At 38.0% G+C, this 72,089-nt stretch overlaps 1 long non-coding RNA gene across 1 annotated transcript; it reads left to right on the top strand.

The window, feature by feature from the left end:
* Window positions 1-56,966: 56,966 nt before the first annotated feature.
* LOC140163983 (uncharacterized) lies at window positions 56,967-59,733 on the top strand. The gene is made up of 3 exons (XR_011860453.1): window positions 56,967-57,199; window positions 58,767-59,134; window positions 59,629-59,733. It is a non-coding gene; the product is annotated as an uncharacterized lncRNA (long non-coding RNA).
* Window positions 59,734-72,089: the final 12,356 nt, after the last annotated feature.

The raw sequence follows: 72,089 nt of genomic DNA, 5'->3' as shown, positions 1-72,089 counted from the left end.
CATTTGCTGTTGAAAACTACGTGAATTTCCTCAGACTTATTTCATTTTAGAAACAGCTCTGAACTTACAGATATTTTTTGCCAAAATATACATACATTTTATGGGGTCCTCTCGCTATTCTGAAGGTCCGCCATTCCGAAGGTTCGCTATTCCGAAGGTTCGCTATTCCGAAGGTTCGCTTTTCCGAACGTGTAATTGTACCATTCGCTATTCCGAATGTAATTAAAGGTTCGCTATTCCGAAAAAACGGTTCTCTATTTCGAAGGTTCTCTATTCCGAATATTCCCAAAACACAAACAGGTTCTCTATTCCGAAAACAGAATGGTTCTCTATTCCGAATATGAAAAAAGGTTCTCTATTCCGAATATTCAAATATGGGTTCTCTATTTCGAAAACGAATAAGGGTTCTTTATTCCGAAACAAGTCACCGTGTTCTTTACTCCGAATATGAAAAAAGGTTCTCTATTCCGAATATGTTATATGCAGTGGAATTCGTAACATCATGGCTAACCGAAAAACTTTACTTGGTTCCATTTAGGGCCTTTTCCTCCGTCATCAAACACATCATTCTGTCAAGGCTAACGCTAAAACTACAAAGGCCCCAGGGCCCATATGTGGTACACTAATGGGCCCTACCCCGTAGATTTATCCTTTGCCCATCTTGACTCCAGAGGTCAAAGGTCCCGGCCTCAGATTTCGGAATGCAGAACCCTTTTTTCATATTCGGAATAGAGAACCTTTTTCATTTTCGGAGTAGGGAACACGGTGGCTTATATTAGAATAAAGAACCTTCTTTCGTTTTCGGAATAGAGAACCCATTTTTTCATATTCGGAATAGAAAACCCTTTTTCATATTCGGAATAAAGAACCTTTACTGTTTTCGGAATAGAGAACCTTCGTAATAGAGAACCTTTTTAATTTTCGGAATAGTGAACCTTCGGAATAGCGAACCTTCGGAATAGCGAAGTTCGCCCCATTTTATTGAAAGGGTGGACAGAAATGACACAATCTGTGTCCAATGAGTTTTGATAACAGCTTTGCCCAAAACCTTTGAGTACCAACGCTTCAGTGATTCTGATATTGCGTGGATGGTAGTTGAACACTTTTAGAATCGTTGGGGGGTAAAACACCGTGTGCAAATTATTCAAACTCTAACAGGCAGGTTGGTGATGATGGTGCAGGTCACAGAAGAACTTAGTAACTTAGCTTATGATTGAATGTCAACGACCTGGGTTAGAATCCCGGTGAGACTGAGGTGATTTTCTTTCTGATCGTGCTTATTGCCAATAAACAGATTTTCTGACAATATTTGTAGCACATATACAGCCCAGCAAACACAAAAACGTTTTTAAGTTATATTTTGGGTTTTGGTTTAGGTAAAAACGTTTTAATAGCATTAAAATGTCGGGTTATATAAAGGTCATGAAATCGTTTTAAACGTTTTTTATGAAAACACACTACAACTATATTTTAAAAATGTTTTCGAAATGTCATTGTAAACTATTTTTGCAAACATGTTTGGCCAAATAATTTGTCAACACTTAAATAACATTATGTTAAAATATTTGCACCCAGCAAACACAGAAATGTTCTTAAAATGTTTTTTACAAAACGTTTTAATAACATTTAAATGTCGGTTATATAAAGGTCGTGAAAACATTTTAAAAACGTTATTGTAAATATTTTGGGCAAAAATTATTTGCAAAATATTTATTCAACCCCAAAATACCATTCTGTTTAGAATGATTTGTACCAAGTTTTCAAAAATGTTTTTGGAATGTTATTAAAACGTTTTTATACCCTTTATACAGGGTGAGTCAAAAAAAGTGCAATAGAGCAACGAATCGATATTTATGTAAGAACTAAGTTGAACTTTCCCATTATTGAAAGAGTCTATAAATGCCACACTCAATAGTCACCTTCTGTGAAAAAATGAAGTGACTCGCTTCTACCGTTTAATTTTTATGAGTCCTTTTGCTGCGATACCCAATGTCATTAGTTGTCCACGAGGTACCGTGTATTTTGAATGGGAGCACACAATGCACGATAAATGCAACAGCTCTGAAACTGACTTTAACTTAAATAAGGTTGATTTTTGCGTTATTTTTATTTCTTTTTTACTGTTCAAAAAAACTTTCTAACATTACTTTATGTCCTTCATACCTCACTCGACTCCAACTCCAGTTTTTTTAATTCCAATATGTCCAACTTACTGGATCTTTTGTAATTCACTCCACTCCAATTTGCGCGCATTTCATTTCGACATTTGAAAACCCCGCCTAAAAATTTATATGGTTTTGATAGAGAATAAACATCTTTAAAATAAAGGGAAAATGAAAATAACAATAAATAATGTTTCTTCTCCTTAAGCAAGACCAAGGGCAATAACACTTTAGGTGCTCCATTTTATTTCAATGCCAATGAGGTTAAGAAACTGGCAGTTGTTCCAAATCTACCTTACACAGAGTGGGCTGACATTCAAATTTTAGGTGTCTCTTGGACAAACGTTAACATTGGGTATCGCTATAAAATGTGTCATAAAAACAAAACGGTAAATGCTAATTCCTTGATATTTTCACACATGATCACTAATGGATATGTTATTTATGAAATGTTTTTAAACCTAAAAGATTCAACTCGGTTCTTTAATAAAAATGGATTCTTTTCTCTATTGCACTTTTTTTGACTCACCCTGTATAACCCGACATTTAAATGTTTTCTGTAAAACATTTGTGTTTGTTGTGCAGTAAATTGTCAACAAATGTTATTTAACGTTATGAAAACGTTTTATACCATTAATGTACCCTTTATATAACCCGACATTTAAACGTTTTCTGACAACCTTTTAATAACCTTTCGCGAATTATGTCGAAAACCCTTTTATGTTTGCTGGGAGGATACCAGAACAACAAAAATCAAAATTACATGATATCCACTTTGAAAAAGAATGAGGCAAATCGTTACATTTACGAATTGCGTCATCTTCGATGCCACTAACTGCTTACTGTGTTCAAAAATGTGTTAAGCTGAATTTATACTCCATCGCTGAGCAATGGGCGATTTGTATTTGACCAATAAAGTAGCACGCTTTTCGCTCAGCGATGTAGTATAAATTCAGCTTTAGAAGTATAGTGGGAGTAGAAAATGATTACTTGATTTCAAAGAACCAATTTACATACTTTGAATTAAACAAGTTTAATTTTTGGCATTTTTGTTTTATGGGAGTCAGTATTGAAGAATTTTAATTTTTGGCATTTTTGTTTTATGGGAGTCAGTATTGAAGAATCCCTACTTTTACTGTATTTGTGTAATATTAAATTCTTGAGGGTTATACAAGCGTATATTTTAGCAAGTGCAATATATTCTTATATCGCCCGAAAATAAACCATTCAATATAATATTGTTATTATTTATATTATGCAGGGTTTCGCTATGCCATGTATGCGGTATTAAAATAAAATTTAAGCTTTAGCCACTGGAGTACGCCCGGGTGTAACTTGCTAAACAATGTATATTTTAATTTGTTGCTGTTACTTTATTTTAGTCCTAAAGCTGAATTTATACTCGATCGCTTTTGCAGAAAAGCGATTCTCACGCATGCTCAATGTTTACTTCCGTTTTCAGAGCGTCAAACCGATCAATCGATATCGATATATCGCAAAAACGACGTCGCTTTTGCGAGTTAAAGAAATCTCAACTTTCAAGCGATATCGTTTGACACGTGAATGCATGAACCAATCGTTTTCAACCAACTGGATCTATTATTTTGTTAAAGCCATATTATAACATTTTCAAACAAAATAGATTAGCATTTTTTTGCCATAAAATGTTAGCTTTTACTGTCAGATATATCCCCTTTTATTTTTGAGCTGAACAACTACGGCAAAGCAAAGAAAATTGGAATTTACTACCAGCGCACATGTCGCCAATACGTACCATTCCTTCGGTCATGTTGTGGTACGACCCTTTGTTGTGAATCACCGTCCCGCACGCAGTGTACGTACTGTGTGTTATGAACATCGTGTATGCGTTCGACTAATAATTCCATCGTAATAATAAAGCGCCGAATCCGGCGTTTTATTCAAAATCTCGGATTTTGACAAAACTACAACACCTAGAGTCTTGATTTTTGCAGGGTATATTGGTTTAATAAAGTACAATTTAATCGTGTAAAAAAGGAATTTTAAAAATTCAGTGAGGGCGTCTTCCTCAGCAAATGTTATAATATGGCTTTAATTAATATACCTTTCTCGATTATTAACTTTCGGGACAGAATTAATTTAAGGCAATAATTATTGACAACAACGGATGTTCTAAAAATATATATGAGCCACATTATGTCACAAATTATGGGCCCAAACGATAAAACACAGGGCCGGCCGTTAGTCAGTAAGGTCAAACATATGGGCCCCAGGTCCCCAAATGTTAAAACAAAGGACCGATCGTTTCATACCCTCGTTTCAAGTTTTCTGTTTCGGGAGCTCTATTGTTCAGAAACGAAAACGCAAGGGATTAAGTAGGATGGTGTGTAAGTTGACTTCATTGTTACGTTTGGGGCATCATGCTTCTCATTTGAAGAGGTAATAATAGGTGCTGTCAATCACACTTATGTCTGTCAATAAAGGTTGGATAAGTCAATTATATGCAACACTGGCGTCTCAAGTGGGCAATCTTACTCACTCTTACTTTTTTTTTAAAAGGGACCCTGCCTCTTCTCCTCTCGCTTTCTTCTCTTTCTGTCTGTCTCTCCCCCTCCCCAACTCTCACCTGTGCCATCTTTTGAATTATGTGGATATCTGAATTATATTGGATGTTGTATTTCCTTTACCCTTCTCCCCCTCTCACTGTTTAGCAGTAGGCCTATGATCAACGTGGAAAAATCAAAATAAACGAAATAAACTCCTCCCTGCTCTGCTCGCCCCCTCTCTTCTCTCGATCTCCTCTCCTCCCTCCCCTCCCTCTCCTCTCCTCTCCTCCTCTCTCTCCTCTCCTCTCCTCTCCTCTCCTTTCCTCTCCTCTCCTCTCCTCGCCTCGCCTCGCCTCGCCTCGCCTCGCCTCGCCTCTCCTCTCCTCGCATCCCCACTCTCTCATATAATATACATCTAAAATAGATTTTGAGTCTGGCAATTTTGCCTGAAGCAATTATCAGATTACCAATTCAATGAAAGAAATCCTATTAGTTTCACTTCAACGCACTTCTCTGGTGTTGCATATTACCAAGTTTTAAGGTGTATTTGGGACGAAAACAATTCCCCGTTTAATCGCTACATAATCATAATGTAACCGATTTTTGCGCGATTGCACGAACAAGTACGTAATTCTTGGCAACACTGATTACTCGTGTTAATGTATATATTTCTACGTTGGGCAATTTTCACAATCTACTCCCGCTTAGGCTGGAGTACCTATACACCCAACGCAAGTCAATTGAAGCCGTACAATTTATCGCGAATTTACGACCGTAAAATTTAGACACTTCTTTTGTCTAGATTAGCATCAACCCTCTCATCTCACTTTTTTCCTGCCAGAAATTAACATAACTCCCGAAACCGAAACAGAAGTTATCTTCGTTCAACTTTTCTGTAGTCAACAAAAGACTGGAATAAAAGGATTGTTCACACGTACCATGCTAACACTTCAAAATAACAATGAGATCCGAAACCGAAACCGGAAACCGAAACCGAAACAGAAAAGATGAAAGGACCCTTAGTAAATAAAACAGCCTCAGCTAGTATACTGATAGCACTTGAGTAATATACCTTAGGGGCTGTGCAATAATTATGAGCCCTGGGGAAGGGTAAAATTGGGGGGGGCTAGTGATTTTGGCGGGCCGAGAGGGGAGGGAAAGCGATTTTGGCGAGCCGTTTGGAAATTCCCCTCCCCCTCATAATTATTGCACAGCCCCTTATCGTATGTACATGAACCACACAGGTCAAATATAATGGGCCCAGGAACCGAAATGTTAAAACAAAGGGCCGACCGTCAACAAATAAAGCGTTATCAGATTTTCTAGATTTTTTTTAGATTTGGACCGGAAATGGCCCTTAATGAACTTTGATTGTATACACTCTATAGACACTGGAGTGCATTGTTGCCGACGGCTACCCAACTAAAGGCTGCTAGTCAGGTGTAGGAATGCGTGAATTTAGATTCGTCTATATGTGCAAGTAACGTTTTTGTGCTATGTATTAAACTAGCGGTACATGAAGCATTTTGAAGGTATTTGGTTATATACCGGAAATAACCTGTTAATGACATTTTATCCCAATTCAGTGAACAAATTATAGGCACTGGGTATAGCCGATGCATATGTGCAAGTGACGTTATCGTGCTATGTAATTTGTGGCATTTTGAAGGTTTTTGGTTATATAACCAAACATGCCCCCTTAATGACCTTCTACCCCAATTCTGTATACACCCTATGGGCACTGAATATAGCTGATACATATGTGCAAGTGACGTAATTGTAGGGCGTCACATGTAGGAGGGGTATAATTTTACAATTTATTACCAGAAGAAAGAAAGATAGGGTAGCATTTCAAAACCTAGCCGAATAAACCCAGCTAGGTAAGAAACTGCTGAAATACAAGAGTTCAGCCGAAGTTCGGCTGGACCAAGAAAGAATAAACCGCTGAAATACGAGGGTCCAGCCGAAGAAGTAGATGAAGAAGAAGATTCCCCCGGTCAATTTTGTTTTATTTCGTGTTTAAAAAATAAGCATCATAAACTTAAAAATGGTATATCATTTGACTTCAAACGATATCCGAAGCGGGGTTATGGTTGTTAAACTTTGCTCCTTCAACAAAATTATATCTTTTACGTTTTTACATGTGTCTCTTTTTCCACATTGCTGGCAATAAATATCAAACAGTCATAATTGGCGGTCATTTCAAATCATCCCCAAGTCAACGAGGTTTAAGAAAGTTCTCTCATTGTTAATTGTTGGTTATGCCACTTGAACAGGATTTAGCAAAAGCAAACAAAGACCACAGCTATTAAAAGTTCTATAGCTATCTAAGGTAGAAGCTTATTATCCACTTCAACAATAGGATTATTGATTAGTTTTTGACTATCAAAATGAGACGGATGTCGGGCCAGCTTAAGTTACCGATGAATATGACCTTCGTACACATTTTACACCGTAACTCAGAATACAATTTAGGGAATTTACGGCTCATTTGTGCTGCCGGGTCACATATAGGTGATACAAAATTTCCCATTTCTTCGAACATGGACGTTTCTTCGAAAATACGAGTCTCACCTTGGACAAGCTGGGCAAAGCCGTCGTTAAAAGCCGTCGTTAAAATAAATATCATAAAAGAAAGGTTTAAAATTACTGCATCTGTATTTTTCTCGAATATTCAGTCGTAACTGTAAATATCGGGAAATATAATAAGATATACATCATATAGATGAGTTGGCTTCTCACGTCATTGCCTGGCAGTATGCGCACGCATCCTCACAATTTCCATGTTTTTTTGCCTGACAGTATACGAGCGCATCATATTTTGTTCAGGACCTGTGCTATTGAACAGTGTAGTGGTTGTATGCAGTTTGCTCAAGCATATCGATATACCAGTCCCTTGCCTTTGTTGATAAACATTGAGGGCAACTCATCTATATCGAAATTTTAATATCATTTCTTAAATTTAGATTTAAAACAGGATAAAGTGTACCTTTGATCTACTTTTCTGGAACTATCTGTAGCTTACTTTTACAATTTTAAGGAATCATTAATTGAACGTTCTCCACCCTTTATTGAATGGCAAAGTCACTGGCAACGATCTACGTGATTGCAGAAGTAGCAAATATTGTAAGAAACACCTCGCACATAATATGTATTTATAATACAATTAGTAAACGAACTATGAAAATCTATAACCATTGTGCTTTTTTATTTGATTTTAAAATGTCTATTACACCATGTATATTATTTATTTCCTATAGTATTTTCAGCGTCGCCACCAGCGCTTTTACACAGCCCTGTCACCACAGGCTAATAGCATTGTTTCATTATTTCTTTATTGTCAAATAATAAATCGGATTGTTAAATAGTATTAAAAGAACGTTAATGGTTATTGATTTTCATATTTCTATTCTATAAATATATTGCTGGTGGTATTCAATAGTTTTATACTACAACATTGATGAAAATGGAGGAAAAATTTTGTTTTGACGGTTTTCAAAGTAATGGCGACAGATTGTTATACTTATACACAATTACCCCCGACACTGAATTATGGAAACTAAGCCAAACCAAAAAAATTAGGATCTCTTGTCAAGCATTCAGAAAGAACACAAAACTTCTATTTTCGCAAAACTTTGAGAAAATTCATTGGAGTCAGCCAATTGAGCATGATTTATGGACAACTTAATCCGTACGCAGTAAATACTCGAACGGACTTCCAAAGCAAATATGCTTGGAAGCCAGTTGCGCCGATAAATAAAGAGTTCCCCTTAAAAACACTGAGAACTATTTTGCTAGGCAATCATCTAGCGGTCTCCACAAATTAGAGGAGAACCGGGAACAAAATTTTCTAGGCAATCATCTAGAGATCTCCACAAATTAGAGGAGAAAAGGCTCCATATAGCTATGGAGCAAAAACAAAACCGCGGACTTACATATCACAAGAACTTAATGGCTGACACCTTTCTCCTTTTCGTATTATAATTATCATATTTACATTAGTGGTGGCCTCCAGGCAATTGTGCCGACGCCGAATCCCTTCAGCAAGTAATACCTAGGGAAATTGGAGAAACTAAATCTAATTTATTAATGACATACATGAATGTATATATATTGTGTATATTATAAAATTGATCATTTTTGGACAAATGATCAAGCAAGACTGCCTCACAAGTTCCTTGACAAATAAAATTCAAGGAACTTGTAGTAAACCATTGGTTTGTGGGCATAAATATTTCTATTTTAACTTGCGATGCAGCTGAAACTGTAACATAACAAGTAAATACTACTTGTAACTATATGGTGGTTATGGGAGATAACTGTTTTTGGTCAACTAATTGCCTGGGATAAAGCATAATTGTGTTGGTTATGCAGATCTAATCCAGACTCATTCTAATTGGGCGCACCACGAAATGGCTGTTTAAAGACCAGCTATTGTTTCACTCCTGTCGATTAAATTATATGCCGCCCTGTCAACAATTTTATTTTAAATAGATATTCCCACACATGACATAGGGGACGTGGTGGGTGGGATAAAAAATTTTGCGTTCGTCCTCAATGAAAACCTGATTGAGAATGATCCCTAGCAAACAAAATGGCGTTGAAAGCCCAAGGCACGCACGCTCGTGATTGGTCCCTCTGAACCGAACAACGATGGCACCATCACGTGATCAATGGGCCACTCCATTTCAGACGCAGGGGTAATTTTGTGTTTCATTTGATGTGCAAATTAAACTGCATTACCCCCGACACTGAATTATGGAAACTAAGCCAAACCAAAAAAATTAGGATCTCTTGTCAAGCATTCAGAAAGAACACAAAACTTTTATTTTCGCAAAACTTTGAGAAAATTCATTGGAGTCAGCCAATTAAGCATGATTTATGGACAACTTATCCGTACGCAGTAAATACTCGAACGGACTTCCAAAGCAAATATGCTTGGAAGCCAGTTGCGCCGATAAATAAAGAGTTCCCCTTAAAACACTGAGAACTATTTTGCTAGGCAATCATCTAGCGGTCTCCACAAATTAGAGGAGAACCGGGAACACAATTTTCTAGGCAATCATCTAGAGATCTCCACAAATTAGAGGAGAAAAGGCTCCATATAGCTATGGAGCAAAAACAAAGCCGCGGACTTACATATCACAAGAACTTAATGGCTGACACCTTTTTCCTTTTCGTATTATAATTATCATATTTACATTAGTGGTGGCCTCCAGGCAATTGTGCCGACGCCGAATCCCTTCAGCAAGTAATACCTAGGGAAATTGGAGAAACTAAATCTAATTTATTAATGACATACATGAACACATGAATATTGTGTATATTATAAAATTGATCATTTTTTTTTATATTTTTTAGAAAAACTGCCACACAAGATCTTGAGCAATTAAATGCAAGGAACTTGCCTGACAGCCCCCCCCCCTCCCCCTTGATGGTGTATGCTGAATATTAACCTTTACGCAACCGCTGAGCCTGGGGGATATGAGAACGCATTCGGATACTCATTGAAATAAACCAGGGCATTTGACAAAGTTTGCCTAAACTGGGCTAAACCATACTCTGAGGGGTGAGTACAGTCATAGGTATAGATAGGCCTCCCGTTTTGGTTTCTATTTTCCCTATTGAAGACTTCTGAATGCGACACTACGTAGGCATTTGACAGAACCTCCCTGCACACTTTGTGGGCGTATTTGTTTATATTTCTTACGCTTTTCTTCCCCGCCCCTTCATGTGTCTCCTCTGCCCACCCGAGCCTTGGTAATATATCAGACCAAATTAGTCTAGCCCTCGGTAACAATTCCCGTAATCCCTTCAAATTCTCCAATACCCTATTTCTTATTTCCCATGTTGCATCTTTGAAAATGTCATTTGTACCTACGTGTAAGATCACAGTTGTAGGTTCTGCATACCTGTACAGCAATTGCCCAAAAGTCTTCACCAAGCCCCTACATCGTGCCCCCCCCTTTTCCCTCCCAAGTCGTCAGGCCTCCACCAAGTAGCTGTGGTTGCTTATCTCCTGCTCTCTTAATAATGCTGTCTCCAACAATCCATGTTCTTCTATTTCTCTCTGTAATTAAGCAAGCAAGAACAGGCAACCAGCAAATGCAACAAAACATTTAAAACCAAAGCAAGCAAAGCAAAGCAAAAACAAAATTGTTGTTTCTTTAGGTAAACGAGCGAAACAAGGCAGAAAGCAAAACAAATTTGTTGTTCCCTCGGCATTCTTCCTTTCGATAGCAAACTGTACATGTATACAAAATTTGATATTAAAATCATTTTCTACCCTGTTTTCCATTTAGAGTAGACTAACATAATTTAGGTGTTGCCTTGACTACCTGCATTTGTTGGAACCTGAGCAAATGCCGCTCCTTCTCCTCTGGTAATTACCTAGATAGAAACACAAATGATTAGTCATCACAATTTAGCAGATTACTTACTGCTAATTGGCAACTTTTAATTTAACTAATTTTAAACAACTCTCCGATTGCCGACTTGACTATCTACATCTGCTTGGAACTTGACGGCAACCAAATTCCTTCACTCGGGTAATTACCTAAATAAATCAAAGCAAATGGTTAGTCATTACAATGGCCGGCTAGTTGTTCAGTACTGTGCATGCTGTGTGATCCTTCCCAGCAAATATACCTGAAGGACTAAGGCGGTAAATCCCTCCCCATCATAACACAGCTGCCTATAAGTTATTTATCAAACTACATGGCCTAATATAAATGTGAAATGCTGATGATTTCCATCTTCCTAGCTTCATAATTTCCCCTTCTGACAACCCTCCCATAGCTGCTGCCGTTGCAGCCCCGATTCTAAAACTATGGGGGCTAAACCGGGGGGCTAAAGTGATCAGGACACAAACCTACTAATTTGACCCCTTCCTTCAAAATATGTGAAAATTGAAAGGTTGTCATTGGATCACCGCCAAAATGAATGAACAGTGGGCCTGAATGTAATGGCCTAATATTTAAATATTGCAACATAGCCTTAACCGGGCATAAAAATGGCTGCGACGAATTCTCTATTCTCAACTTTACCGTTGCACCCCTTTGATCTGTTTTTGAAAATCTCACTGTAATTTCAAGCATACTGTGTGGGGCATCCAACACCTTCACATCGTGTCTTGCTAACACCCGCGAGAAATCTCCCCTTTTCCAAACAAAGCCAACAGAAAAGCTGCCTTAAATAGTTGCACCTCATATGAGGATTTGCATATGGATGGTAAACTGAGAACTAACTTAGCCAAAATGGCCGGACTAATGGGCAACCTGCTATCTACCCGAGAGGGCTAAGCCTTCTACAACCCTCTTTTAATTTCTTTATAAGAAAGGTATTAGTTGGGTCTGCCCAACCATTGATATTGTGCACAAACGCCAATGCAGAAATGTGGGAATTGATAGAGGATGGTGCCCGGCCTTCAATTGATAACGAAGAGATGAACATAACAATATGGTTATGGTCAACTGGCCATGCTGAACTTAACTGATACTTTGTTCTGAACCCCATAAAGTTCTCCAAACATTTTTTGTATGAATTCCATGTTCCTGTTGCTAATGATGCTTGAACCAATCGCCGCGCTTCAGCTCCTAGAGGTTCCAAAGAAACTGTGGCACCATTGTGCCTGCTTGATCTGCTGATGGTGCTGCTTCCCAAAATCGCTCTATCTGGAAGCGGGAAAGTGCATCAGCTATGTTATTTTTCTTGCCTGCAATGTGTTTTGCACAAAATGCTACGTTCAACTTCAAACACTGCAGAACAAAAAACCTCACTAATTTCATGATTTTGGGACACCTTGATGTTTGCCTATTAATAATGGCCACCACCGGCTTGTTGTCTGACCTAATAATGATTCTTTTTCCCCTCAGCTGTTCTCCCCATACTACCACGGCTACTAAAATTGGAAAAAATTCCAGCCATGCAATTGAGAATTTAGAATAATCTACACTTGGCCATTTTCCCTGGAACCACCTTCCGTTGAAAAACCCGCCAAAACCTAATTCCCCGCTAGCATCCGTGAATAGTTGAAGATCACTTTCCTCTGACCATGCTATTTCTGGGATAATGGCTGTCCCATTGAAATGTTGTAACAACAATAGCCACATTTTTAGATCTCTTTTTGCTCCTGCTGATAATCTTATTTTGAACCACGGCTGTTTGATCCCACATGTTAAATCAATTAGGCGCCGCAGAAAGGCTCTGCCTGGTGACACGGCCTTGCACACAAATGATAGAGAGCCTATGACTGACTGCAATTCTCTAAGAGATATTTTTGACAATTTAAGCGCATTTTCGATTTTCTTCCTAATAGCTATCAATTTGTTGCTGGTCCTATGGACTTATCGGGGGCTAGTGGAACACCTAATTTTCGGCAGACCCCCTCTAGACATGTCACTAGTCGCGCGCATGATGATGCCTTAGACTCATCCGCGTCACCCGTGACGAACATGTCGTCCATGTAGTGCGTCACTCTATCTGACGCTGCAGCGCGCTTTATTGCCCATTCCAAAAATGTGGAAAATTTTTCGAAAAGGGCTGGCGAGCAAGATGCCCCCATAGGAAGTGCTTTGTTCACAAAATACCGATCTTGTACCTTAATTCCCAACAACTGAAAGTCCTCCGGATGAATGGGCAAAAGTCTAAACGCCGACTCAATATCCGCTTTTGCCATCAAAGCCCCTTTTCCTACGCTTATTACTAATTGAAAAGCTAAATCAAAACTTTCATACTTTACTGTGCAAGCATCTGGGTCGATGCCGTCGTTGATTGACTCGCCCTTTGGGTGCGAAAGATGTTGGATTAGCCTGAATTTCCCCGGAGTTGATTTTGGGACTAATCCAATGGGTGAAACTATTAAATTTTCGATTGGTTTTTGCTCAAATGGCCCGGCAATACGTTTTAGATCAGTTTCTTTCTTCAATTTGGCCAGCGCCAACTCTGGATCCTTAATAACCGATTTCAAATTGGTTGCTTCTCTTGAAATTCATTTGCCCACATAATTTAGCTTAAACCCATGCGAAAACCCTTCCTTTAATAGTATTGCTGACGCTTTATCAGGGTATAATTCTAACAGAGGTAACAAAGTGTCTAGATTGATTGGCGACGGATATTTGCAGCATACACACTCTATACTATGGCTTACATGTCATACATGTCCCTTTAATCATATTAGTTCCCCCCGCCTCTTTTACAAGTGGATGCTCCATGACCCGTTGAGTGACAGTTTGCGCACTTATGGCTATAGGCGCAAGTTTTTCTTGGGCAGGATGATGTTTTATTGAACATGAAGCAGATTCTATCTGCTGTATTTTCCCCTGATTGACCTCGAAATGACCTGGGGTTGAACCTGTTTCCGATTTGTGACCGAAACCCTCCTGACGGACCCCCCTTTGATAGAAAGGGCCGATTTGTCAGGTCCCTTGTTGACGGTACCGCCACATAAAAAGCCCACAGCTCACCATCTACTATTGCCCACGACCGATGAGGTACCGCTTGCTGACGCATCCTAAATTGTTGGTCATACGAGCGCCAACCCCACCCCCCAAACCTTGATGCTGCCGTTCTTATCAAATTGGCATATTTTAGCATTTCCTGTACTTTATTGGGATGTGCTTCTAAGTAAACCGAACAAAATACCAGAAATACATTTGTCCATGAATGAATGGATGTTATAACCTTCTTGGGCTTGTTACTTTTCCAGAAAATATTCCCTCCCTCTCATTGTCCCCTCTCACCCCCTCTCATTCCCATCATTTTCCTTATATTTCTATTTATCTACTTGTCTTTATTATATCTTTTTATTTTATTTCTCCCTTCCTCCAGCCCTCTCTCATCCTCCATATCCCCTCCTCCCCTCTTCATCCCTCCTCCCCTCCCAAGACTTCTCACAGAGGTGAATCTGCCCCTCCCCAACCCCCTCCCCTCTTTGTGTACGCCACTATTTCTATACCAATCTCCTTCTTAAAATAAAAATAAATGGAAATTTCTTAAAAACAACCTTTATAGGCCTATACTTATACTTGCACATGTATACGTATAGCGATTACCATTATAATGTAATATAGATATATGGACTGGACATGGCAGCCTTCACACATTCTAATGTGTAATCATCAGCAAGAGCATTCAATTTATTTAAATGAAACGCCTAAAGTCAGGTGGGTGGTAAAGATGATTGCATCGACAGCTAAAGCCTCCTTTATAGATTTCAGACCCACACAAGCACACATTTGGGATACGTGAGTACAATGGTACCACTTTACACATGACTGCCCTTACACATGACTGTAGTGTGGTCACTTATTGATACTCGCCTGTTGTGTATAGCGTTAATATGATGCCGGATCAGTGACCAATTTAATGGCGGAACCCATTCACTGCCCTTTGTTCGAAACAATGGTACCACTTTTATGAATAGCCTGTCGCAAGTTCTAATCGGCATCAAACGAACAAAAGATTATATAATCTATTGCGACTCTATTTCTATTGAAAGCTCTTTGGAATCCACAGCCAAGCATGGCCATTTTGTTCCGACCTTTAAGACACATAATGAGCCGAGGGACATCCCGACTAAGGCTACTGTCAATACCTCGGTAATTGACTTCACTAGTAAGTGAGCTTGTATACGCCATGTGAGTGAGTGCTCACACTACGTTGTGTGTGACCTCTGTGTGGGGGTGAACATGTATACGCCATGTGAGTGAGTGCTCACATCAGAAAATCAGAATATTTTTGTCAGTTTATGAGTTCAAGACGCACACTTCTTTCTCAAGACGCAAGCTAACGACTATCATATCCGTTGAACATATATGTTCAAGTGTAAGGAACCAGATCTGGTTTCTTTATACAAAATCATTTACGGGAGATATTCATCATTTTCTACCTCGGTATCCAGAGATTTATCGTCTCAATATCAATCGTGCATAGCACAATTACGTGTATCGATCCCGGGTATTCATTTCAGTGTCTCTGGCTGTATAATGTAATTATTAACCGGGCGATGTCGGTGTGTAACGGTAAAAAAGATTTGTGCGCAGCTAAACACATGGGTTTAAAATCTTCATATCTTTTTGTAGGTTGTAACTTGAGCGTCGATCACAATGACTTAACCTTGTGCGCGTTGTATAAAATATGTGCATTTTTTCTGAAAATTGGAAAATCAAAATATGAAAGAAAATATTTTTGAACAAAAAAAATGGGATGTGTCCCCGATTTGTGAATAAACAAAATGTTTTTAAGGGTAGGCCTGCATAACTGTTGCATCAATTGACACTTCTTTCGCGGGTTGCCCTTCCAGACTTTATGTTTGTTTGTGTAATACACAACCATTAACATTCATGCACACTTAACCCAGCGCAAACATTATAAACTTTATCAAGTGGTAATTGTGTTTACTTAGAGCCAGCACTAGTATCCTACAAAACCAGTGTCTGTCGGTCCTAACACTCATCGTTCCTAACAAACATGTTTGTTCGGGATAGCCACACACAGTCTGGCCCAAGACTAAGCCATCATAAGGAATGATAAATTGCCAGAACCGCCAGACAATCGCCTATATGGCGTGAAACTCAGAGTAAAGTCTCCTATTCCGGTAGGTCTTTACTTACACAGCCGTGACGTTCTTACAAGAGGAGGCTGCGCCGTCTTGTCCTGTCTTGCTTGGGATCTTCTTTCGTCGTCTTCTTTCTTACAAGACGGCGCACGCTGCGCCGTCTTGTCCTGTCTTGCTTGGGATCTTCTTCTTTCTGTCAACCATCGTGCCTATTGCGTGATTTGCCACGTTTCGCCCTAGCTCTGCTATGCTTTGACCGATTTTAACCATTATTATGTTTTGATGGATCCAAGTTGTGATAATATTGGATCCAAAACATAATACTAAAATTGGATGCTTTACGCCCAATATTTATTGGTCTCGCTATGAGTTTTAAAATATTGGACTCGACTACGTCTCGTCCAATATTTTAAAACTCATAGCTCGACCAATAAATATGGGCTCAACTCAATCAATTTTATATCATACTTGGTCACAAACACCACTGACCATGTCCCCACATGTTACATGACATTGAACTCCATTTGACCTTTGACCTGCTCACAATGGCTAAAATGCGATTTTTACTATAAAATGTATCTTCTTCCACAAATAACATGTGATGGTGACATGCTTAGGTCATGTGACTTGACTTTGGTCGGTGTCTATAGGGTCAAAATGTGATTTAATTGTCAAAAATATCCTCTTCTAGACGATTAGACTGATTACTACAAAACTTTATCAGAAGAACCTCTGACGCGTGGGTCATATGGGGTGTCCATGGATAAGGGGTCAAAGGTCATTAAGAGGGTCATTTCCGGTATGAAAGCCAAAAATTGTGAAAAATATACAGAAAATCACTGTCTTTACAAATTACATAGCAGAGTGACGGCATTAGCAAACATGCATTGTTTCCAGCCAGGGTGATCAGGGTGTCCACAGTTTTCGGGTCAAAGGTCATTTAAGGGTCACTTCCTGTCAAAAACCAAAATTCATCAAAAATGTTCAAAAATATTTTTCTCAAAAATGTAAACAGACCAGAGTGACATAACCTTCATACATGCATTAGTGTTACCGGATGTCTACAAGGTATTTTTATTTTGGGGGTCAAAGGCTATTTAGAGGTCACTTCCGGTTTTAGGCTAAATAACTTCAAGAATTTTATCTCCATTACTAAGCATAGTAGAATCTTTTAATTTAAACTGGAACAATTCATTTTCACGGTCTACATGAGGTTTTTTTTATATCGGGGTCAAAGGTCATTAAGGGGGTCAAAACGTCAATTTTGCCAAAAAAATTTAAAATTACGGAAAATTGGCTATATCTCAGCCTATGGAAGACGGATTAAGCCCCTATATGCTACAGTGATGCACCATTAATGGTGGGGGAAGTCTATAATAGCCAAGTTATAGAGGTCAAAGGTTACCACCGCCATTTCGGGCCATCTTGTGTGCCGTGTCGCGGCATGGCTACGCCGCGCCGTCTTGTTTCTTTCTGCCGACCACTACATTTGCTCTAGCTCTTACATGCTTACACCGATTTTAACCTAATTTGGTCACAACCATCATTGACCATGCCCCTACATGTCATATGAAACTCGTGGGGTCAAAGGTCACGCAGGGTCATAGGGGTCAAAAACGTGATTTCAACTCAAAATGCTTCTTCTCTCACAGATTACGTAGGACAGTGACACCACTTGCACATATGTATTGTTATTGTCCAGTGTCTATGGGGTCCTCATAGATTTGGGGTCAAAGGTCATTAAGGGGTCACTTCCGGTATAAAACGAAAAACCTTCAAAAAAATTTATTTGCTAAGAAAAATATAGGACAGTAACGGTATGTTCACACATAAATTGTAGTTACCCTGTGTATATGTGGTATTTTTTATTTAGGGTCAAAGGTCATTAAGGGGCTACTTCGGGTATAAAACGAAATACCTTTAAAATGCTTCTTCTCCCACAAATTACGTAGGACAGTGACGCCACTTTCACACATGCATTGTTATTACCCAGTGTCTATGGGGTCCTCACAGATTTGGAATCAAAGGTCATTAAGGGGTCACTTCCGGTATAAAACGAAAAACCTTCAAAAAATTGGACAGTAACGGTATGTTCACACTTGAATTGTGGTTACCCAATTCATATGTGGTATTTTTTTATTTGGGGTCAAAGGTCATTAAGGGGTCACTTCCGGTCGGAGACGAAAAACCTTCAAAATGCCCCTTCTGCCACAAATAACATAGCAAAGTGGTGCCACGTGCACCCATACATTGACATTAGCCAATGTCTATGGGCGGTTTCATATATTTTGGGGTCAAAGGTTATTACGGGACACAACACGACTGTGTTCGTGGTCTTAGACCACAGCTAAGTCTAGTTTGAATTTTTATCTTGATATACATCTATGTGTATCATTATTTTAGGCGGTGATAGAAGCGATATCGCCAATTTTGAGGTCGCCATTGGATTAACACATAATCATGAAATCTACACAAACAATTCTAAATTTGTTATGTAGTGTCAAAGCAAAATTATCTTACTCTAAAACCGTCGGGGTTCGACAAAGTACCCCACTGCAAGTAAGTTAATTTTCCATTTGTAATTGCTAACCGTGTATTTTGAATGGGGCTGTCAGCCCTGTATCTTCGCCAGCCTCGTACGTCACGTGTTGCGCTTCCTATGCCGCCTGTATTATTTTGTCTTTTTTTCGGACTGTCGGAGTGACCCTGTAATGGAGTCAGGGTAACTCTATTAATGGAGTCTGGGTTACTCTAGGAGAAGAATCCAGCCACTACGCGACTCTATGTCTAAAATGACTCTATATTGGGAGTCAAATGACTCCTGTGTAGAGTCATCAACAGTGACTCTTCAGCGGAGTCATGAACTTTTTGACTCTTCAAGGGAGTCATAGACTCCAAATATGGAGTCATTTTAGACATAGAGTCGCAGAGTGGCTGGACTCTGCTTTTAGAGTCACCTAGACTCCAGTTTGGCTTTCAGTGAGGGGTTCCAGGGGCGGATCCAGGAATTTTCAATATGGGCGCCGAGCCACCGCCGCCGCGGCTCGGCGCACACACAAAGTCAGGCGCCGCTCTGCAAAAATACACAGAGTCAGGCGCCGATAGTGCAAAAAATAGAGGGGGCGAGCGCCGGGTGCGCCCCCTCCTCTAAATCCGCCCCTGGGTTCCGATCACCTGAAGACTTGAAATGAAAATTATAGACAGTAATAGTCAGAAAAGTGCACTTAAAAAATGCCGACCGAGGGGGTAAGGGGGTCAAGTTGACAACCTCTGATACGAAAAACAGGGATAAAATTGACAAAAACACGATTTACATTTCATTTTGATCTGTTGAATCCCAAATTAACACAATTCTGCACGAGTTTAATATTAAACTTATTATTTAGTATTTACGCCTCATGTTTAGGTTAACTGCTATGAGTAGGGCTTGCAGTTTAGGGTTAGGGTCAGGATTAGGGTATATAACTACTCTTATTGGGTTTCCGGACTAGTGATCTTTTGGACTACCTGAATATGGCAAACCTATTAAAGTACTTTAAAATTATTTTAACAGAAGCCCTCTCGAGTTTGGTCAAAATTGTAAAGACTCTCGCATATTTTGTGAGTGTATTGACATTAAATATTTGACGAAGATGTTGAAGAAGTTGAAAAGTTTTTGTGGCTGAAAACGCAAACCTATGACAAATCCCGTTAGTTTGCTAGCTAGAAAATGAGGCCAGTTATTGATCTGTTATGATCCGTTATGAATAACTCATATTCGACCCTATGATAAAATTGGCGAATAACGATGCCGTTAGTTTTGCGAACTTCGTCTGTTCAATGAGAGTATAGCCCGCCAATACATCAGGGCGAAATCAATCCGGTTTATGAAATGGCGGACGGGTATTTCCCATCAGGCAAAGCACACCGACATCGCCCGGTTAATAATTACATTATACAACCAGAGACACTGAAATGAATACACGGGATCGATACACGTAAATGTGCTATGCACGATTGATATTCAGACGATAAATCTTTGGATACCGGGGTGGAAAATGATGAATATCTCCCGTAAATGATTTCACTTGCACTTGAATATATATTTTGAACAGATATGATAGTCGTTAGTTTGCGTCTTGAGAGAGTAGCTTGCGTCTTGAGCTGAAAAAGTGACCAAAATTCAAGATTTTAAATAGCGCAGCGTAGACCCTCGTGGAGGTAGTCTCGGGCCAGACTATAATGAATCGACGTATAGATACTATTAAAAGAACGTTAATGGTTTATTGATTTCATATTTCATACGGTTGTTTTATCATAAATAGTATAGCTGTGGGGATTGCAGTGTTTTATACTACTTATGATTTGAATTTAAAACAAAATGGAGTGAAACATTTGTTTTTGACGGTTTTCAAAGTAGAGGCGACAGATTGTTATACCTCTACACAGGTATGCGCACACTTTGTTAGCGAAGAGAACAATTTTAGAAAATTAACCAAAAACAAAACCCGCGATACACAAAAGCTGATAACCGGACGTGAATATTGCAATAATTAACAATGAATTTGTTGACATGCTCCGTGTACATAGTGGCTCGCCTAATGTATATCAGTCAAGTATTTACAGCACAGGGTAAGTATTATGTAGTGGCGGGGAGGAAATCTCGCCAAACTTGGGCTTTCTAATTTTATTTGATAGTGTCGATACTACGTATATACAGTAAGAGAAAGTTCGGTATTGGGGCCTGATCATATTGCAGTGGTGCACGTCAGGGTTACGGTCCAATGAAAATGTATGAAAACTATGGACAAAATAGGCTAAAATGTGTAGTATTCACACTGGACTTAAAAAATTGATCAAGTTTGCATTTTAAATTATTTTAAAACAGAAGCCCTCTCGAGTTTGGCAAAATTGTAAAGACTCTCGCATATTTGTTATGGTATTGATAATAGAGAGCTTGCGATTTCCAAACGCCGTGATCGTGCATCCGTCTATTCAAAATCACTCTCCTGTATCGAATCAGGCCGCGTATTTAGCCAATTTTGAAGACTTTGCACGTACAAAATGAACGTGGAGTCTGCGATGAACATTGTCCATTTAACAATATATTAAAGAGAGTCAAGGATAATGAACATACGAAGGCAAATCTAACAATATTATATGATCTTCTTCTTCATCCGGTAAAGTGCTGCTGCTTCATCTGGATGAAGATAATTCGCACTGCGGAAGCGCACATCCTTTTTGTTCAAAAAATTATTTTAATAAAGCAATATTGAGGTGTGAAAATTTGACTTCATTTATACTCACGGTTCAAACGTACAGATTGTCCATTGAAATGCGTGTGAGATTTGCCGTATAAAGTTATATTGCAATTTGTCTTTTGATACATTCGGACGGTATATACGCACGGTCTTCGTTGAAATTGGCATGTTTTACGGCGTAACGACGGTTCATGCAACGGGCCTTATTTTTACCCCGAAAAAGTTCCATTTTGAAAGTAAAGTCATGATAATGGCTGTAGTGGTCCTCAATCTACCAAACTATTTGTTTTTTGGCAACCATAATATTTGGGAAGCACTGAAATACAATAATTCGTCGGTGTTTTGACACACTGTCGTATGACGATTTTTGGGCAAAATGAGTTATATAAACTTTCCAAATCTATGAATGAAACTCTATATTATATTCACAAAGTTTGAATTAGTTAATGAGATTTGGCACTAATTAGTGTGATACGCCATGGTTTTTATGTACTGCATGAAAACTTCGTTCTGTGATTTGGCATACAGTCGTATCATGATACGTCGCATAGGCCACCGTGTAACTGCAGTTGCCTATTGTTTTGACATACTGTTGTATCACATGAGGTATCATTATTAATACATAGGTTGTCAAAATGTGCATGTTTTGCAGATTAATTCCTTTTAATTAGTAAATGAATATAAAGTTTACATTATGTTGAGAACAAAGACATTGTGATTATTGATTATATTCTTTGATAATAATAAACACGTTTTACTTCGGTGGGTCTTCAAAAATTGTAAAAACTTTAAATGCGATAATTTTCTCAAAACTGCATTTTTCGTCATACGACAGTATGTCAAAACACCGACGAATTATAACTTGCATGTTAACCTTGGTTTTTATGTAATCAAAATCAAAAACATGATGTATTGAAGTAGACATAAGACCCGGTGTCCATTAAATTTCAAGCACTTCGTCCTCTTGCGACAAGATCAGATGTTAGTCTTTGTTCCAGCCGCCTTGTTCTCCTTCGTAACGAAGGAGCACAATCCGAGACTAGCAATATATACGCTGCATGCATGGAACATTGCAATTTCTCTATTATTAAATTTGTGCGGCCATCACCACGTAGTTTTCCGAAATAAAACCGAATTGAAGTAATAATTTGGTCGTTGGAATATGCTTGTAAATTTGTTAAAAAGATGCCCCACCGTTAAACTGGTGGACTGATATTTTGAAAGACTTGGGTCACTTCAGGCACCGAGTTGAGTTCTTCTTACTGACTTTTGTGATCAAATTCCACGGGCCAAGTGAAACCCGCAGAGTAGCGTATCGGGTGTCCCGCATTAATTTTCACGAGATTTGGCGTTGAGAGCCCGCCTTATTTCAAGCACTGTACAATAACATGTCTATCTCTGACTGGGGAGGCAAGTCATTCCATTGAGTGCTAAAATAATTACTTTACCGAGAAGGGCGCGAAAAGTTGCAATTTTATTAATTAAAAGCACAGTCCCTTTGCCTGTATGACAGAGAAGTATAGTTAATAGAATGTTTGGAATTTTGTAACAGAAATACTAACTGCATTCTGCATTTATTTATTAATGCCTATTTATTTATTTATTTATTTATTTATTTATTTATTTATTTATTTATTTATTTATTTATTTATTTATTTGGTAGATTAGAAAGTAATTAGTAATATTCCACGATTCATCGGTTCACGACCACGTTGATGCGGTACCGATGTATTGAACCATAGATGTAAAAGAAATGCTAATCACTTGCACCTGTAAGATTAGTATCTTTAAAAAGAGCGGTATTGTATTCAATCTATGATTGAAAACAGGTGATGAGGGCAACCTTCTGTAGTTCAAAGCGATCTATCCAAAAATTGTATTCATCTATTGCTTAATCCGATTATGACGTCACTTCGTATAGATGAATCCAATTTCACGCATTCCTACACCTCAACGGCAGCCATAGCCGCGACGGGGACCCAGCTATCTCACCTAATGTGAAATGATGCGGCCTTGAAGGGTATTTTAAACTGCATTCTATCACCCGTGTTACACGTAGACAAAAGAATGATGACAGTTTACAACACAAAAGAATCTAACATCGAATTTTAATCGGGTTTAATCCACCCAATTGGGCACTCACAACACCTGTTTGGTGCATGCGGGGTCCCAATAATGGCCGACCAAATCCTGACCATGACATGGCTCGTTGAATTCGTCTATAGCATCGTACATTAGATAAGTATCAGTATTGATTTATTCTATTCAGCAATATCAAGGATTACCAGAATGGTCTACTGCAGATCCGTCGGATAACGCTTTTTCAATGGGAAATGCCGCTTGGATGATGCCACGATGAGGTTAGCATTTATTCCGTATTGAAAAGCGTGTTCCGACGGATCTGCACTCAACCGGCTTCTTAATATCAAACTTCTCACAGCTATACCTATTTTTTTCAAGGCTTGGAAAAAGTTGCAGTTTCTGAACTGCTAACTTATACGGCGAAGTTATGTAATAACCGGATTAACTACCATACCAATAGGTGAAAACATTTTTTTGAATATATCTCGCTGCACTGGTACGTTCACGCGGTACCTCTGCATTGAATCATAATTATCACGCTGATCACTCGCACCTGTAAGATTAGTATCTTTGAAAAGATCGGTATTGTATTCAATCTATGATTGCAGACATAGACATACAGGTGATGAGTGCAACCTGCTTGTAGTGCAGCGCGATATATTAAAGACATTGCGATTTCCAAACGTAGACATCGGACGTACGTTGATCTATTCAAAACCACTCTCCTGTATCGAAGCGAGGTCACGTATTTAGCTATTTTTGAAGATATTCCACATGCAAAATCGACGTAGATACATCGTTGAAAATGCACAAAATGTGTCCATTTCACAATATGTTAAAGACAGTCAAAGATAATGAACATACGAAGGTAAGTCTAATTATTATTATGATCCTTTTTGTTTGTAACAAATCATTATAATAAAGGTACAGCGATGTGATAAAAATGGACTAAATTTAAACGCAATATTCATACGCAGAGATTGCCCATTGAAATGTGTGTGATACTTTGCGTACAAAATGACATTGCGATGTCCCATTTTGGATTCAACGTAGAATAAAACGCAGATGCTACGTTGAAATATGCTGATTTTACCTCATGTCTAAGTCCATGCAACGCGCCCAATTTTCAGGACAAAAAAGTCTCATTTTGAAAGTAAAGTCATGATGTATGGATGAAGTGATCTTTGATCTACCAAAATATGTTTTTGGGCAACTATAATATTTGGGGAGCACAAAAAAACAATTAAGTTTAATCAGCATGTAGGTCAAAATTTTAGTCAAAATCAAAAGCGGCCTGTTTGAACTAGGCAGAGACTCAGCTTACTGTTATTTTTTTCAATCACTATGCCCTCCATCAACCTAGATTAGATTAGATCAAATATTATAGTCTTTTTTCCAGCTGAATTGTTCTCCTTCGTGACGAATGAGCACAATCCAGTTTGGAACCGAGACTAGCAATATTTAACACCGTATTAACGTACGTAAAACGTACGTTCCACGTGCTGCGTTTGGAAATCGCAATGTCTCTATTCAAAATTGTTTTCACCTTTTGCTATGGTATCACTTTGCCAGCGTTTTAGCGCGCGATCTGAGCTTGTCCTTTCCCGATGACTATGTCTCTTACAGGCACACTCCTCTGGAATCCAAACCAGATTCGCGCCCTCTATACATCCCTTAATAGGGAATGCAGGTATAGTTATTTCTTTTTTTATTGTGCACTTTAGGGAGCTTGAGAGTTAGGCCTATAGGATAGCTGATCTGTAATCTGTAAATTTACATTATTTTCTCACGTACCCAGATATTCGGAAATATTCTATAATTGGGAAAACTACATATCAAAGTAATACATCAGACGGTGGCGTGTCCCCGGGCGTGTCATCATGGTCATCACGAGCAAATGATGGTAGAGCTGATGGGAATGATAAAAATACGTGTACGAACAGTGGGTCTGCTGGTAAGTAAATCACTCTCCTTGGACTCCTACCGTCGACTTACGGAAACTGAAAAGATAAAAAGACTCATAGTCATATTCTCGCGCAGAATATTCCGTCCGGATCCCGGGTCCGGATTATCCCCATATGCATAATAAGCCAGTGTAGTTTAATCGTAGGCTAGCTATTAACCCTAACCGTACCAAATATCAGTGAAATATCAAACAAGAAATGTCTTTAAAAAAGACAATGCCTCCAAGATACCAGTGGGCACCTTTTGTTATTAGTTAAGGAGACACTTATAATGCTAGCTTTAAGGTAACGCTATTGGATATAGATTTTGTCTGATTGAAATATGTGAGTCCATTCTCTCCTGATTACAAGACTGAAAATTTTATTTTAATCGGATATTCGGTTACCAAAATATATGGCCTGTCAAAATGGCGCGAAACCAAGAAGTTGGCAACAAATTTCTTTTATTTTTGTTATGCAATGTTGTCAGGTAGGCCTTATTTTCTAATTATATATGCCAGAATTGCACAAAGTAAAATGTTCAGATCGGCTACAAAATAAGATATAAAACCCATAGATGCCTTTTTCTATGCAAATTTCCATTCGCATAATTAATTAGGGCCCTAATCAACTTTTCTAATAAGTGGCCCTAATTAATTATGCAAATTGAAATTTGCCAAAACGCAACCGTAATTTTGTAGTACAGTGTGTGTTCTACCCATGTACCATGCCTCAGTACTGTAGCTCTTTTAATTGTATCTGAAATCTTTACTTTGCATAATTCATGCATGTAATTAGAAAATCATCTGGCAACTGGACTTGTCAAAAATATAGAAAATAAAAAGAAAGTTGTTGCCAATTTTTTGTTTTGGTTTCGCGCCATTTTGACAGGCCATATCTCAAGAACCGAATGTAATCTACAGGGCATAGGCCTAAGCTTTAACATATTATTTAAATAGAAAGAAAATCTAAATTTGTGCATTAGCCAATTAGCCACGGTCACCTAAAGCCATCTTGCAATCTTGCAGATAATTCTGATGTATGAAATAAGACCTTCAAACTTTCAGATATGAAGAGTTCCAGATGCAGGCAGCCGTTTCTGGTTTTTTTTAAATATAGGCCTATGCACAAGTTGTATCAAGAGTCATTTCTCGTGGATTTTTTGACTGAAAATTACGATTGTAACGTTTCAGAGTAACAAATTTTCGTATCAGATTTTTTTATGCTTGTTTATTATATTTTGTATTCAGGACTAAAATAATATTAATATTATTATATTTAGGGGGTCTTTTTATAGGCCATTACTCTTTTGTATGTGTAATTGAATAAAAAATCAAAAACATTATTGTTTTGTTTTGTTTCCTTCATTTGTGCTTTGTTTTGCATCGAAAGGGCCAATATCAACACCTTGTTTGTAAGAAGTATTGTGTGGGGAAAGATGATTCTTGCATTTTATTTTTATTTTTATCTTAACAAACAAAAAGCAAATTTCTCAGTCAAAGTCTTAAAACGGTCATGGGTATGCATGCAAAAATATTGCAACAGTACTCAGTAGAACATAAAAAACTGATACATGACCAACCACGCATGGGAATTGGGGAAGCAAATACTTTAAAACGAATTATTCCGAATTATATCAACGCAATAAAATTGCAATACTTTAGTACATGTATTTGAACAGCAATGAAGCCGGTCATAGGCGCGGCTAGGCGTATCATACCATACATTGCAGTTTAAATGCATCATGATCATGATTATGGCCTAGTCGAGCCTAGCATGCATGCCAGTCGGTCTGCTGACTCGCCGCGGCCCAAAAATACCTCCAATTTTGCACAAAACAATCCATGATGTCAAATTATCACATCCAAAGTGTCGCCATGAACGTCAGCTTCAACTTCTCCAGCCAAAGTTTTTGCATTGATAATCAGGTTTCATGTAGGCCTAATCATGAAATTAAACCTTGTTTGATGTGTATTCCCATTGCCATAGCATAACGGTTTTCCAACTTGTCTTCTACGATAAAGCTGCTGATGAGCGCTGAGGCTACAACCTATAATTAAAGACCGAATTAAAAAAGACTAGTTTGCGTCTGACGTCATGACAAAGGCGCGCCGTGATTGTTTGTTGACCTGCGCAGTATGGCATTTTTGGTCTGGTTTACAGGACGGCATACGCAAGCTAGTCTTTTTTAATTCGGTCTTCAATTATACAACATATGAGTTTGAAAATATTCTAATGCATAATTCATTAACTTGATAGACCTACGCCATTGGCGCCACGTGCTAGGTGTTTCTAGAATCCCTATAGAATAAGATTAATTTTAATGCTAATTTATTGCACATGCTGAGGAAGCGTGATTACCTTTTGAACATTCGGAAATGGCGATAGGCGAATTTATGTATGGCGCAGAGAGGTGGGGGATATATATTGGGCTCTCAATATTGGGCGGAAATTAGAGTACTTGTCAGAATATAAATTTGTACAATCGGCCTACATGCCGCGCAATGTGCGGCATTTTAGGTGTCAGTTTCAAAGCAAACTACCTCCTGCGGAGGCAGAAAAACCTCAATTCAGAAAGCGTATAGGCACAAGCAGGTATCCCACGTGATACAATTGCGTCATCATGCGAACAGTCATATGGCGACGGAAGCGTTGGCCGGCCAAGCTAAACCCCCGTGGTAAGGTATAGGCCCGTGCTCAGGCGTGCCACCCCTAGGGGTCGGGGTTCAAAACCGCACCCGAGAAAAATATTTTCTCTTCTTCTCAGTTCCTTCTTTCTTTCCTTCTTTCTTTCCTTCTTTCTTTCCTTCCTTCTTTCCGTCTTTCTTTCCGTCTTTCTTTCCGTCTTTCTTTCCGTCTTTCTTTCCTTCTTTCTTTCCTTCTTTCTTTCCTTCTTTCTTTCCTTCTTTCTTTCCTTCTTTCTTTCCTTCTTTCTTTCCTTCTTTCTTTCCTTCTTTCTTTCCTTCTTTCTTTCCTTCTTTCTTTCCTTCTTTCTTTCCTTCCTTCTTTCCTTCCCCCTCTCCAAAAAGCAGCTGGGGCGTAGTTAACCTCGTTCTTTTACATGTGGTTGATTCTCAGGACATAATATGGGACGTGATAAACATTCTTGGTGGATGGTTGACTTCGAAGAGGTGGTGTGTGTCAAAATGGTTATCATATACACCAGATCTAATGGTAAGGTCATCATTTAATATATAAAACACTTGGGCATTAATTGTCTTCAACTCCTATATACTCCTATAAGTAAACAATAAAAACTCATTTTTTACGAGTAGCAAATATAACAAGGCCAAAATCGCCTATGCCAAGTTCACGCAAATATACACTGACACCAAATACACCAATCTGGTGTTTCCCACTTCTAAAGTAAAATTTTTATTACTTCCGTGGTCAAAGCTGTGCGCTAATCGTAGACGAGCGTATACACAGAAGAAATAAACAATCACGCTGATTGGCTGATCAACGCACTTGACAACACCCACGCCGGTTGACCCATTGGTAGTCGGCGCGGCGCGTAGTAGGCGACCTTCATGACCTTGTCACTTCTACGCAATCGCAATTCACCAGCGCGTACCCGGACCACGGAAGAAATAAAAAATTATCTTTAATGTCCTTATTACACATTTCCAGTCTACATTCCAACATACTGTGTGATTTCATAGATCAAAAATAGCTAAATCTCATTGATGTTTGCAACCAAGTGGATCAGATTTACAAAAGCTCTTGTATAATTGCTATTACCATGATTACCTGAGTGGGAACTTACCAGCTCACATGATTCAATGTCAATTTAAATTACATATGATCAACACACACTGCAAACTTAGCAAAACAACCGTAATTCTCAGCAATTAAGCCACTAGCTTCAATGTTTACAGAATGAGCAGATAATCAGCTCCCATAGCTCCATATAGTCTATCGGCACATTAAGGGATGGGGTATGAACGTTTGGACAGTATTTATTGTGGGACATTAGAGCACATCAAACATATCGAATTGCATTCTGAATACGAAGAATGGCCTTCTGATATCAAATAATTTGATTTTTTGAAATTCGCAATGTAATACACATTTTATGGCAAATGCTTAAAAATTAATAATTTTGATATTTAACAGTATTCGAAGTAAACTTTATAAATCTGATGATTTATACTTAAAGTGTATGTAGGTGGGATGAAAAGCCGACGATCAATTGAAAATTTTGACCTTTCGTATTGGAGCTATGGATTTTTTCCCCTAAACAAAAAAAAAAATTAGGTCTTTTGGGAAAAAAAAATCCATATCTTCAATATAAAAGGTCAAAATTTTCAATCGTCGGGATTTTTCTCCCAGCTACATACACTTTAAGAATATATCATTATATTTATAAAATTTACTTCGAGGACTGTTATATAATTATCAAAAATGTGAAAAATATCAAACTTTAATAATTTGTCATAAAATTTGTATTAGGCCTATATCGTGAATTTCAAAAAATGAAAATTATTTGATATCAGAAAGACATTCTTCGTATTCAGGATGCAATTCGATAATGTCTGATGTGCTCTCATGTCCCACAAAAAATACTGTCGAAAAGCTCAAAACGCTCATTCCAGATCCCTTAATTTGCTTGCTTAAATTGCATAATATGACATCTATTTCCAAAAACTATACGGTATATGATGACCTAAGTGCAAAAAGTACCTTAGTCACAGCCCCTTCATATTGTTTTGAGTTGCAGCCCTTTGAAAGTTTTAAAATATAGTAGGAAGTTAATAGAAAGAGATATATGACTGAAATTTTGCATGTTTATGTACGACCAGTTCATCCACACGTTCGAAAGACACTTTGATTTCTTAACGTTTGTATGGACACACCGTATTAAGGATTACATTGAAACCAAACACAATCAAATAAATCGCGCTAAAGCATGCATGATTCGAACAAAACAGGCCCATAATTGCATCATAATAAAGAAAGCTATACTTTGTTCATTTATTCATTATAATAGGTTACCTGGAAGGCAGCGTTGTCCATGTCAGTAATAACAGCCAGATCTCAGCAAATCACAGCCGATTCCTAGGAAATGACACATTATGTAAATCTAAAAAAGTAACACTAGATGCTACAAATATAGCTGAGAAAATCAATATCAAATGCAAAGTCCCAGTCTGTGGCATCTATCTGAGTATTCATGGAATACATAGGAAACTCGTGCTGTGTGAGGTGCTTGTCTTCGTCGCTGAGAAAGGTGTGTGGTTATTTGTTTATATCTTGGAAACAGTGCTGCATGACAGAATTTACCAGGTACAAAAAAGGTCATTTTAAATTAATGGTAGAAAAAACACGGTTCACGGAAGGTAAAAGATCAAAACCTGCAGAGAAAAGTAAGTTGCAGAGCCAAAAGTGTACCTATTTTAGGTAATCACTCGTATGCTCGTGGTGATAGTCAGCATGGTCAGAACTATTTTTGTGGGTTAACGTATTTCCGGTGCGTCAAACGCTGCGTTGTCCGTTCTTGTGGTTTCGATTCCAGGCTGCGATTTTACTCTCAAGTGCTTCCGCAAGTTTTCGCCGCAGAAGAAAAATGCTTGTATACAACAGTGGCGTTGCGTGAGGTCGCAACGACAAGTCTAACGCAAACCGTTAAAATGTAAAAGCTTACTTTGTTCTTCCTCAACGTTTTGTCGTTGCGGTCATGCGGGGACATTTTCCCCGCAGCAGAAAAAGGCCACATCATACGTGCCGCTGCGTTGGTCGCAACGGCAAAATGTGTCAAAAACTTTGAACTATAAAGACCGAATTAGAAAGACTAGTTTGCGTCTGACGGCAGGTAAAAGGCGCGACGTGATTGGTTGCTGACCTGCGCAGTACGGCATTTTTGGTCTGGTTGACAGGACGTCATACGCAAACTAGTATTTTTAATTCGGTCTTCAATTATAGTATATGTACTGGCTATTTTCATTGCGATGTTATCTTTTGTCTATTTATAGCTTGTTATTTCCAGCCTCTTGGACAAGATTATCGTGGACTCGTAGATCGGACTGTAAGCAATAAAAAATGCCAGGATTGGGGAGCCCAGGTACCGCACACGCACTCATTCCGTTACAGTACAAGAAACGGTGAAGCTAAGGGTTTGACAGACGGCCCAGTATGTAGAAATCCTGACGATAACCCTCATGGACCATGGTGCTTTACAACGGTTCCATGGAAACGAAAACAAATCTGCGACCTTGATTTGTGTGGTCAGAATCTCTGCTACGGCTGTGTTCAGGGCAATTCGAGCGATGTCTGCTCTGAGGCCGGATTTAATCCAAATTCCAAGTTGGTCCAGCGACATATTTGCTCCGGCTTATGTTTTGTAGGTTTGAAGATGATTACAATTCTATGTATAATAAATGTAACCCTGTTGGTAAATCGTTCTTAAAATGTAGACCCGCGGGACACATAATTCTAATTCACGCATGTGTACCGTGCCCTCTTTCAGGCGCTAATTTATAGTTTAAAATTGATCGGTTTTGTTTCTCTGTAGCTCTGCGGGGCAACATCGATAACTAATTGTGGGCAACTTTGATACCTCCACAACCTTCCCCATACCTCATTGAGTAATTTAACTTATCAAGCTAGTCCTTTATATATTCGATGGTGTCAACTTCAAAACCTTTCATTTTTTATACGCACTAAAATTAATAATACATGTAACAAGAGAGATCCCTATCACTCTTTATGTATCATAAACTGCCGTATGTGATCACTTTAAGATCATTTGTAAACTGACTATATACAGCAGTTTAGTGGGGAGACCAGGTTGTGTCATCATCTTCTTCTTATCCTTACTCAATAACTTTTTTTTGTCTATTTTAGGCAATGAAAGCAAACGGCTCCATGGTAAGAGGTTGTGACAAGGCTGCAAATAATAATACTCAATATTGCAAGAATGTGAGCGCAATATTAACCAATTCCACGTCACACCATAACATTACCACGGAGGAAATGGATGTAACTTGTTGCCGAGGCAAACTGTGTAATAACCAATCATTGGCGGTCATTCCAACGTCTACTCCGACCTACGGGACAACACAAGGTTCTACGGGTGAAAACATTCACACTAAAGTCCATAGATTATATATCATTTTATCAATTATGTGCATGCAATGTTTTGACTTTATATTCGGCCTACGGTAATAGGCATAACGTTTTTTAAAACATAGAATAACAAAAATAATATTGATGAAAGTAATTCGTCGAACTGGTAAAACGCATAATAGAACATAGCCCGTCGGTTTCCTGGATACGGAAGAGATTTAAGGCATGCAGGCTGTTGGGTTCGTGAAATCATTACGAAAATACGAAATGCTACTCATCCTGAGTTCCTGTGTTCCACTGCTTCAACCCTTTAAAAATAAAAATTATAGTAAAGATATTTTAGTAGAAAAGTCAAGAATTATCCAAACACCTGAAATCTGATGCGGTTCATGACTTCATAAGCACATCAAAACTCATTTAGGTATATTTAAATAAATGCAGAACACGGAGATACTCGAGAGATAATGCTTTAAAGCCATATTATAACATTTCCATGAGAAATATGATTGTATTTCTTTATATAAAATGTTACTTTTCAATGGCAGATATGACCTCTTTGGGCCCAAACAGACGAGGCAATACAGAGAAAATTGCTATTTAATACCAGCGCATATGTCGCCGATGCGAGCCACTCATTCGAACGTGAGTCGCGTCGGCTCTTTTTATATTTCACGACTGCCCGCACGCCCTGTTCGTACTGTGTTATGCACATCGCACACCGACATCGCCCGGTTAATTATTACATTATGCAGCAGAGACACTGAAATGAATACCGGGATCTTTGGATACCGGGATGGAAAATGATGAATATCTCCCGTAATTGATTTAGTCTAAAGAAGCCATATTTTGTTCCTTGCACTTAAATATACGTGTTCAACGGATATGATAGTCGTTAGCTTGCGTCTTGAGAAAGAACCATTGCGTCTTGAACTCAAAAACTGACAAAAATATTCTGATTTTATATGTGCCGAACTATAGCGCAGTGTATGCTAGCTGCACTCACTCGTGCAAGCAGTCTAAAAGCATATGACCATTGAATTTGACCTCATCAATGGCGTATACATGTTCACTCACACACAGAGAGGTCAATTACCAGGCTATTGTCAGTAGCCTTAGTCGGATTTCCCTCGGCTCATTATGCGTCTCAAAGGTCGGAACAAAATGGCCATGCGTGGCTGTAGATTCAACCTACCGTGGCGATTTCTGCCATGAAGATATCGGGGCGATGACACTGTGCATCGTGTACAGTAAAAAAATAAAAAATAAACTAAACTAAACTAAACTACACGTTCGACTGATATTTCCATCGTAATAATAAAACGACGGTTCCTGTGGTTTATTCAAAATCTCGAATTTCGACAAAACTACAGCACCTAAAGTCTTGATTTTTGTAGGGTATGTTAGTTTACTAAAGCTTATCCCACAATTTGCTAAAGTACAATACAATCGTATAAAAAACACAGTATTTTGAAATATATTGAGGGCGTCCTCATCAGCAAATGTTATAATATGGCTCTAAATATTGACATCAAAAACCGCGCGCACGTGAGATGGCCTATGACCAACTTGGGCATAATTATAATCCTATATGCGACAGGTACTGTAACTGTCAGATACAATACCAATTAGGCAACACATGTTAATAATAGTTATAATTGAGCGGGAGGATTACAGGGAATTTAAATATGGGAAAAACTCATCTTGGAAACACTGACGATGAATTGGATCCGGTAAATAAAAATTAATGACGGGGTTATTCCTTATATTTTGGAAAGTTTATATTGTTTTCCTCATCGAAGTGTTTTTTCTCATCAAAACTACACATTTCTGTCAGAGCAAAAAAAAAATTCAAATATTAATTTAGTTGGGGCTTTTGATTGAATTAAAAAATAACATAGTAGATAACAATGAAAATGAGTTTAACCCTCAAAACTTTGAGATAGCTAAACCTTTTGCGCTACTTTAAAATCCTGGTAAAGATTTAAGCATCATGGAATTGAATGGCTCTCTTCGAATTTTTTTAAGTATCCAAATCTTAGACACCTTCGTGGACTCTGCTCTTTTCAGTAAGACCCGAAGAATCCCCTTCATTATGTCAGAATTCCTCAGTTATTAAATTTTCGCAACCCCCACTGATCAAGCAAATAAATATTTAAAAATACTATGGAGAGCGAATAGCTTTAAATATACAATATTACCAGAGTTGTAACGAGTCACATCATTTCATGGTCGAGTCGAGTCATTTCTTGCAATATCTCGAGTCGAGTCGAGTCAAATGACTCGAGTCACTGTACAATCTCTATGGGGAAAATGTGAAAATCCGAGTCGAGTCATTTCATTTTTGAAAAGTCGAGTCTCGAGTCATGACTTGTTACAAGTCTGAATATTACTGATGACATCGTGAGCGTGGGTAGCACACAAGTAAATCATAAAGCAATAGAATACGCAGACAGTACCTTATGTGTTTAAAACCAAAGTGAAAGCATAATGAAACATTAGGTAATGTTTATTAAGTATCTTTTGGAGCCAAAATAGTTAGGTATTTTAAGTTTTTACAATACAGAACAAGATGAAAATTATTCAATACTTTATAAAGAGAATCACGTTCAGAATTTTACAGATGATGTAGTACTTATATAATTTTAAGCGTTATAAAAATTGGCTGCCCATGGTCGACGCGAGAGATCACTGCTCGCATACCATGTTACCCCCCTTTCTGTGGTCCCTGGGCCAGGCCAAAATTTGGAGGCCCCAAACGCACCATGAGGAAGACATGTACATTAAAGTGGCCAAGTTTTTAGATTGTACTAGGACTAGAATTTTAGGCCGAATTGAAGCTGATTTTGCTACATATCAGGCCAGTGCGCGCGAAGCGCGCAAAATTTTTCAATTTTTGTAGGCTATTTGGCCCAAAACATGGTGTTTTTCGGCAAAAATGGAAGATGCACACTGCACAGGGCATTTTTTGGGCCCCAAAAATTTTGGGGCCTGGGCGGGCCCGGGTCCATCTGGCCCTATGGTAAATCCGCCCCCCCCCCCAGCGCTTTATACAGAAAGAGGCAAACATGTCACTTCTTGATGGTATTAGATTTACTTGGTCGTCAAGGTAATTTTATAAGCTACTACATATGACCTGTTTCAACAAAATGTGTTGCTTGGACCATTTTCCTGTCTTTTTGTAGCAAGTGATTGAATGGAGTTGAATCATGAACCATCTGGTCGGTGCTCTTAAAATGGGTAATTTTAAACAATGGTGCATTTGAAGTGGTATTTTAATTTATAAATTTGAAATAAATATCATATCATTTATTTACTAATGTCAATTAAGTGAAAGAAAAACATGAAAAATCTTTGTTTTGTTCCAAAATCTTTGACGACAAGCTAAGAAAGAAACCAAGTAAAGTTTTTCTGTTAGTCAAGATATTACTGATTATACTGCATATGACATATTTTATCCCATGACCCCTTGTGTAGTTGGTAATCTCAATTTTACCCGATGCAGTCTTGCGAGACAATAGAGAGATTGCGGAGAGGCGTTCACTGCAAACGCCATACGGGTTACGGATTTCTGTATTTTGCGGTAGAACGTCATAGTCCCGTTCACATCCAAACTAGCCTCCTATAGTTGGGTGATCTAGAGCAATTCCGTGACCGTGGAGAGCGAAGGTTCGTTTCTCAGTGGATTTGTCTTCTATGAAGGTAAATAAAAAAATTTAGCGGGGGTGCCCCTCGCGAAAGTGTGGGCGGAATCCGTGAGAGCCCGAAATCCAAAATGGCCGCCGTCGGCCATTTAAAAAATTATTTTTTCAATGGTTTGGCCTACAATGCTGTTCAGTATATGTTTTCTGAGGTTTTTTTGGGTCGAGGAATTCATATCTGATGTCGATTTTATGACATGACCAACTTTTGACCTTCAAATCCAAGATGGCCGCCGATTTACAGCTAAGAAAGGTTAAATTGTCACATTTGTCCTATAGCCTTCATAATGGGATCTAATTAAGTTCTCATCGTGCCAACTTGAGTGATTGTTTCTAAAAACTATCAGTGATAATGATTTGACCTATTTTTGACCTTCAAATCCAAGATGGCTGCCGATTTTCAGCTCAGAAAGGTCAAATTTTCACATTTGTCATAGAGCGTTCATAATAGGCTCTAATTCAAGCTCTCAACATGCCGAGTTGAGTGATGGACACTAAAAACTACAAGTAACAATGATTTGACCTGTTTTTGACCTTCAAATTCAAGATGGCCGCCGATTTTCAGCTGAGAAAGGTAAAAATGTCAAATTCATCGTATAGCCTTCATAATATACTCTAATTAGAGCTCTGAGTAGTCGTAGAGTCTTAGCTTCATAATAGCCTCTAATGAATATCCCATTCTGGCACACACACACACACCCCCGCACATACATATTATATATTCACATTATTTAAATGAGTTTAGTCTATATTGGTTTCCGGTCTATGTGTGTTTTGCTCTGCACCCTATCAATAATGAATGAATGCAGCATCAAAGATATTTATTAACATTTAGAAAGAAACATATTCTATGAGATAGATCACCTACAACACTGCTTGCTTGTTACCTACAGCAAAATCATCCCCTAACAATGTCTACTGAAATGTGGCAAGCCGTGTAGGGCCTAAGTCGTCTGATACTATCGTCCAAGGTAAACATGGTAAATGGGAGTTTACAAACAAAAACGAAAAACTTGTCAGAACTTGACACATATGGTGATTTTTACAACAGCTCGTCAAGGTAATATGGGTCTAGAAGTCATTACATGCATCACATGTTACATTATATCTCAATATCATCTTCAGACAAGCTTGTAAAGGCTCAGTGTTCAAGTAAACCACCAAGTTCTGAAAGTGATGATGAGACAGGGACCATTGGCACCCAAGCGCCCGCATCTGTGTGTGGAACTCTCCACGAAAAAACTAAATGTGTATGGTGCATGCAGGGTGTGGATCTGAAGCACCCGAATAGACCATGGGTAAGCTGTTCATAATCAACACACACACTCAGCATGGCGCTCCTATAAGAGCCACACAGTCCTCGTAAAAGATGGGGAGCTGAGGAATTCGATCATCTTCACTGAGCACAGGATCCATTCACTGCAGCCCCTCTTTATACCAGACTGCAAACGCATGACTATGCTATGCATAGTGACTATGGCTATGGTGCTGTAAAATCGTCCAATCTCAAGGACCTACTCAATGCTTATTAATGAGTATCACTTGAAGAGACAAGAGAAGAACAAGAGTAAGTGGGTCTATGATATTGGGGGAAGAGGTGATGACACTGAGGCTACCATTTCATCACTTGGTATCAGTAATGAGCAGCTGTCATGGCGGCTGTCTCAGAAGATCAAAGACAGATCTACTGTCGCCTGGCCACTTCATATCGATCATCTTGAAGAAGACGAAGAGCTCTGTGAGTTGTGAGTAAAGCTGTCGACTTGGCTAAAACAGCCTAAGAGAAAACTGCCGATCTCAACCATTCCATATTCAGTCGGGCCTCCATGATCACAGCACTGAATAGATCAGCACCACTGTTATCAACCTGGGCATCAATGTCACTTGTATGACGAGAAGTAAAGATCTGGTGGAACTCTACACAAGAGTCGTGTCTGCATCAACTATGCTGACTTCAAGATCACTGGACTCTAATGGTCTTTGAAGCATCAGCAACCTGCCCGCAGGAGATTGCAGACAGCAAGCCAGCCATTGTTATCGTCTACACTGACGACATCAAGATCGATACTATGACAGGCAATGTAACAGGAGTAACAGAGGCAACTCGTGAACGGATCTCGTGCTCGGTGAAGGATCAAATCCATCCACATATCTAAAGAACAAATTTCTTGGCTCTGCGAGACACACATTCTGAAGATGCATTACACCATCAACTCTAATTGTGTGTGATTGACGTGCTTCAAGCAACAGGCTTGTTGGTACATGATATCATTTGCAAAATGATCCGACAGTGCTGACTCGAGAGGCTGTGTAAGACGACCCCTTAGCTCCCCATCTTCTATGAGGACTGTGTGGCGCTTAAAGGAGAGCCATACTGAGTAGTGTGTGTTGATTCTAAAGCTTATACCCCGCGCTTTAGTCGGGTGCTTCGTGTCCACACCCTGAATGCGCATACACATTTCGGTTTGTCGCGGAGTGCCCTGGAGCACTCTGTGTGTATTTATATCTTATACAACGAGGCATCACAACCTTATGGTTCTCAGAGCGGAGGATATTCAGTAATTGTACGGAGTTAAAACAAACAAAAACCAAATACTAGTCAGGACGTAACAATTTTGGTTATGTTTACAACACTACTCATGGAAATGTGGGACTAGAAGTCATTGCATGCTTATCAGACTTGTTATATCTTCAGACAAGCTTGAAAAGACCTGACAGTGTGCGCAAAATCAAAGAAAGTGATATTGCTCAGTGTCCAAGTCAACCACCAGGGGACAGAGGGACCATTGGCAACCAAGCACCTGCGTTCATCTGTGTGTGGGCCCCTCCACGACAAAACGAAATGTGTATGGCGCATTCAGGTCATGATGTGGACGCGAAGCAGGCATGGTAGTACATGATATCAAGTTGCGAAAGCATCTGACATGCAGTGCTGACGTGGACTCAAGAAGCTGTATGAGACGATCCTTCAGCTCCCCATCTTTTACGAGGTCTGTGTGGCTCCTAAAAGAGCGCTATGCTGAGTGTGTGTTGATTATGAACAGCTAAGTTACACCGTGGTCCACACCCTGCATGCGCCATACACATTCAACTCATTCAAATGTGAATATATATGTATATGTTGGTGTTCGGGGGTTTATGTGTGTGCCAGAATGGGTATTCATTAGAGGCTATTATGAAGACTCTACGAATACTCAGAGCTCTAATTAGAGTATAATTATTATGAAGGCTATACGACGAATTTGAAATTTTTACCTTTCTCAGCTGAAAATCGTCGGCCATCTTGGATTTTAAGGTCAAAAATAGGTCAAATCATTATTACTGGGAGTTTTTAGAGTCAATCACTCAACTTGGCATGATGAGAACTTTAATTAGAGCCTATTATAAAGGCTATACAATAAATGTTACAATTTAACCTTTCTGAGCTGTAAATCGGCGGCCATCTTGGATTTGACGATCAAAAGTTAGTCATATCATAAAATCTACATCAGATATGAATTCCTCGACCCCAAAAACCCCCAGAAAACATATACTGAACAGCATTGTGGGCCAAACCATTGAAAAAATAATTCTTTAAATGGCTGACGGCGGCCATTTTGGATTTCGGGCTCTCACGGATTCCGCCCACACTTTCGCGAGGGGCACCCCCGCTAAATTTTTTTATTAACCTTCATAGAAGACAAATACACTGAGAAACGAACCTTCGCTCTCCACGGTCACGGAATTGCTCTAGATCACCCAACTACTACACAGCCAGTTTTGTCGGTCCTAACGCTCGTCGTTCCTGGTATGTTCGTGATAGCCGCATAGAGTCTGACCCAAGACTACGTGTAAACGCAATTGCAATCATGATGGCGCTATGCTGAGACAAATAATCTAAAGGTAATAGGAAGCACCCATTGATTCACCTTGGGTGCATCGAACCAGAGAAGATTATCTTCTTTCATCGAACTACTTTCCTCGGTATTGATATGCAAATACGACTGGCTGTATCTATAATGCATGAGTATAGGCCTATGTTCACACGTGTATGCTATTTGTCTGAATAATCTAAACAGAGTTTGGTGTTGGATGCCTAGGAAGTCTTGGTGTATATTATTCGAATAACAAGAAACAAACTCCATTATCATATAAATAATACACTGTTTACTTTCTAAAGCAAAATGAAAATAGATAATCTAATATGCCTAGTTACTACCCAGCAAACACAAATATATTACAGAAAACGTTAAATGTCGGGTTAAAGGTTATGTGAGGGTCAAGGGCATTAAAAGTTTTAATAACATTCAAAAAACCATTTGTTCTAAACTTGCTGATAAACGTTCTAACACAATAGACACTTAAATATGTTTGCCAAATGATATTTTACTATAGCATTTCGAATTTTGGCTTGAAATGTTGTTGTATTATTTTTTCAGTATAACACGAGTTTTCATGATTTTTATATAAACATACATAGATATGTTATCAAAACGTTTTAACTAAAACCAAAAACACATGCATTATCATGTTTTAAAAACATTTTGGAGCTTGCTGAATAGTATCCATAAGCAAAACACTTTGACAGCTGTTTAATGCACAACGGAAAAGCAAGGCGAAAAATAGCGTTGCACGAACTTCTGTTCCCCGTCCCAAACAGACAATTATACCGCATTTATGCCGTAACACGACACAATCTTGCCTAAAACGCCTCTTCGCAAGCTGATTTTTGGACGGCATTTTCCACACACAAATGAATAGGCAATCTACCCGTTCGAATTCGCGTCGAAAAAAATCGAAATTTGTTCACTTCTTCTTGTCTATACAAGATCAAATTTTAACCCCCAAAATGGATTTTATACATGTCGGACTCTACTTGTTCTATTAGGATACTTTGATTCGTTTCATAACATGATAAACATAACATTTTTCTGCATTTTATAATGCGTTTTTTTGTAATTTTGGAACGTCATTTTTTGTTACCAACCGCAACGTAATCGCCTTACGGTAATTCCACGATTGACCAATTCACAATAGATTTCACCCTCTAGAGGGCATAATAACCGATTTTCGACTAATGTAGCTTGCCGTTCGCGTTCCCGTGTCACGTTTCACGTAAATTTCGCAATCTCTCTAATGTTAAACGTGGCCCAACTCGTTTTCTGGACGATTTAACTGAGCACAGCGTTTGAACCCGAGCTAGTAGCCAAGATGTTACTAATTTCACTGCATTGCAATTGTATAATTTGTATTGTTATAGTCTGTACAGCGCCGCCATCACATACTAATAAGATTTTATTCCTTACGTACGTTAACTCTTTCTTTTGTTAACTAATGAATCGGCATATAGATACTATTAAAAGAACGTTAATGGTTTATTGATTTCATATTTCATACGGTTGTTTTATCATAAATAGTATAGCTGTGGGGATTGCATTGTTTTATACTACTTATGATTTGAATTTAAAACAAAATGGAGTGAAACATTTGTTTTTGACGGTTTTCAAAGTAAAGGCGACAGATTGTTATACCTCTACACAGATATGCGCACTTTTTGTTAGCGAAGAGGACATTTTTAGAAAATTAACCAAAAACAAAACCCGCGATACACAAAAGCTGATAACCGGACGTGAATATTGCAATAATTAACAATGAATTTGTTGACATGCTCCATGTACATAGTGGTTCACCTAATGTATATCAGTCAAGCATTGACAGCTCAAGGTAAGTATTTATGTAGTGACGGGGTTGAAAAAATCTCCCCAAACTTGGGCTTTCACTTGGGCAATTTTTTGATAGTGTCGATACTGCGCATGATCAATATACAGTATGAGAAAGTTCGGTATTGGGGCCTGATCATATCGCAGTGGTGCACCCCAGGGTTACGGTCCCTTGAAGATGTATGAAAACTATGGACAAAATAGTCTAAAATGTGCAATATTCACACTGGACTTAAAAACCGACCGAGAGCATGGGGTTGTCAAGTTTGCATTTTTAAATATTTTAAAACAGAAGCCATCTCGAAATTGTAAAGACTCTCGCATATTTGATAATAGAGAGCTTGTGATTTCCAAACGCCGTGATTGTGCATTCAAAAATCACTCTACTGCGTCGAATCGAGGTCGCGTATTTAGCCAATTTTGAAGACTTTGCACGTACAAAATGAACGTGGAGTCTGCGATGAACATTGTCCATTTTACAATAATTATATTAAAGAGAGTCAAGGATAATGAACATACGAAGGCAAATCTAACAATTATATGATCTTCTTCTTCTTCCAGTAAAGTGCTGCTTCATCTGGATGAAGATAATTCGCACTGCGGAAGCGCACATCCTTTTTGTTCAAGTATTTTAATAAAGCAACATTGAGGTGTGAAAATTTGACTTCATTTATACTCACGGTTCAAACGTACAGATTGTCCATTGAAATGCGTGTGAGATTGGCCGTATAAAATTATATTGCAATTTGTCTTTTGATACATTCGGACGGTATATACGCACGGTCTTCGTTGAAATTGGCATGTTTTACGGCGTAACGACGGTTCATGCAACGGGCCTAATTTTTACACCGAAAAAGTTCCATTTTGAAAGTAAAGTCATGATAATGGCTGTAGTGGTCCTCAATCTACCAAACTATTTGTTTTTTGGCAACCATAATATTTGGGAAGCACTGAAATACAATAATTCGTCGGTGTTTTGACATACTGTCGTATGACAATTTTTGGGCAAAATGAGTTATATAAACTTTCCAAATCTATGAATGAAACTCTATATTATATTCACAAAGTTTTAAAAAGTTAATGAGATATGGCACTAATTAGTGTGGTACGCCATGGTTTTTATGTACCGCCTGCATGAAAACTTCGTTCTGTGATTTGGCATACAGTCGTATCATGAAACGTCGCCTAGGCCACCGTGTAACTGCAGTTGGCTATTGTTTTGACATACTGTTCTATCACATGACGTATCATTATTAATACATAGGTTGTCAAAATGTGCATGTTTTGCAGATTAATTACTTCTAATCAGTAAATGAATATAAAGTTTGCATTATGTTGAGAACAAAGACATTGTGATTATTGGTTATATTCTTTGATAATAATAAACACGTTTTACTTCGGTGGGTCTTCAAAAATTGTAAAAACTTTAAATGCGATTTTCTCAAAACTGAATTTTTCGTCATGTCAAAACACCGACGAATTATAACTTGCATGTTAACCTTGGTTTTTATGTAGTCAAAATCAAAAACATGATGTATTGAAGTAGACATAAGACCCGGTGTCCATTAAATTTCAAGCACTTCGTCCTCTTGCGACAAGATCAGATGTTAGTCTTTGTTCCAGCCGCCTTGTTCTCCTTCGTAACGAAGGAGCACAATCCGAGACTAGCAATATATACGCTGCATGCATGGAACATTGCAATTTCGCTATTATTAAATTTGTGCGGCCATCACAACGTAGTTTTCCGAAATAAAATCGAATTGAAGTAATAATTTGGTCGTTGGAATATGCTTGTAAATTTGTTAAAAAGATGCCCCACAGTTAAACTGGTGGACTGATATTTTGAAATACTTGGGTCACTTCAGGCACCGAGTTGAGTTCTTCTTACTGACTTTTGTGATCAAATTCCACGGGCCAAGTGAAACCCGCAGAGTAGCGTATCGGGTGTCCCGCATTAATTTTCACGAGATTTGGCGTTGAGGGCCCGCCTTATTTCAAGCACTGTACAATAACATGTCTATCTCTGACTGGGGAGGCAAGTCATTCCATTGAGTGCTAAAATAATTACTTTACCGAGAAGGGCGCGAAAAGTTGCAATTTTAACGCTAAAATGGATCAAAAATAGGACAATTAATTAAAAGCACAGTCCCTTTGCCTGTATGCCAGAAAATTATAGTTAATAGAATTTTTGGAATTTTGTAACAGAAATACTAACTGCATTCTGCATTTATCTATTAATGCCTATTTATTTATTTATTTATTTATTTATTTATTTATTTATTTATTTATTTATTTATTTATTTACTGACTTATTTATTTATTTATTTGGTAGATTAGAAAGTAATTAGTAATATTCCACGATTCATCGGTTCACGACCACGTTGATGCGGTACCGATGTATTGAACCATGGATGTCAAAGAAATGCTAATCACTTGCACCTGTAAGATTAGTATCTTTGAAAAGAGCGGTATTGTATTCAATCTATGATTGAAGACAGGTGATGAGTGCAACCTGCTGTAGTTCAAAGCGATCTATCCAAACATTGTATTCATCTATTGCTTAATCCGATTATGACGTCACTTCGCCAGCGTATAGATGAATCCAATTTCACGCATTCCTACACCTCAACGGCAGCCATAGCCGCGACGGGGACCCAGCTATCTCACCTAATGTGAAATGATGCGGCCTTGAAGGGTATTTTAAACTGCATTCTATCACCCGTGTTACACGTAGACAAAAGAATGATGACAGTTTACAACACAAAAGAATCTAACATCGCATTTTAAGCGGGTTTAATCCACCCAATTGGGCACTCACAACACCTGTTTGGTGCATGCGGGGTCCCAATAATGGCCGACCAAATCCTGACCATGACATGGCTCGTTGGATTCGTCTATAGCATCGTACATTAGATAAGTATCAGTATTGATTTATTCTATTCAGCAATATCAAGGATTACCAGAATGGTCTACTGCAGGCCGTCGGATAACGCTTTTTCAATGGGAAATGCTGCTTGGATGATGTCACGATGAGGTTAGCATTTATTCCGTATTGAAAAGCGTGTTCCGACGGATCTGCACTCGACCGGCTTCTTACTATCAAACTTCTCACAGCTCTACCTATTTTTTTCAAGGCTTGGAAAAAGTTGCAATTTCTGAACTGCTAACTTATACGGCGAAGTTATGTAATAACCGGATTAACTACCATAGTAATAGGTGAAAACATTTTTTGAATATATCTCGCTGCACTGGTACGTTTACGCGGTACCTCTGCATTGAATCATAATTATCATGCAGATCACTCGCACCTGTAAGATTAGTATCTTTGAAAAGACCGGTATTGTATTCAATCTATGATTGCAGACATAGACATACAGGTGATGAGTGCAACCATAGAACAATACCTGGAAGCGGCACTAGAAATTAGCATGAGGCCGCATTCATATGTAAATAGCGTATTGTTATTTAAATTTGTGCCCAGACGTATTGAGGGCGACAGTCATGTTATCCAGACAGAGAATGTCTTGATGCGCCAGGCATGTCAAATTGCTGAGTGAATGTGTATAAATCCCTTTCTGTATAGGTAATAAGCTAGTATATTTCGTGTTCCAGTTTTTATAAGTATTATATTAAATATATTAAGTGTATAGACTTTGAAATTGACGTGAATTTGAAGTGCAGAGCTCCAAATCTAGCTAAATCGTGTAGTGTGAAATTATGCTGTGTGACGCCCTCTGCGTGGTAGTATTATATTCATAAAACATTGAATTTAACATATAATATGGGCAGCCAACCACGATTTATCAACATTTAAAAGATATATTATTTAACAAAGATAAATAATCAATAATACAAATGACAATTTAACTATAGTAAACAATTCTGAAATCTTAAAATGTTGCCACGTGATTTCCCGAACACATGATATGTCAACATGTGACCATTATTCAGATTTACCGTAAGTATTTGGAGTATGGTGCACGGCTTGCAGGCAACTGTGTATTTCTTTACCTCCGTATAAAATCAATAATTCATGCTGGGAGCCAAGTAACATTCTGTCTGCTTAGTTCAGATTGGTATTTTATTTTACTTGAGAGCATAATAGAAATACATAAAGACGAATAAGGCGCCATGATGGAAAGCTATGGAAGGTCAGGTCGGGTATCAAAGGTTATTTTAACTTCAAATACTACTTGTGTTTCACACCTTGCCTCTGTCACGTATTTCCATCATATTATTGACCTCAAGTCCTAATTTTGACTTTGCTATTGCAAAATGACATTTCATATCAAATTAGTATACTTTCTTTAAACTGGATCGTTTTCGTCTGGTTTGTGCCCAGATGTATTGGGGGCGCGCTATACTCTCATTGAACAGGCAAAGTTCGCAAAACTAAAAACGTTGTTATTTGCCAATATCAATTAACATGATCCAAGGGGTCGAACATGAATTATTCATAACGGATCGATAACTGGCCTCACTTTCTAGCTAGTAAACCAGCGGAATTTTTCATAGGTTTTGCGATCCCACGGTTGTTTGATGTATATAGAATTAGCTTCATTATTAACTTCATGTAAACTATAGATGGCGCTATTTATCCTAAATCATATTTCTTTATTTGCAAGGGGTCGGTGATTAATACTGCCATTAAAACAGCTGGAATAGGTGAAACACGCAACAAGGAAATTTTATGAACATATTTTATCAAGCTATAAAAGGATTTATTTGTATTAAAAGCTTGAAAGAGTAATTTCCAGTAACTAAATAGCGCCACCAATTTTGTCATTAATAGATACATTTTATATCCGAAAAAGCCATAAAAATGATATAAAGGTGAATAATTGTGTAAAAGAGGGAAAATTAAAGTTGAAAATGACTCAAAAGCATCTGTATACATTAGCATGATATCACATTTAGCTGTTTAAGCCTAAAATTTGGTTGTACATGATGTTTTGTTTGAAAACTAATAAATGATCCCATCAAACAACCGTGGCGATGCTAATAGAACAACCGTGAATTTAGTGTCACCCCCTTGGTGCAACCTACTTGTAGTGCAGCGCGATATATTAAAGACATTGCGATTTCCAAACGTAGACATCGGACGTACGTTGATCTATTCAAAACCACTCTCCTGTATCGAAGCGAGGTCACGTATTTAGCTATTTTTGAAGATATTCCACATGCGAAATCGACGTATACATCGTTGAAAAAGATGATGACAAAGATAATGAACATATGAAGGTAAGTCTAATTATTATTATGATCCTTTTTGTTTGTAACAAATCATTATAATAAAGGTACAGCGATGTGATAAAAATGGACTAAATTTAAACGCAATATTCATACGCAGAGATTGCCCATTGAAATGTGTGTGATAGTTTGCGTACAAAAAATGACATTGCGATGTCCCATTTTGGATTCCAACGTAGAATAAAACGCAGATGCTACGTTGAAATATGCTGATTTTACCTCATGTCTAAGTCCATGCAACGCAACAAAAAAGTCTCATTTTGAAAGTAAAGTCATGATGTATGGATGAAGTGATCTTTAATCTTCCAAAATATATGTTTTTGGGCAACTATAATATTTGGGGAGCACAAAAAAACAATTAAGTTTAATCAGCATGTAGGTCAAAATTTTAGTCAAAATCAAAAGCGGCCTGTTTGAACTAGGCAGAGACTCAGCTTACTGTTATTTTTTCAATCACTATGCCCTCCATCAACCTAGATTAGATTAGATCAAATATTATAGTCTTTTTTCCAGCTGAATTGTTCTCCTTCGTGACGAATGAGCACAATCCAGTCCCGGAATCCAGTTTGGAACCGAGACTAGCAATATTTAACACCGTATTAACGTACGTAAAAACGTACGTTCCACGTGCTGCGTTTGGAAATCGCAATGTCTCTATTCAAAATTGTTTTCACCTTTTGCTATGGTATCACTTTGCCAGCGTTTTAGCGCGCGATCTGAGCTTGTCCTTTCCCGATGACTATGTCTCTTACAGGCACACTCCCTCTGGAATCCAAACCAGATTCGCGCCCTCTATACATCCCTTAATAGGGAATGCAGGTATAGTTATTTCTTTTTTTATTGTGCACTTTCGGGAGCTTGAGAGTTAGGCCTATAGGATAGCTGATCTGTAATCTGTAAATGTACATTATTTTCTCACGTACCCAGATATTCGGAAATATTCTATAATTGGGAAAACTACATATCAAAGTAATACATCAGACGGTGGCGTGTCATCATGGTCATCACGAGCAAATGATGGTAGAGCTGATGGGAATGATAAAAATACGTGTACGAACAGTGGGTCTGCTGGTAAGTAAATCACTCTGCTGGGACTCATAGTCATATTCTCGCCTTTTTTTTTAATTCCCTTTTTTTTAATTTCCCCTTTTTTTAATTTCCTCTTTTTTTAATTTCCCTTTTTTTATTTCCTTTTTTTTTAATTTCCCCCTTTTTTAATTTCCACTTTTTTTTTAATTTCCACTTTTTTTTTAATTTCCTTTTTTTTAATTTCCACTTTTTTTTTAAATTTCCCTTTTTTTTTAATTTCCCTTTTTTAATTTCCCTTTTTTTTAATTCCCCTTTTTTCTCACAAAGCAGAATCTTGGCCGAGGCACATACTGGTAGTTGTCCGAGAATTTGCTCGCTTCCTACTGCGTATGCTGGTCTTCACGCACTGTAGTCTTTACGTGTGAAGCTTCCCTGGGCTATATCAGTGGTGTATTACACCACTGATATAGCTCAGGGAAGCGCTTTCTCACTAAATAAGTGGCACGTCCCTGTATAGCCTGTGTGCTAGGGCCGTAGACTTATGTCAAGTCACGGGAAAACCATAAGAATACTAGTATATAACTCGCAGTGGTTTTATCCCGGTCCGTGAGGGGGGTGTAATTTTCCCAAGGCGTGCAAAAAAAATTGCTTGCTTCCCTTCTGGGCCTGCCAAAAAAATCTTCGCCCCCCCCCCCCCCCCTGCTTTGCACATGACAAATGTTTTAAAATTGCCATTAAAATTGCCATGTAAAGGGACGGCATATTAGAACGTTTTCGTACTACATGTATTTAATAGAGCTATTTTATGACTATTATGTGACTATTTTTGCATTTTTCTCACAAACTAATAACACACTGGTAAGGAACTGCATTGGCTTCCTGTCGTCCAATGAATTGTTGTTATAACTTATGTTGATTGTATATAAATGTAATAATGATATTGCTCATGATTTATCTGAACTTCTTTCAAATTATGTTCCCACTCGTACTCTTCGATCTGGAAACATGCAACTTCTTCAAGAAACAAAATAACAGCACGTGAGTCATTTGAAATTACAGCTCCACGTCTATGGAATGAACTGCCTATATATTTTAGAACTGCTAAAAATGTAACTATGTTTAAAAAGATGTTAAAACTCATCTTATGTCGGGGTTTGCTCAGGGAAATTTGAAAATGCCACCAAATAGTGAAAAACTGTATAAAATGTCTAACTTTTGTATTGATTTGCAAAATAAAACAAAGAAAAGTGATTATTTAGCAGTAATCAACCATTAAACAATAGCATTAATTTTAGGCCTACGATGCAAGGCTGCCCATAGGCCTAGTGCTTTATAGTGGACACGGAAAATCACGGAATAACACGGATTTTAAATTTTGTAACACCATGAACACGGAGAAATCGTGGCTTTAGCTATATGCCGAATAATTATATATTAGCTACTCTAATTACGGCATGTCCGTCCGTCTCTCTGTCCGCGCGCTATCGCGTTCGTGTCCGCGCGGTTCGCGTTCGCGCGGTGCACAATCGCGTGTTCGCGGGGCGCTATCGCGTAGTATCAACGCGGAGTGCCGGCGGGAGCAGTGCGTGCATCGGAAAGCATTAGGCCTACTTTCACCACATATTTCAATACGGAACGCGTGCATATTCCCGAGGTCTTAATGGTTAACATTATGATAAAAATAATCTGTTAATAAAATAATCAGGTAAGGCCTATAACCCGTACTATTAGGCCTTATTGGGTTGACATTTCTCCCGATTGATTTCATTACTTTAGTAACGGCCTACATCCAATCTAGATACTAATTTCGGGGTATTTTCGGGGTTTCTCCAACGTAGTAGCATGCAGGACATTAAGAGCTTGGAAAAGGCGAACGGGTTTCCAGATTATGGTACCGAAGTAAGCGTCACAGCTACAAAACAGAGTTGTGTCAAGTTGGATCTTGATCATTGAGAGACGGCGAGGCCTATAGTAGTTTAATAGGTCAGGGCAGCTATATGGGTAACGGGTGTTGGGCAATTAGAGATAGGCCTATTACGAGAACCGCACAACCCGAGAACCGCGAAATCTAGTTTAATATATTATTAATAATTATTATTGTAATGTAATCTAATTCAAATTAGGCCTTCTTTAATATAAGCCTCGTGATCACTCTATATCTATTGGATTCGGATTGTTTTACTAGGTTTGGATTTAATTTTTGTCTTCACTATAGGCCAAGATCCCGGGGCCAAGATATAAAAATAGAAAGCTATGCGAGCGCTATCCATGTTCAATTGGATAGCTGTGTTCAAAGATAAAGTACGGACGAAGCCTTGACTAAAGCTAATGCTCCCCGCGGTATACTAAACTGAATCCACTAGCTGCAACATTATACGCACATCAAAAAAAAATATCGGGGAAATTAAAAAAAAGGGAAATTAAAAAAAAGGGGAAATTATTTCGCAAAAAAAAATGCATATTCATCAAAAATTAAACTTTGTCCGATCGGGCCCAAATTTGGTGGGTGGCATCCTTGATACAAGGGGAATATAATGCGCGAAATAAAATCGAGGTCAACCAAGGTCAAAGGTCATTACGGAGGGGTCAAATTTCAAACTTTGTCCGATCGGGCTCAAATTTGGTGGGTGGAATCCTTGATACGAGGGGAATATATTCCCGAAATAAAATTGAGGTCAAGCGAGGTCAAAGGTCATTATGGAGGGGTCAAATTTCAAACTTTGTCCGATCGGGCTCAAACTTGGTGGGTGGAATCCTTGATATGAGGGGAACACGTAAAACTTAAAATCGAGGTCATCCGAGGTCAAAGGTCATCCAGGAGCTACATTTTAAACTTAATCCCTAAGCTTCCCTGGGTGGGCGCTTTATATATTGGGGCATGGGCGCTTATTGGAATGAATACGGTTGTTATCAATTAATTTATTAAATGAAAACGATTAAATAAAGAAATAAATATAAATAAAAAAAATCATTAATTGATCAATAAATTAATAAATAAAAGAATTCATTGAGTTCGAACCCCGCCTCTGCCAAACTTTATTTTACTTGGGGAAATTAAAAAAAAAGGTGAAATTCAAAACAAAAAAAAAGTGAAATTCAAAAAAAAAAAAGGGAAATTCAAAAAAAAAAAGGGAAATTCAAAAAAAAAAGGGAAATTCAAAAAAAAAGGGAAATTCAAAACAAAAAAGGGAAATTCAAAAAAAGAGGGAAATTCAAAAAAAAAAAAGGAAATTCAAAAAAAAAAATTCAAAAAAAAAAAGAGGAATTAAAAAAAAGTGAAATTAAAAAAAAAAAAGGGAAATTAAAAAAAGGGGAAATTAAAAAGGAAATTGGCGGAGATGGTACACCGTAGCAGCGTATTCAAGACATCCAATGCAAATAATCACCTAGATTATGACGTAGCATACCGTAAATATGGCGGAGTACTCAAATTCATTCAACAAAAGCATGATTACAAGCTATTGCAATCTACCGCGACAGCTCGTCTCACACACATAACAAATGCACTATACGATCAAATAGGTTGACGACAACGTTTGATTGAATGCACTGCATTGCGCCATGATTACGGTGAAGGACACCGGTTCAAATCCTTTGTATGGAGCCAATCAATAATTTCACGCACATCCTCTATTATTGCCAAATTATTGCCCGGGATGATTGCACACTGTAAAAGAGCTATTGTTATAATGTTTGATGAAATCGTGTTTAACTATTTGCTTAAGAACGGCACAATACAGATAAAGCAGACAGATTTACTACGTGTGGTACATGTATATACATAATAGGGAATGTGTGTGAGTCGAGTATTAACTAATTATAATAGGGGCGTATCCAAAAATGAATTCACGCCTCTTTAAAATGTCGAGCCAAAGTGCAGGCCCTATGCGATGGCCGGCCAAGCTAAACCCCCGTGGCAAGGTAGGCCCGTGCTCGGGCGTGCCACCCTAGGGGTCGGGGGTTCAAAACCGCACCCGAGAAAAATATTTTCTCTTCTTCTCAGTTCCTTCTTTCTTTCCTTCTTTCTTTCCTTCTTTCTTTCCTTCTTTCTTTCCTTCCTTCTTTCCTTCCTTCTTTCCTTCCTTCTTTCCTTCCTTCTTTCCTTCCTTCTTTCCTTCCTTCTTTCCTTCCTTCTTTCCTTCCTTCTTTCCTTCCTTCTTTCCTTCCTTCTTTCCTTCCTTCTTTCCTTCCTTCTTTCCTTCCTTCTTTTCCTTCCTTCTTTCCTTCCTTCTTTCCTTCCTTCTTTCCTTCCTTCTTTCCTTCCTTCTTTCCTTCCTTCTTTCCTTCCTTCTTTCCTTCCTTCTTTCCTTCCTTCTTTCCTTCCTTCTTTCCTTCCGTCTTTCCTTCCGTCTTTCCTTCCGTCTTTCCTTCCGTCTTTCCTTCCGTCTTTTCCTTCCTTCTTTAATAAAAAAACTCGTTTTTTACGAGTAGCAAATATCACAAGGCCAAAATCGCCTATGCCAAGTTCACGCAAATATACACTGACAACAAATACACCAATCTGGTGTTTCCCACTTCTAAAGTTAATTTTTTATTACTTCCGTGGTCAAAGCTGTGCGCCAATCGTAGACGAGCGTACACACAGAAGAAATAAACAATCACGCTGATTGGCTGATTTTTCTTTCCTTCTTTCTTTCCTTCTTTCCTTCCTTCTTTCCTTCCTTCTTTCCTTCCTTCTTTCCTTCCTTCTTTCCTTCCTTCTTTCCTTCCTTCTGTCCTTCCTTCTTTCCTTCCTTCTTTCCTTCCGTCTTTCCTTCCGTCTTTCCTTCCGTCTTTCCTTCCGTCTTTTCCGTCTTTCCTTCCGTCTTTCCTTCCTTCCTTCTTTCCTTCCCCCTCGCCAAAAAGCAGCTGGGCGTTGTTAACCTCGTTCTTTTACATGTGGTTGATTCTCAGGACATAATCTGGGACGTGATAGACATTCTTGGTGGATGGTTGACTTCGAAGAGGTGGTGTGTGTCAAAATGGTTATCATATACACCAGAAATGGTAAGGTCATCATTTAATATATAAAACACTTGGGCATTAATTGTCTTCAACTCCTATAAAAATTAACACAATTCATTAAGTAAACAATAAAAACTCGTTTTTTACGAGTAGCAAATATCACAAGGCCAAAATCGCCTATGCCAAGTTCACGCAAATATACACTGACAACAAATACACCAATCTGGTGTTTCCCACTTCTAAAGTTAATTTTTTATTACTTCCGTGGTCAAAGCTGTGCGCCAATCGTAGACGAGCGTACACACAGAAGAAATAAACAATCACGCTGATTGGCTGATCAACGCACTTGACAACACCCACGCCGGTTGACCCATTGGTAGTCGGCGCGGCGCGTAGTAGGCGACCTTCATGACCTTGTCACTTCTACGCGATCGCAATTCACCAGCCAGGGGCGTAGCAAGAGCATCAGGGGCCCATGGACAAGGAGCAGTACGGGCCCTTTTAACCAGGGCGGGATTTAGCCTACCTTATGGGGGCCCTGGGCCAGGCCAAAATTTGGAGGCCTCGAACTCACGTGCCGTGGAAGGCATGTGCACTCATGTCAGTGGCCAAGTTTTGGTTTACATGATGCAGTCATGTCTACAGTAGAATTCATCTCGACCTTTGCAGGACTTAACCCCATTAAAAGCTATTAAACCAAGATAACACTCATTGAAACAGCTCAACTGATTAAATCGGATCTTCTCTGGTTGTGCACAAGTGACTGTTTTCATGTGCGATATCGCAATAAAACTGGTATTCATAGCTTCAGTTGGGTAACCGATTATAAAGGAAACGAAAGGAAACAATGTTATGTGTGGCTTTGTTCACGAAATCAGACAATGTCGTGCTTTTTGTAAACCAGCATTCTTGAAAATGAGCAACATAATGATTTTTGACTTAACACGGTTTAGAAATAATTTCTTCATATTTTTGGTGTTATCTGTCGTTTACATGTCCTTCCTAAAACACAAAAGTACGACCCTCTCCAAACACCTAAATTAGCTAAAAATTTAGGACATGTTACAAAACTTTATTTTCTAGAACCTATTTAGAATAATTTAAATGTAGCTTTTACCGGTTTTTCTGTGGCATCCTTCAGAAGTGAGCGGTCCGATACCAATATTTTCGGTCAAATCTCCATTCAAATAACACGGGGAGTTGGCTAGCTATGCCTTGCCCTCACTCATATTTTACAAAAGTACGACCATTTCTGAACATCTAACCTAGCTGTAATTTTAGGTCATGTTAGAGAAATATATTTGCTAGAAGTTTTGGAGAATAAATAAAATATTGGCTGGTTATTTTTCACACAGTGATGTTAACTAGGCAAGTGTCCATTCTCCCAACATACATCATTTGTAGGGGTCACGCGTCAATGGTGAGAGCACTGTGTATTGTGTATAGGAAAACGGACAGTAACTGCAGTATGAACTAAAGTGGGACTATAAGGGAGACTAACATATTTTGTTCAATTCAATTTCAGACTATTTTGGCTCCAGATCAATATGAATTTCCCTATTTGAATTTGCTCGAAGCGCGGAAAATTTTACAATTTTGTCCTATTTTGACCAAAAAACATTATATTATTGTTATTGGGGTTTAAAGAAAGATGCATAGGGCAATTTTGGGGCCCCCAAATTTTGGGGGCCCTGGACCCGGGCCCATCTGGCGCAATGGTATAAAATTCCGGCCCTGCTCTCCATTATCAGCCCTTATTTAATTCGCGCTTTTGTGCTCGGGGCCCCTGAACCCTCGGGGCCCTTGGACTTCGTCCACCCTGTCCCCCCGCTTGCTACGCGCCTGTCACCAGCGCGTACCCGGACCACGGAAGTAATAAAAAATTAACTTTAATGTCCTTCTTACACATTTCCAGTCTACATTCCAACATACTGTGTGATTTCATAGATCAAAAATAGCTAAATTTCATTGATGTTTGCAACCAAGTGGATCAAATCTACAAAAGCTCTTGTATAATTGTTATTACCCGAGTGGGAACTTACCAGCTCACATGATTCAATGTCAATTTAAATTACATAATTATGATCATCACACACTGCAAACTTAGCAAAACAACCGTAATTCTCAGCAATTAAGCCACTAGCTTCAATGTTTACAGAATGAGCAGATAATCAGCTCCCATAGCTCCATATAGTCTATCGGCACATTAAGGGATGGGGTATGAACGTTTGGACAGTATTTATTGTGGGACATTAAGGCCGGTCACACTGTGACGAATAGGGGTGAACGGCAAGCGACGTTAAGCTGCGAATTGCAATTTTGAATTTACCGCCACTCATCGTGGGTTGCCGTTAGTTGTCGCTGACGAATCCGTCAGCGACCGCAGACGTCCGAAATTATTCGTCGGGAAATGTTCAACATGTTGAAAATTTTGTGACGACAAAAAGGTAGTTGTGATTCTGTTCAAATTTCGTTGGAGACCGCAACCCTCATTTCTTTGACGTTTCCATACCGTGCGAAGCCGTCTCTAGTCGTTTTGAGGTCGTCACAATTTCGTTGGTAGTCGTTGTCAACGACCATTGACGAATAAACAACGGCAAGCGACGTCACATCTCGAACCCTGACGACACGTTGCGGCAAGCAACGAAATTGTAACGATCTTGGTGCGACAGTGACTTTTTGTCCGGAGAGTGACGGATATTGTTTGCGAGTATCGTTTGCGAGTACCTGCGGCATTGAAACGGTGGTCTGCGATGGGTTACGATTTTTAAACGATGGTCAACGATTTTAAACTTTTGTGCGATTCATGAAATAGATATATGCATTTGTAGGATTGTAGAAATTAATCAAGTCTTTTTTATGGTCGTTGACAACGACTACCAACGAAATTGTGACGACCTCAAAACGACTAGAGACGGCTTCGCACGGTATGGTGATTTATACTTAAAGTGTATGTAGGTGGGATGAAAAGCCGACGATCAATTTAAAATTTTGACCTTTCGTATTGGAGCTATGGATTTTTTCCCCAAAACACCAAAAAAAATTAGGTCTTTTTGTGGAAAAATCCATATCTTCAATATGAAAGGTCAAAATTTTCAATTGACCGTCGGGATTTTCCTCCCAGCTACATACACTTTAAGAATATATCATTATATTTATAAAATTTACTTCGAGGACTGTTATACATATATCAAAAATGTTAAAAATATCAAACTTTAATAATTTGTCATAAAATTTGTATTATATCGTGAATTTCAAAAAATGAACATTATTTGATATCAGAAAGACATTCTTCGTATTCAGAATGCAATTCGATAATGTCTGATGTGCTCTCATGTCCCACAAAAAATACTGTCGAAAAGCTCAAAACGCTCATTCCAGATCCCTTAATTTGCTTGCTTAAATTGCATAATATGACATCTATTTCCAAAAACCATACGGTATATGATGACCTAAGTGCAAAAAGTACCTTAGTCACAGCCCCTTCATATTGTTTTGAGTTGCAGCCCTTTGAAAGTTTTAAAATATTGTAGGAAGTTAATAGAAAGAGATATATGACTGAAATTTTGCATGTTTATGTACGACCAGTTCATCCACACGTTCGAAAGACACTTTGATTTCTTAACGTTTGTATGGACACACCGTATTAAGGATTACATTGAAACCAAACACAATCAAATAAATCGCGCTAAAGCATGCATGATTCGAACAAAACAGGCCCATAATAAAGAAAGCTATACTTTGTTCATTTATTCATTATAATAGGTTACCTGGAAGGCAGCGTTGTCCATGTCGGTAATAACAGCCAGATCTCAGCAAATCACAGCCGATTCCTAGGAAATGACACATTGTGTAAATCTAAAAAAGTAACACTTGATGCAACAAATATAGCTGAGAAAATCAATATCAAATGCAAAGTCCCAGTCTGTGGCATCTATCTGAGTATTCATGGAATACATAAGAAACTCATGCTGTGTGAGGTGCTTGTCTTCGTCGCTGAGAAAGGTGTGTGGTTATTTGTTTATAGCTTGGAAACAGTGCTGCATGACAGAATTTACCAGGTACAAAAAGGTCATTTTAAATTAATGGTACAAAAACACGGTTCACGGAAGGTAAAAGATCAAAACCTGCAGAGAAAAGTAAGTTGCAGAGCCAAAAGTGTACATATTTAAGGTAATCACTCGTATGCTCGTGGTGATAGTCAGCATGGTCAGAACTATTTTTGCATACTGCAGTTACTGTCCGTTTTCCTATACACAATACACAGTGCTCTCACCATTGACGCGTGACCTCTACAAATGATGTATGTTGGAAGAATGGGCACTTAGTTAACATCACTGTGTGAAAAATAACCAGCCAATATTTAACTTATTCTATAAACTTCTAGCAAATATATTTCTCTAACATGACCTAAAATTACAGCTAGGTTAGATGTTCAGAAATAGTTGCACCTTTGTAAAATATGAGTGAGGGCAAGGCATAGCTAGCCAACTCCCCGTGTTAATTGAATGGAGATTTGACCGAAAATATTGGTATCGGACCGCTCACTTCTGAAGGATGCCACAAAAAACGGTACAAGCTACATTTAAACTATTCTCTGGCAATCATCATGATGAGTTTCTTATATAGTATGCCGAAATTGGGTACTGTAGGTGATTGACAAAGGGTCGCACTTTTGTGTTTTAGGAAGGATATGTAAACGATAGATAACACCAAAAATATGAAGAAATTATTTCCAAACCGTGTTAAGTCAACAATCATTATGTTGCTCATTTTCAAGAATGCTGGTTAACAAAAAGCAGGCCATTGTCTCATTTCGTGAACAAAGGTCCACTACCATTGTTTCCTTGCGTTTCCTTTATAATCGGTTACCCAACTGAAGCTGTATTATAGCAGCTCATTGCTATATCGCACATATAAAACAGACACATGTGCACAGCCAGAGAAGATCCGATTTAATCAGTTGAGCTGTTTCAATGAGTGTTATCTTGGTTTAATAGCTTTTAACGGGGTTTAAGTCGAGGTGAATTCTACTGTAGACATGACTGCATCATGGTGGGTTAACGTATTTCCGGTGCGTCAAACGCTGCGTTGTCCGTTCTTGTGGTTTCGGTTCCAGGCTGCGATTTTACTCTCAAGTGCTTCCGCAAGTTTTCGCCGCAGAAGAAAAATGCTTGGATACAACTGTGGCGTTGCGTGAGGTCGCAACGACAAGTCTAACGCAAACCGTTACAATGTAAACGCTTACTTTGTTCTTCCACAACGTTTTGTCGCTGCGGTCATGCGGGGACATTTTCCCCGCAGCAGAAAAAGGCCACATCATACGTGCCGCTGCGTTGGTCGCAACGGCAAAATGTGTCAACAACTTTGAACTATAAAGAATTAGAAAGACTAGTTTGCGTCTGACGGCAGGTAAAAGGCGCGACGTGATTGGTTGCTGACCTGCGCAGTACGGCATTTTTGGTCTGGTTGACAGGACGTCATACGCAAACTAGTATTTTTAATTCGGTCTTCAATTATAGTATATGTACTGGCTATTTTCATTGCGCTGTTATCTTTTGTCTATTTATAGCTTGTTATTTCCAGCCTCTTGGACAAGATTATCGTGGACTCGTAGATCAGACTGTAAGCAATAAAAAATGCCAGGATTGGGGAGCCCAGGTACCGCACACGCACTCATTCCGTTACAGTACAAGAAACGGTGAAGCCAAGGGTTTGACAGACGGCCCAGTATGTAGAAATCCTGACGATAACCCTCATGGACCATGGTGCTTTACAACGGTTCCATGGAAACGAAAACAAATCTGCGACCTGGATTTGTGTGGTCAGAATCTCTGCTACAGCTGTGTTCAGAGCAATTCGAAAGATGACTGCTCTGAGGCCGGATTTAATCCAAATTCCAAGTTGGTTCAGCGACATATTTGCTCCGGCTTATGTTTTGTAGGTTTGAAGATGAATACAATTCTATGTATAATAAATGTAACTCTGTTGGTAAATCGTTCTTAAAATGTAGACCCGCGGGACACATAATTCTAATTCACGCATTTGTACCCTGCCCTCTTTCAGGCGCTAATTTATAGTTCAAAATTGATCGGTATTGTTTCTCTGTAGCTCTGCGGGGCAACATCGATGACTATTGTGGGCAACTGTGATACCTCCACAACCTTCCCCATACCTCATTGAGTAATTTAACTTATCAAGCTAGTCCTTTATATATTCGATGGTGTCAACTTCAAAACCTTTAATTTTTTATACGCACTAAAATTAATTAATAACAAGAGATCCCTATCACTCTTTATGTATCATAAACTGCCGTATGTGATCAGTTTAAGATCATTTGTAAACTGACTATATACAGCAGTTTAATGGGGAGACCAGGTTGTGTCATCATCTTCTTCTTATCCTTACTCAATAACTTTTTTTTTCTATTTTAGGCGATGAAAGCGAACGGCTCCATGGTAAGAGGTTGTGACAAGGCTGGAAAAAATAATACTCAATATTGCAAGAATGTGAGCGCAATATTAACCAATTCCACGTCACACTATAACATTACCACGGAGGAAATGGGTGTAACTTGTTGCCGAGGCAAACTGTGTAATAACCAATCATTGCCGGTAATTTCAACGCCTGTTCCTGATGCAAATGTGACAACGCAAGACTCTACCGGTTACAGTATTCACACTCGAGTTGACAGACTAGTTATCATGTTAACAATAATGTGTGTGCAATATTTTGACTTTATATTCGGCTTATGGTAATATGCCTAAATTTCGATAAAAGTATTTCAAAACATAGAATAACAATAATAAAATTCCTTAAAATGATTCGTAAAACTAGTAAAACCCATAATGTTTCGTGGACGGAAGAGCTTTAAGGCCAGGCTGTTGAACTTTGTGAAATTACGAAAACACCAAACGCTGCTCTCAGGACGATATCTTGAGTTCCTGTGTTCCACCGCTTCAAAAAAAAAAAAAAAAAAAAGTGAAGAGACTTTACTAAGTCAGGAATTCGCCAAACACTTGAAATCCGGTACACTTCATGATGTTACAAATCCATCAAAACTCATCTTTAAATAAATTCAAAATACCTACATATTTCTGAGAAAATGTTTTAAATATTGACATCAATATGATGTTGAATGGACAAACTTGGAACGAACTGCATTGTGATATGTGTTACATATTTCTTCATATTTCTACATATTTCTTCATTGAAATCTAAGGTAGCACCACCGCCTTTGAAGTAACAGAACTATAAACCCAAACCAACCTTTTCAGGTTCTTTTGATGGTCCCATTACAATCAAGATGTTTCCAACATTACGAAGTTGGCCAGAGCTCGTAGGTATCAATCAAAGGTCAACACAGAGGTCAAATTTTAAGCCATTTTTGAGTTTTGAAGTATAATAATTTCGGAAGGGGGTGACTTTTTATGATATATCGAAATTAACACTTGTTGTCCATAACGCGTAGTAAATGCATCACATGTATTATATTTGATATAATATCCACAATCAAATGTTTGTTTCCATGTGTGATAAAATAAATTTAATTAAATCTTTAGCTGTCGGACGTTTACGTCTAATATCGGCCTGAGCAGTTTGTTTGTTTCTTAAAACATGTAAATGGTCAATTCCAGCGAAAGCGGGACAAAATTTTCTCTAGATGTTAACTTTCCACTTTAAAATGTCATTAATAAAGGAAATCACGTTATTGATGGAGCATATCATGTCACGTCCAATGTGCTCTCTTTGAGCATATAGGCCTTTACTAGCAAGTCATACCAGGGGAAAAGTCATGATGGCTTAAATGAATTGGCGTTACCCACGAATTCAAAGATAAAGCACCATATATGTCATTGAATGTCCTTCAATCAAAATGAAATTATTACCGTTAGAAAAACGTTTGCATGATCTCTCATCATATGTAAAACGATTGAATTATACCAAAGTTTGTGGACTCCAGAGGCCATTAAGTCAATTTGGCTAATAATGGTGTTACCCGCGTATCAAAAATAAAATGATCGTTCTGAAAAATGTTAAGTGAATATGCCATAAATGACTATATCATGAAACGAAGTTTCGTTCTATAATTCTGAGGTCCAAGTGATTATTTAATGCAAATACATTTTACCCATAAAATTCCATAAAATCAAATTTGACGTTACCCACGTATCAACTGTTACCCACGAGTCCAGCAAATATAATTGCCATAACTTTTAAAAGGGATCTAAAATGAGCGTTTATTGCGTTTCGACAGTATTTTTTGTGGGACATGAGAGCACCTCAGACCTATCGAATTGCATTCTGAATATGAAGCATGTCTTTCTGATATCAAATAATTTTCTTTTTTTGAAAATCACAATATAATACAAATTTTATGACAAATTATAAAAATTTGATATTTTTCAAATTTTTGATATATAACAGTCCTCGAAGTAAATGATATAAATCTAATGACATATTCTTAAAGTGTATGTAGCAGGGAGGAAAAGCCGACGGTCAATTGAAAATTTTGACCTTTCATATTGAAGATATGGATTTTTTCCCAAAAGACCTAATTTTTTTTGGTGTTTTGGGAAAAAAATCCATATCTTCAATACGAAAGGTCAAAATTTTCAATTGATCGTCGGCTTTTCATCCCACCTACATACACTTTAAGTATAAATCATCAGATTTAAAGTACTGTTAAATATCAAAAATATCAATTTTTAATGATTTGCCATAAAATGTGTATTAAATTGCGAATTTCAAAAATCAAAATTATTTGATATCAGAATGACATTCTTCGTATTCAGAATGCAATTCGATATGTCTGATGTGCTCTAATGTCCCACAATAAATACTGTCCAAACAATCATACCCCAGCCCTTAAATTAACATTTAATGACTTTGGACACTGAATTTAGTTTGACAAGCGCTTAAAATTGTAAATCGTAAAAATACGTTCACCGCTTTAAAAAATAATCTACGACGGTTTAAACTTTTGATACCCACGAATCCCGAATAGATGCTAACCTTGAAAAACAAGGAGATTGTTTATTTTAAGTTTAAATCAGCACATATTCAAGCCATGGGTATGCTATAATTTTTACAGTACTTACACTTTATGCACCTAAGTCACGCAAACCACAAACGGTACTATAGTACATGTAGCGTTACCCACGAATTCGGCTTTACCCACGGATCCAAGGATTTACTCGTAAATTATATGTTTCTTATTCATCTTAACATTTTGAAAACATGCGAAATAGGTTCCAAAATAGTCCTGTTTATAATAGCGTCCTCTTGAAGGTATACTGAAGCTGTATCATGAAGTTTTGATTGATTATCCTAAATTACCATTTTTGGGTGAATGCAATTGGTTAGAGAAACGGGAATCATTGAAACACAATGGAGGAATAACCGCATGATGGTTTCCAACCTTCTGTAATATTTTCTATTTTGCCGCTTACCAATACATACCTTCAAATATGTGTTACCCACGAATATTTTGGTTACCCACGAATCCCTACTTAAATTATAGTTAACAATGTATTGATAGTGTTTTAGTTCATAGGAACTGTCAAACACGATTTAAAATATGGAATGATTTTACTTAAAATAACAATATAAAACTGTTTGCTCTGTCTATTTGAATTTGGCAACTTCATTATTCTCAAATTTTTTATACCCAAAATGCCATAATGATCAATTCTAAATATTCCATGTAGTTTGTATTTTGATTAAAATTCATTTTAGTGCCATTGCAGCCTGAATTATTGACATACAGAAAAGTAATTTTTATTTTTATTAAAAAAATTAATAGGAATTGCTATTTTTCACACGCTGTTACCCCACGAATCCATCCGAGATCCTCATCCTGCGACGAGATACAAAATCTAACTTTATATTTCTATGAAGCATTTATTCTAATCTTTCGAAATAATACAGTAATGTTAAATGACAGCCACTTTGGAAAGAATTGACACAATCTTAACTGTACACCTGGTTCTTTCTTAAAATCTGTAATAACCAAAATATTTCTTTGTAGATATATGTAATAAAATTCTATTTTACGTTCAAAGTCTTCACCGATTTCTAGTGTATATGGGTCACAAATAAAATATTGAAAGATATTAAGGGATCCAAAATGAGCGTTTATTGCATTTCGACAGTATTTTTTGTGGGACATGAGAGCACATCAGACCTATCGAATTGCATTCTGAATACGAAGCATGTCTTTCTGATATCAAATAATTTTCATTTTTTAAAAAATCACAATATAATACAAATTTTATGACAAATTATAAAATTTGATATTTTTCAAATTTTTGATATATAACAGTCCTCGAAGTAAATTATATAAATCTAATGATATATTCTTAAAGTGTATGTAGCAGGGAGGAAAAGCCGACGGTCAATTGAAAATTTTGACCTTTCATATTGAAGATATGGATTTTTTCCCAAAAAGACCTAATTTTTTTGGTGTTTTGGGAAAAAAATCCATATCTTCAATACGAAAGGTCAAAATTTTCAATTGATCGTCGGCTTTTCATCCCACCTACATACACTTTAAGTATAAATCATCAGATTTATAAAGTTTACTTCAAGTACTGTTAAATATCAAAAATATCAATTTTAATGATTTGCCATAAAATGTGTATTAAATTGCGAATTTCAAAAATCAAAATTATTTGATATCAGAATGACATTCTTCGTATTCAGAATGCAATTCGATATGTCTGATGTGCTCTGATGTCCCAAAATAAATACTGTCCAAACGTTCATACCCCAGCCCTTAAAGAAAGTGAAATTTTATGGCGTACAACAGGTGAAAAAGGCTTGGATTCGTGGGTAACATGCATATGCGCATTTAACACTTTATTTGGTCTAGCAAGAAAAGTTATTTTTCAATCCGATGGCACTTCCACCTGATGATTCACTAGATATGATCGTCTCATTTGATAAGTCTAGAATTGAAAAGGAAAACATTTTTAAAATGGCCCCCAGAGAGAATTGTGTCCCGCTTTGGCTGGAATTGACCAAATAATCATGGGGATATAAATTAGTTTGTGCCTTTTGGGTATAACAATTCAATTTCGAATAGGTAACGGTAACGGTCTGAAAGTGTAAACATTAATAATAGTTTGAGAATGGGGTCGAGATTTAAAAAAAAAATGGCGCAACCATATTATGAATGAATTATAGCCTAACGATAGCTGAACATAATTTCTCACTCGCAAACCAGCAAAATTTGTCATGATGTTTCTTTAGTAATAGAAAAACCGTGAATTTAATGTCACCCCCTGCCCGGGGAGGGGGGGGGGGGTATTCAGTATAAATAGAGAGCTTGCGGAATGAAGTTACTTTAACTTTAACTTTAACGTCTAGAGGATTATAGAGGATTATGTATTCAAAACCACTCTGCCATTAAAGCCGCTTGAAGTTAAAGTTAACGCGAGAATCTATAGTGTGCCGTAAATTATGATGAAAATACGTCATAATTAAGAACAATAGTTTGGATATTTCTTCATAGACTTCATAATTACCACTTATGTATTATCTAGTTAATAGACCAATTATCGGAAATCTAATTTGGTTTGGGTAAAAAACATGCCACATGTTGCTGAAAATTACTGATTGAATTAGATCAAAATATTAAAACATCACACTTGGTATATGCTTTTGTGTGTGCTCATGACGTACACCAAATCAGCTTGCGGAGCCAAGTTTTGGCTTCGACTTCAACGCCAAGGGGATTAAGTTCCAGTAAAATGGCCTGATTTTACGGGACCGAGCAGTGTACTGAACTTCTGCGAATTGCAGCTACTGTGAACATTTTTTTACAACGTTGCGTGTCTTTTAGTTACACCTCTATATAACCAAATATACAGGTATATATGTACATACAGGTATTTTATTTAATTATTATTTTATTCATTTAGGCCTACATTATGTACCCCAATTCAGCAGAATGCTGGTCTAACATGTGCCACGCTATTATACGCATATTATAGGCCTATGGGTATTGTATGTCAACCAAATTATTCATTATTAAAAGAGGAGGCCTATTTGTTACAAAAAATAAGAATGTCAGAAAAGGAGCATCCAGAAATAATTATGTTGGTTGAAATTCAAAAATCTGGGAGTATTTAAAGAACAAAATGAGGATCATTCGGGGAGATATATTTAATTCGATGAGAATGCAAAGAGGAGTCCTTGCCCTCCTAAAAGAAAACTCCTGGCAACGCCACTGGGGAGTGGGAAAGTGAGGATAGATGAATAGATGGAGGGAGGGAATGATATGGAGAGGTGGTGATGGTGGTGGTGGTGGTGGGGGGGGGGGGGGCTAGGGAGAGCAAACAGATAAAATGGGCTTGTGTCCTGATGGAAATATAAAATTGACAAAGCTGACGTTTACTGGAATAATAATTGAGCTTTTATTATAATAATCCGGGACAATAATATAGGCATATCACAAGAATATTTAATTGAAACATGTTTAGAAGTATAATATTAGCGTATATAGCTCATAACATAGGCCTAATTCCCATTGCATTGGTCATCGCCTAGAGATGTAATCCATGTTTATTCAAACTAAGCGCCTATTGTAATAAGTGTTACCAACAAACCACTTCAGCAAACAAAAGGGAGAAATTTGATGCAGTCGCTTTTACATACCCTTGTTTTGATCACCCATTGATACACTTCCCCTAGTTTAAACAACAAGACGCTGTTGGTACAGAAACCAATCTGACGTTCGCGTTAAAGTGAAGTTGAGCAAGAAATCGAATCGATATTTTTGAAGTTGCCGTTAAAGTTCCAGTAACTTCATTCCGCAAGCTCTCTATTAACACACCTGAGCTTACTGCTAGTTACGGAAGTAACTAAGGGCCATGCGGGTTGCTTTGTAACGCAAGAAGTCAGTATCTTGTGATCACAAATCCCGACTTCTTGTGTTCCTGACTTAACCAGTTTGAAATAAAGAGAAAGTAAAGATATCAAAATAAAGAAATAGTTAAGACAACTCAGGATCTCAAGAACTCATGAAATCTGTTCAATTTTTACCATGTTTACGGCGTTTGTATTTTAATTGCAAGCCCATCCACGTTAGTTATCTCGAGATCCTATTTTCTTGACTTAAAGTCAGGAACTCGTGAACTCAAGCCACGCTTGAGTTCCTGACTTCCTGACTTCAGGTCAGGAACACAGGATCACGAGATCCTGACTTCATGACTTTAAAGTCAGGAACTCGTGAACTCAAGCCGCGCTTGAGTTCTTGAGTTCCTGACTTCATGACTTTAAAGTCAGGAACTTGTGAACACAAGCCGCGCTTGAGATCCTGACTTCACGACTTTGAACTCAGGAACACAAGAACACAAGCGCCGCTTGAGTTCACGACTTCCTGACTTTGAACTCAGGAAGTCACGAACACAAGAACTCAAGCACGGCTTGTGTTCGCGACTTCCTGACTTTGTCGCGTGACTTATACCACCTGCTAGTCCAGGCTAGTCCAGGCGAAGTCAGGAAGTCGTGAACACAAGCGGCGCTTGAGTTCTTGTGTTCCTGAGTTCAAAGTCAGGAAGTCGTGAACTCAAGCGGCGCTTGAGTTCATGTGTTCCTGAGTTTAAAGTCAGGAAGTTGTGAACTCAAGCGCGGCTTGTGTTCACGAGTTCCCTACTTTAAAGTCGTGAAGTCAGGATCTCAAGAACACAAGCGCGGCTTGAGTTCACGAGTTCCTGACTTTAAAGTCATGAAGTCAGGATCTCGTGTTCCTGACTTGAAGTCAGGAAGTCAGGAACTCAAGCGTGGCTTGAGGACACGAGTTCTTGACTTTAAGTCAAGAAAATAGGATCTTGAAATAACTTAAGTGGATGGGCTTACAATTAAACTATCTAACGCCGTGAAAATTGAACAGATTTCATGAGTTCTTGAGATCCTGAGTTGTCTTAACTATTTCTTTATTTTGATATCTTTACTATCTCTTTATTTCAAACTGGCTAAGTCAGGAACACAAGAAGTCGGGATTTGTGATCACAAGATCCTGACTTCTTGCGTTACAAAGCGAACTTACGTGGCCCTCAGTTACTTCCGTAGCTAGTAGTGTAATTTTGTTTCCCTGCTTTGAGATACTAGTACATTTATTTGATTTAAAGTGCATTAATGCGGTTTCGTTCCCAGCATATGGACAAACAGTATTTCATACGTGTGCTATTCCTTCACGTATACATGGTATATAGGCCTACTCGTATGTAGGCATAATATACCCTCGGGATTTAGGCAAGATTCCAAGTGCATCAGTAGGGCAACGACCATTTGGTTCGGGGGGTATATACGGGGACGTGCCGCAAACATGGGTCGCATTTTCATGACCCCTTATTTTTTCCGTTTTTGTGGTATACGCATGGGTAGTAAGTTGAAATTGGTATTGAAATTGGTGTTCGTAACTCGGGATCGCAAAATTTAAAGTAAATTAACTGCCGATTTTTAAATGCATCGAATCATATAAATAGGGTTTTTCAACAATCGGGTAAGTTTTCAGTGTAAAGTTGAGTTTTATTTTTGGTGCCGAATTCAGCTGACATGACACGCGACAGCACTGCCAAGATCATACCACGATCGATATGCATGAGTCAAATTGATGTTGTTTTGGTTCGATAATTCAATGATAATTGCAATTGCATTGAACAGAAATGCATGAATATTAAATTCGTTTAAAATTTCAATAAAACATGAGTGGAAAGAAAAAAGGTACCGTACAAAAAAATTATAAAATAAAAAACTTCGTTTTCTGTGAATTTCTGTGAAAAATTGCTCCCCTCCCTTTTTGACCTGCCAAAAAATCTTTGCCCCCCCCCCCCCCTAAAATTCAGCAGCCCGGTGGTACACATAATTATTGCACCACCCCTAACAAACAAAATAATAATAATTAATAAATGATAGACCCTTGATAAATAAAAAAAAAATACAAAATACAGTAAACAAGAAATAAAAAATATGATATGAAAATTTGTTGCGGCATTCTAAACGTATATCGTATAGTGGTATATGGATGGGTCAGTATATGGGGTTGGTATATCAATGGGTCGTATTATTGTCTTTTCAACTGGTATAGTCATCGGTGTCTATTATATGCTGGTATATGCATCGGTAGTAAAAATCAGGTTTGAAGTGGTATAGCCATGGGTCCTAATTCAAAATCTTCGGAGGCACATCCCTACCCAAAAAAGATTGAGTCCCCGGGATTTGGTTAGGCCTACTTGTAATGTTTTTATAATGTTGCCGCTGCCATAATCATCATTATGTTACAATGGGGGGTGGGGGCTACATGTAGCTCTTCAGAGTGCGTGATGCATGGTTTTACGTCATGTAGCCTATTGTGTGGACTATTTTTTTCATCTTAACAGTCTGCCGGTTGCGAAGGCCTTCAGTCATAAGCCTAGACAAAAAGGATGAAACATCAAAAAACTAGATTGCATAAATTGAAATTGAACTTCATGCAAGTCACAAAATGTGAAAAACACCCTAAATCTGCATGTTTTTAGTCTTTAATTAAAAGTTGGGCAATTAAATTTTACTTTTATTGTCAGTTAGTGCTAAAGTAGCCAATAGTAAATAGGATTGCGATATGTTTCATTAGCTCTTGGAAAGGAGGGTCAACAAGTTTATGTCTGGGGCGGGGCGGTAAAAAAAAATCAGGTTCTCTGGAGGGGGGGGGGGTCAAAAATGTTTGCCTCCAAAATTTGAAGTGCTCCCCAACCAAAGTATTTCTGAACACTCCCTTACAGCAGAGGTAGGTGAACGAACCTATAACAACAACAACAAAATATATCCTAGCGGCCTAACGCCTAAGCCATTTTAAAGGCTAATAATTATTAATACCAGAGGGCTGACAGTAAATTTCGCTGATCCCTCCTGTTCTTTTCTATGTCGATTTAACACACGATTCCCGCTGTTGTTTTGGTTCCACTTTAGCACCCCCGGTACACGCATGGAGGTCGCCATTTGAGGTTTTAGCACCCCGGCTACCTTGACTACGCGTTCAGCATCGCGCACAGAACGCATTCCCAACTGTCAATCATTAGGGGTCAATCACCTCGAGCTTGACAACAATATCTGAATAGACTATCGCCAAGTCTTACGTGTATGCGCGAAATTTAGGTTAATTTTCGTGATTGAAACAGTATATTTCTTGTATAAATCTTGGCCCGGATAGCGGGATTGTTGGTTGATTTAATGCATTTGATAAATTAAGTTCATGGATGCGCTAAAAATATAATTAAAGGTATTCAAAACCTGTTCAACATTTGAAAAAAATGCACTGTAGCAGGCTTGAAAAGTCTAACCGTGGATGCAGCAAGCCGCGATTTTTCATGACTTGAACGCAGAGCACGGACGCGATATAGCCGGTAGAAATCGCGGTAGTGTTCCAGGCCTACGCGATGGCAGGGTAATGGCGGCTTCCATACTTGAATTACTTTTATAACGAGCTGTCGCCAGCCTGTTAATACTAGTATTTGATTGAAAGTTCTGAGACAAAACAAAACGAATAAGATATAACATGGGGGTACATCAATATCAATCTGAACTTAATCACAAGTAATATAACTTTACTATCTTCACTTTATCCAAAGTTAAAATGATAAAATATGAAAATGTCATTAGTAACTGCATGTCTGCTGGTTGCTAGGCCCATTTCATGTTCTGAAGGTCGTCTTTATTTTGAATGACAAGTTCCAAGAATGACGATTACCACCCAATGTAAACACCATCAACATGATCAATGTCGTTTTCGGGGTTTTTTATGTGGTCTCTTGCTGAAATTTCAACGAAATTCTCCATTTTTTCAGATTTGATTTATCTTTTAAGATTTACCCAAACGGTGGCCGAATTTTAAAGAAAAAAACGTCACTCAAAACCGGTATAACTGATCAAAATGGTTCAGACCATACCGTAAAACACCGTCTACAAGCATAGTGTTTTTGATGAAAGTTCAAGTAATACGATACATGCGTAAATATGCCAATACAATAGATTGGTCTTACAATAATACTTGTTTGTATGTGCTTGGATTTATAATTTATTTGCTCAAACTCTGTAATGATGGTCTTCCAGACTCAATATATATATTTACTATTGTAGTATTTTATTAGACTTGTTGATTCTTCATGATCTCAAATACAAGTGAATTGATTATATTATCAAACATGGTTATCAGGTATGGTCTTATGAATATTAATATTAAATATAGGTTTCTCATTGGATGATTCTTATATTATAATTAAGAGAAGTTAGTCATAACCATATAAGGTCATGATGTTCTAAAACACTTGTTTGTAACTTGTAATATCTATGGAATGTCTGGTTTGGTACAGATCCAAATGTGAAGGAAGTAGAAAGTGTTTTTCTTCATGATTATGGTTTTAAGGAATGTTCACATAATCATAACATCCCCCTTCTCAAGTTAAAAAACATTTCTTTCTTAGTATTTGAAAGGTTGATGACTTCTGCAAATGTAGCTTTAATAATGGTAAAGTCTTATTAGTCTAATAAAGAACTTTGGGAATAGGACTCGCTAAATATTTTAACCGGCGATGTAGGTACCAGGGAATAATCACACGACTTGGTAGATGCGTCTTGGTTCACTCGTCTCGGCTAGTCTCTCTGGTTGGTACTTCTGTTCCTCGGCTCCTCATCGTTGATTTGGCATGAGTAAGGGCGCTAATATAAAGTTCTTCATAGAACTAGAGGTTCAACCAGGGACTTATTCAGGCTTTTAGAATCAACCACGCACGAGTATTATCACACAAACATGAAGACAATCAAAACCCAATTTACTGTTAATTAAGTTATATTTATTACTTACTACATCTTCTTCATTCGGTATGAAACTTTATATTAAAACTAACACGTGAACTAGGAGTAGAACAAACTCCATTATCAAGTAATAATTAGCAAGAATTGTTCTCGCTCTAAAATAAGAAGTTGTGTTCAAATCTTGACGCACACGGAGAGTTTATGGAGAGATGTTAACCATCTGAGTGAATGCCACAGACTACAATTAAACATCCGTTTGCGTCGTCCACAAAACCTTCGTTTACAAAAAGACCATTGTGACGTTTAACGATAGTCTATTCGAAATGATACGAGAGAGTGATCTCACTCGAGGTGAATGACACCATAGTTTTGAATAAATAAATTAATTAAAATAGAAGGCACGGGCTATAAAATAATATATCGCCACAATATTAGTCATAATTAATAATGTGTTATTATAACACTCATCCAGATTGTTATAAGGTTGTAGATATTTTTTGATATTGATACAAATAATAAGATTTAGCACTCCATTTCCTCTCTTTTGAATTGAACCTTGAAAAGATTATTTTCAGCTATAGAATAAGAGTTAATAGAGTTCTTTTGGTATACATGGTGTATTGTACAACTTAAGAATATTAATCTCAGATGACTGGTTACTTATAAAAACATGTTATGTTAAATCCAAATAGGCATCTGTTGAAAAGTTAACATACTACTATAAACATTATTAATATACCAAATATTTGTAGCATTGATTGATACTTGGAATTGCAGATACCTCACAAATTGTTGGCTTTTTGGCTCACAAATGACTTATTGGAGTTAAAAGTGCAATTGAGTCATAATGGGACCAAAACAATTATATAAACATAAGGGTCATAAGTTCTGTGCAGTAATCAGAGATGTGTATTTTTCTGTTTTACTTTTCATTAGATCTTTACGATTTCTACGATAATCAACTTCGGAAGTAACAATGTATGATCTTGGTTCTTTACACTTTCTTTTCACTATGGCTTGTTTCCAAATTTTAGGATTTCTTGGTGATTGCATTCTGACAGTGTCTCCAGGTACTAATGGTGGTAGAGATTTGGTGTTT

This window comes from Amphiura filiformis, chromosome 11, assembly GCF_039555335.1.
Source record: "Amphiura filiformis chromosome 11, Afil_fr2py, whole genome shotgun sequence".
Lineage (NCBI taxonomy): Eukaryota > Metazoa > Echinodermata > Ophiuroidea > Amphilepidida > Amphiuridae > Amphiura > Amphiura filiformis.
This window is presented reverse-complemented; position numbering and strand designations above follow the sequence as displayed.